Source organism: Triticum urartu, chromosome 3A (assembly GCF_056163025.1).
Source record: "Triticum urartu cultivar PI428250 chromosome 3A, HENAU_Tu73, whole genome shotgun sequence".
Taxonomy (NCBI): domain Eukaryota; kingdom Viridiplantae; phylum Streptophyta; class Magnoliopsida; order Poales; family Poaceae; genus Triticum; species Triticum urartu.
Window position 1 is genome coordinate 202,716,641 of NC_141875.1, and position 72,089 is coordinate 202,788,729.

Below are 72,089 nucleotides of genomic sequence, written 5' to 3' on the forward strand. Positions count from 1 at the left end.
CAAATTCAAACTCCACATGTGGTTACTTAAATGCCATTAACATGTTTTTAGTTATACAGGAGGTATAACTTAGTTTTTCATGCATGAAAATGGTACACATGGATAGATTTCATTTTTCTGATAATTTTTCATATATAAATTATTTCATTTGGAGTTACAGTTGAATTTCTATGATTTTTGGAAGTTTAGGGGATTTTCTGAAAATAAATAAATCATTTAGATTTATTTAAAATACAGAAAAGCATTTACTGCGTCAGCCTTGCATCATGCTGACGTCATCTGGTCAACAGATGCGGTCCAGGTCAAACCTGACCAGTGGGACCCATGTGTCAGTGACTAACTAAACTAACCTAGTTTAATTAGCACTAACCTAGGTTAAACTAATTAAGTTTAAACCTAAACTAGATTAATTAGCCGGGCTGGGCCCGCATGTCATAGACCCAGGGGAGGTCAAATCCCCTGGTCAATCGGGGCTAACGCGCCGGCGTTTAGCCGCCGGCGGCAGCAGACGCGGTGGAGGGCGCGGGATTGCTCCTCCGGCGCCCAATCGAGCAGCGGAGGGCACACACGGGGAGCTGGGGCTCGCCCGCATCCAGGGCGGCATGCGGCAGTAGTGGGGACGGCCGGAGCTCGCCGGGAAATGAGCTCAGGGCGGCGCCGGCGTTCGGGTGTTTGTGGCTACGGGGCTGCAGTGGCCGTGGTAGCGCGTTCATGGCACCTACAGCAGCTACGCGAGGCGGCGAGCATGTTGGACACGACGCCCGGGCAAAATGGTCACCGGAGCTGTGTCGACGACGAGTGCAGGCGGCGGCGCAGTCGGGCGAAAGGGGCGCGGTGGCTACGGAGTGCAAAAGATAAAACGGAAAGGGAGAGAATGATCAGCAGCTCACAGTGAACACGAGGATCGAGTCGGCGAGCTCGGGGAGGGGCTGAAGCGAGCAGGGCGGCGAGGGGGATCTCCAACGTCGGGAGGTTGAAGACGAGATTGGGGAGGTCATTTGGGGGCTTCAGGCATCGCGCGGCTCGGTGAGAAGGTCGAGGAAGAAGTGGCGGGGCTTTTGGGCGCGTCGGCGGAGCGTGGGGTGGCCGCTGGCCACGGTGGTGCTCGTCAGCGCTCTCAGGTGCTCGGTGGTCGATCGCGGGAGGGAGAGACAGAGGAGGAGGAGGAGGAGGAGGAGGGGGGTCCAGAGAGTGTGGGGCGGTCAGGGGGGTGTCGTGGCGCTCGAGCCGTCTCCAGCAGCGGCAAGCAGGCAGGAGGTGGCCATGCGCGTGCCGGCGTGCGGTGGCCACGCGCCTCGTTCCTTCTGGTAGGGGAAGGAGAAGACACGAGAGTCCCTGGTGGGCTGGGCCGCCAGCTGGGCCACCAGGTGGGCTGGAAGGCCAGGTAGGTTGGCCCAGGTAGATCTCTCTCCCTCTCTGATTCCATTTTGTTTTTCTATTTCCTTTCCTTTGTTCTGATTTAGTTTAGCCACTAAATCATTTTAATAAATTTTGTAGGTTATTATATGGCTTGCTAAAACATATATACAAAGCCACTCACAAACTTCCAGAATTATTGGAGTTATACTTAATATATATTAAACATAAATCCAAAGCAAATAGTTATTGGGTTAATTCAAATGGCCAAAATAAATGTTTCTGAGCTCCTAAAAATATTGGTTGGAATTTTCACTCTGGCCAATATTATTAGGGAAAAATAGGAACATTTTCCTAGGCCAAATTGAAGCAATTTTTATCTTGATCATTTCCAAAATGATTTCTGAGGCTTTCACAAGTCCCCATTTCAAATTTCTGAGAAAATTAAACATGATGATATGATGATTATGCAAGGACAAGCAAAGGCTAAGCTAGGGCTGTGACAACTCACCCCCACTAAACAAGAATATCATCCCGAGATTCAAGCGTAGGGTAAGGTGAAGGGGGAACACAAACTAACATAATCTTCACGATACAGGTTGCACCTCTTAAAGTTGTTGATTCGTTGCATACGTTGATCTTGACATCCTCGCTTTTGAGATATTCATCCACGCGATGACGACGGAAAGAAACTCTACTAGGATTGATCTTCTCTAAGATCGAGCTATACAATATCAGCTCGCGGAATGAGATGTTGAAACATCTCGAGTTGGGACACAAAACACATCGAGAGGGATGGAAGAACAAATGACAGGGTTTGATAGTAGCGAGGAAAAATTGCCATGATTCCATAACGGGGCACCTCTGGAAAGGTGACTCGTGGAATTATTCCCTTAAGTGGCAAAAATAATTACATTTGATACATAGATCATTGAAACTCACTATACCAGCCTAAGGGAAATCACAAACGATCGTTTGAGGGAGTTCGTAGGAATGGCATACTCGGACTAGAATGGTTGATGTGGACTACCTTGTTGAATACAACGCAATGGATGATTTTGCTTATCATCGGAAGTGGATGGACCCATGGTAGGACCACTTTTGAAGATAATCCCGATCAGTAGCTCTGGGGTGCAAGCTGGAAACAAAATGCAAATGCTAGGATTGATTCTGGTAACTAAGGAAAACTCAACAGTCGAGAGTGACTCCACTGTTGAGTGGTTATAGACTAATCGAAGAAACTAGGAGCACGATAATTCATAGGGAATAACTACTGGAGTAAATTCTATGACATCCTTATGGGGAGGTGGCCAACTTCCTCAATCAAGATACTACAATAATAGGTCTTCCAGCTGGGTGTGTTGGCCACGGCATCCACTTTACCGGGTTACAGAGAGACCAATATTTTAGTTCTTGGGACGTGTTCCAACAATCATATCTGCCTGAGATTCAGATCTGATTGGTGTCAGGATATTCCATACTCATTGGGTCTAGAAAGAAAAATGAAAGTTTGCAACACAAATCGACGAGATGACGTTGCAAGATTCTCGAGAGACGAAGCACGATAGCAAGCTCCAAGACATGAGCTGGTTCTGCTACACACATGTGAACATGTTGTCCCAGACAAGCATGACCACATGGTAGTCTTATAATAAAACACTACCGAGTTCTGGTTGGAAACCAACATCGAGGATAACTAAATCCTGTACAAATCCGTCTGGTACCTTTAGGACTAGCACTTAGAACTTATTATCCTTGAACAAGTCAATCAGTGGCTTGGCGTGCAAGGGAATACATTTGGAATGGAAGTAGCTAATCTCATAAACCAATGTATACTTCACACATGCATGACTGGCTTGGGATGATTCCAGAGGAAGCAACAACAAGCTTTCTCGAATCCACGGCGGCAACTTACATCGATTGCACGTGAACTTAGAGTAAGTCGCTACTTTCATCCAAACATATGCTTCATGAACGGAACATGAAGGCATCGTTTACAAAGTTTCCAACACTAGCTTCATGTTTAACACGAATCATGGTGGAGACAAGATGTTGTTGATGGGCTCAACAACAACTCATCGGAATTTTCCATATCACTGGAATTCCACCATTTATGTGAACAATGTGATAGTATTGGTCAAACCAAAGGATGTAATGGTGTATGCTCGAGGAACAACCACGAGTAAGACAACATTATGAATATCGTTGGTTCTAACTTGATTTGACGATAGCCCACACTCAAATCAAGGTTTGGATAAGACGATAGATTCAACAACTGATCACAAGGAACAATCGATGAAGATATCATCTCTCGTCAACACACACACACACACGCAAGATATCCCCTTTAAAGTGAACTAAGTGGATTAAGCTTTTATCTTCCAACTCTCCAAGTTGTTGTTTGGTTTAACCAACTAGCTCAGAGGTATCCAACACAGATTCTTGGAGAATGGGTGGTTTGGAGGAAAACCAACATGATCACGAACTCAACATAGCGGTCAGGTGACAACCTGGTAACACTTCCGAGAAGATATTCGGAACATCACGAACCACCGATATGTTACTAAGCTCGAGAACAATCTTGCTTTTCAGAGCAAGACGATATGATCAAATAAGCAAGGGGTTGAATAATCCTAACTCATTGATCGAAAAGTGCACCAGAAATAAGGACTAGGTAGCACAATCAATCCTAGAATAGTGTTTCAATAACCAACACGCTAAGAATGATATTAGTGTCCATTAACTACCAAGCAACATGGTTGCTAGGAGTATTGATTTCACACATCATGGTTCACTTGCCAGCAATCCGGTTGCGACAACACGGAACCGAGGAATGAATGATGATGGTGTGAAGTATCACTGCATCAAGAATTCATAAGAGATGGTTCAATTCCCACAATATTCTTACATAAAGTGGGTAATACTTCAGGGTAGAACAGAATCAAAAGCTTGATTGCATTTGATCTGCGGAATACAACTGCTTTGACCCAATCCTAGAAATGGATGAGGTACTGGAGCTTGTTTCTCCTAGTCATTCTGGAATAGAATGGCTTGACGGACCACAAGAATAACAAGCCTTGATAAACACGGATGCACAATTACTCCTGACTATCAATTGATAGATGATGGTCGAAAAACAAATGAAGAGGAACAACTCAAGGGGACATATATCTTTCTGAGTTGTGGATGCATAGGTTAATATGTCGAACCAAGTTCAACAGGTTTCTTCCAGATAACCCATGCAGAAAGGTAGAACTGGCAGAATCACAATCATGAATGGAGAACTCCTCAGGAGTACTCTAATCGCGATATTTTGGTTCAAAGAACTTCTGCCTTAATGGTTCATGATATTTGGAAGAAAGAAATACCACGGACCTCGAGGACCGTCGCAAGGTTACTAATATCCTAAAGAAACGAGCAAGCACTATCAACAGGAGGTAAGTAGGGTGAATCTCGGGTTCAAGAACCCAGGAATAGAATACCTACTACTAAATGGCATCATGGAATGCTTTCGAGAATGGTGGCCAGAATCATCACACCGGAACACAAAACATGGCTAGATTACTAGGTGACTCCCTAAAAACCTAGGGTCATAATAATAGCTCCAACATATATGTCGAGGCAGTAGAGTGCCTCAACTCACCGATTAGTGTGGTTAATCTGGCCCAAAAGGATATCAGGAACGGGATGAAATGATTTTCAAATGCATCAGACTATTTAGAGACCTAGGATGACTCGGACAGCATAACGGTTGTAAATGCTCAAAAATATTTGAGACATCTTGAAATGGTGGCATAACCACTCAACAACATCGTATCAGGGTTCTGAGGCCATTTAACAACACACTGGAGTAGAAGAAACTGAACTGAGGCTTGAGACCAACAATCCTAAGAAACTACGCTTTAGTAACACGTCATCCTGAGAGATAGAAGAGAAGCCTAGCTCTTAACCCCCGCAGAAAAGAAGAGGGTGACTCAGATTAGAGGGCATGAGATATAAGGAGTAAAAAGAGCCTTACGTTCCATCCCACAATCAATTCCCTTACATAACTAAAGCATTTCTAGACTCAACTTCGACCAGTTTAGCTTGGTAATCCTGCAGGCAGTCAGGCTCTGATACCAAAGCTGTCAGGACCCCGATTCCAAGTCACATCGATCTAGCCGGTAACACATCATATCACTTTGTGGCCTCACGCACGGTATTCCCACGGGTGTCGCCTTACCATGGCACAGGACCATTTGCGCCTTTTGGCTCACGTATATGATAGTGTCGCTAGCATCCATATGACAGAGAACCCGGGCCGACATGGCTAGTCGTGAACCCAAAGCAGCACTAACCTATGGGGACAAGCATACATGAATCACATCGAGCATGTCGGTCAGCAGCGTGTGAATCCGGGCTGTAGCACTAGGCTAACGGGACTCCAGGAACCCGGGCTGTAGCAGGCTAGGCAGGACTCCGGATGTCACCGCGTGACATTTCCCCGAAGGGACAGACACAGGAACGAAGTGAAACACATGCCGGCCATTCAAGTGTCCTGAGCAGTAGTGCTGGGCTAACAGGACTCCGGTGAACCGGGCTGTAGCGGACTACTATGGCTCATGGAAGCACTAGACTACATTTCCCCATAAGAGAGGCTGCCAAGGATAAACAACTAGATCGTCGGATCCCACACATACCAAACATTTCAATCATACACACAATATGCTCGATATGTGTAAATACAACATGGCATCACAACATAACTCTACAACTCAAGTATTTATTCATTAGGCTCCGAGGAGCGAGATATTACAAACATGGGTCTCATGACCCAACAATCATAGCATACAAATCAAAGCACATGCGGAAGCTTAACATGTCTGAGTACAGACATCTACAAATGAAAAGGGCTAAGGAGCCTGACTATCTACCAGATCCTGCCGAGGGCACAAGATGGTAGCTGAGGTAGCAAGCTAAACGTCGAAGCCCACACAGAACTACTAGCGAGACTGACGTCTCTCTGAAAAACATAAATTAAGCAAACGTGAGTACAAAAGTACTCAGCAAGACTTACATCAGAACTAGCTACATATGCATCGGTATCAACAAAGGTGGTGGTGGAGTTTAACTGCAGCAAGCCAGCTTTGACTCAATGGCTAACCTGAACTACGACTGCAAGCAACTCTTTTGAGGTGGCGCACACGAGTCCACATATTCACCATTCAATACACCACTACGGATCCGCTCCCGTCTCCCTACAAGAAGGCCATCCATAGCACTCACACTTATCTTGCGACTTTTAGAGTATCCACTTCAAGTTATCTATGAACTGTATAGGCAACCAAGTAGTCCTTTCCCGCGGACGCGGCTATTCGAATAGATGATGTTAACCCTGCAGGGGTGTACTTCTTCACACACGCTCTCACCACTTACCGACATTTACATGACATGTACTCAGCAATCTTCAAGCAGAAGCCCAACGAGGGTGTCGGCCATGGCATACCTAAACACTCAAGTCTCTAGTCCAGGTTTATCGCCTATCCAGGTTCCACCCGCAGCGAGTCCGGCCGAGGTTTCCACATACGGCCCCGAACGATGTGTATAGGTTTCTGAGACACCAAACGGGCGCCCGGTATACCCGGCCACGGTGTATCTACCGCATCATAGCCCACCCCTAGGGTCAGCACTACGCACGGCCGCCAACACATATCCTATAAACACCAGAAACTAGTTGCAACTCCTGGACAGAGGGCTAGGGTGGTTAAGAAGCCGGGAGGGTCAATTAAGGATCCCAATGCATGGTAGTAACTGATTCTTAAATCACACATACAGATCTCGGTGCTTAAGGATGGTTCCAATGAAACAACCCACCATGTACTCCTACATGTCCTCTCATCGATACCTTTACTAAATTGTGTTCAACACACTTAGCTCACACACAGTAGGACATGTTCATCACTATTCCAATTCATCCCCGATGAATCAGACCTGACTCAACTCTAACCAGTAGCTGGCATGACAAACAAGTATGAATGAGTAGGCACATCAGGGCTCAAACAACTCCTAGTCATGCTAGTGGGTTTCATCTATTTACTGTGGCAATGACAGTTCATGCAGAGGATAAGGGGTTCAACTACCGCAACAAGTAATAGATGAATCATTGTTGTCCTAATGTAGTAAAAGAGAGCTGGAGCGAGAGAGTGGGATTGTATCGGAATGAACAAGGGGGTTTTGCTTGCCTGGCACTTCTGAAGATAATATAGTTCTTCATCGGTGTCATCGAACACGTCATCGGAACCACGTCTACTGAGAGGGGACAAACACCGGCAACAGAGAAAGAACACACAATCAATGCAATGCACAATATGATGCATGATCATGACATGGCAATATGCTTGTGTTCGAGCTAATGCAACTAGAAACCAGATTAAGTGAAGTTGGTTTGAACCCAAGGTTCAAATTCAAACTCCACATGTGGTTACTTAAATGCCATTAACATGTTTTCAGTTATACAGCAGGTATGACTTAGTTTTTCATGCATGAAAATGGTACAGATGGATAGATTGCATTTTTCTGGTAATTTTTCATATATAAATTACTTCATTTGGAGTTACGGTTGAATTTCTATGATTTTTGGAAGTTTAGGGGATTTTCTGAAAATAAATAAATCATTTAGATTTATTTAAAATATAGAAAAGCATTTACTGCGTCAGCCTTGCATCATGCTGACGTCATCTGGTCAACAGACGCGGTCCAGGTCAAACCTGACCAGTGGGACCCGTGTGTCAGTGACTAACTAAACTAACCTAGTTTAATTAGCACTAACCTAGGTTAAACTAATTAAGTTTAAACCTAAACTAGATTAATTAGCCGGGCTAGGCCCGCATGTCATAGACCTAGGGGAGGTCAAATCCCCTGGTCAACCGGGGCTAACGCGCCGGCGTTTAGCCGCTGGCGGCAGCAGATGCGGCGGAGGGCGCGGGATTGCTCCTACGGCGCCCAATCGAGCAGTGGAGGGCACGCACAGGGAGCTGGGGCTCGCCCGCATCCAGGGCGGCACACGGCAGCAGCGGGGATGGCCGGAGCTCGCCGGAAACGAGCTCGGGGCAGCGCCGGCGTTCGGGTGTTTGTGGCTACTGGGGCTGCAGTGGCCGTGGTAGCGCGTTCATGGCACCTACAGCAGCTACGCGAGGCGGCGAGCATGTTGGACACGACGCCCGGGCCAAATGGTCATCGGAGCTGCGTCGGCGACGGTTGCGGGCGGCGGCGCAGTCAGGCGAAAGGGGCGCGGTGGCTACGGAGTGCAAGAGAGAAAATGAAAAGGGGGAGAATGATCAGCAGATCATGGTGAACACGAGGAGCGAGTTGGCGAGCTCGAGGAGGGGCTGAAGTGAGCAGGGCGGTGAGGGGGATCTCCGGCGTCGGGAGGTTGAAGACGAGCTTGACGAGGTCGTTCAGGGGCTTCAGGCATCGCGTGGCTCGGTGAGAAGGTCGAGGAAGAAGTGGCGGGGCTTCTGGGCGTGTCGGCGGAGCGTGGGGTGGCCGCTGGCCGCGGTGGTGATCGTCGGCGCTCTCAGGTGCTCGGTGGTTGATCGCGGGAGGGAGAGACAGAGGAGGAGGAGGGGGGTCCAGAGAGTGAGGGGCGGTCAGGGGGGTGTCGTGGCGCTCGAGCCGTCTCCAGCAGTGGCAAGCAGGCAGGAGGTGGCCGTGCGCGTGCCGGCGTGCGGTGGCCACGCACCTCGGTCCTTCTGGCAGAGGAAGGAGAAGACACGGGAGCCCCTAGTGGGCTGGGCCGCCAGCTGGGCCACCAGGTGGGCTGGAAGGCCAGGTAGGTTGGCCCAGGTAGATCTCTCTCCCTCTCTAATTCCATTTTGTTTTTCTATTTCCTTTCCTTTGTTCTGATTTAGTTTAGCCACTAAATCATTTTAATAAATTCTGTAGGTTATTATATGGCTTGCTAAAATATATATACAAAGCCACTCACAAACTTCCAGAATTATTGGAGTTATACTTAATATATATTAAACATAAATCCAAAGCAAATAATTATTGGGTTAATTCAAATGGCGAAAATAAATGTTTCTGAGCTCCTAAAAATATTGGTGGAATTTTCACTCTGGCCAATATTATTAGGGAAAAACAGGAACATTTTCCTAGGCCAAATTGAAGCAATTTTTATCTTGATCATTTTCAAAATGATTTCTGAGGCTTTCACAAGTCCCCATTTCAAATTTCTGAGAAAATTAAACATGATGATATGATGATTATGCAAGGAAAAGCAAAGGCTAAGCTAGGGCTGTGACAGAGCCCTATCTACAAGTATCGCCATCGGTGCCATCATCAACAGTGGGCCATGAGGGGCCGGTGCCAACCCCATCCAGATCAGCGGCGGCGACGAGCGGACGCCACTGCTATGCTACGGGCACGGCATGAGCTCAGGGGCACGTAGCTGTCGCCGCTAGTCTCTGGAGTCTCGTCAGGCTCGGGAGAGTCGCTGGCCTCCTAGGCACCATCGCTGCTGCTAGAGGAGACATCGGCAGGACCGTGGGCGGGCCCAGTGCCTGCCCCTGCGCTGTCGTGGCGATCCCCTTCAGGACAGCACTCCAGGCGGCGGCCTTCCTCATCGAAGACTTTGAAGAACATCATGGAGGTGCCTCGTACTCAAAATGGATGGTGTGACGCCCTCGATTTGATCATAGACTAATCATACACGCAAATGTGTACGATCAAGATCAAGGACTCACGGGAAGGTATCACAACACAACTCTAGACACAAATTAAAATAATACAAGCTTTATATTACAAGCCAAGGGCCTCAAGGGCTCGAATACCTAAGCTCGAATACACAAGAGTCAGCGGAAGCAGCAATATCTGAGTACAGACAGAAGTTAAACAAGTTTGCCTTAAGAAGGCTAGCACAAAGGCATCAACAATCGAAAAGGCAAGGCCTCCTGCCTGGGAGCCTCCTAACTACTCCAAGTCGTCAGCGGCCTTCACGTAGTAGTAGGCATCCTCAGGGTAGCAGTAGTCATCAGTGGTGTCATCTGGCTACTGAGATCCGTCATCTGGTTGCAACAATCGGGTATGGGGAAAAAGAGGTAGCAAAGCAACTGTCAGTACTCATCCAAAGTACTCGCAAGACTTACATCAGATCTAAACTAAGTATGCATCTGTATCAAAGGAAAAGGGTTGTATCTGTGGACTAAACTGCAGAATGCCTGAAAAGAAGGGGAAAGCCTAGCCTATCAAAGACTAGCATCTTCAAGCATCTTGAAGCATCTTGCAGCATATAGAAGGGTACAGATCAACATAATGTAAAGTACTAGTGTTATCAACCTCAGCCAGAGATCCTTTCTCGACTCCCTGCGAGAAAACAATCCCAGAGCCATACTATCCAGTTATCACCTTGAGGGAGTCCTGGATTAGGGGATCTCTAGACAGCCGGACTATATCCTTTGGCTGGACTGTTAGACTATGAAGATACAAGATTGAAGATTTCGTCTCGTGTCCGGATGGGACTCTACTTAGCGTGGAAGGCAAGCTAGGCAATACGGATATGTATATCTCCTCCTTTGTAACCGACCTTGTGTAACTCTAGCCCTTTCCGGTGTCTATATAAACCGGAGGGTTTTAGTCCGTAGGGCAACATACAATCATACCATAGGCTAGCTTCTAGGGTTTAGCCTCTCAGATCTCGTGGTAGATCAACTCTTTTAATACCCATATCATCAAGAATAAATCAAGCAGGACGTAGGGTTTTACCTCCATCAAGAGGCCTGAACCTGGGTAAAACATCATGTTCCCTGCCTCCTGTTACCATCCGCCTTAGACGCACAGTTCGGGACCCACTACCCGAGATCCGCCGGTTTTGACACCGACATTGGTGCTTTCATTGAGAGTTCCTCTGTGTCATCGCCGTTAGGCTTGATGGCTCCTACTATCATCGATAGCGATGTAGTCCAGGGTGAGACTTTTCTCCCCGGACAGATCTTTGTGTTCGGCGGCTTCGCACTGCGGGCTAACTCGCTTGGCCATATGGAGCAGATCAAAAGTTATGCCCCTGGCCACTAGGTCAGGTTTGGAAGCTTAAACTACACAGCCGATATCCGCGGAGACTTGATCTTCGACGGATTCGAGCCTCTGCCTTGTGCGTCACGCGGTCACGATGAGTATGATTTAGCTCTGCCATCGAACAGTGTTCAAGAAATCACATCGGCAGCCGCTCCGACCCTTAATTCGGAGCCAGCTGCGCCTCCCATGGACGAGTGGATAGACCCCGCCACACAGGCTGCATCCCCAACGGCGATCGAGCCGAATATCGATCTTACCCTTCACCAGAGTCGTGTTGTTAAACTGCTGGATACTTCTCCGGCCACGGACTTCGAACCACCTGCGCCCGTTCCTATCGAATCCAGTTGGGCGCCGATCATGGAGTTTACCTCCACGGATATCTTTCAGCACTCGCCCTTCGGCGACATACTGAATTCATTAAAGTCTCTCTCCTTATCAGGAGAGTCCTGGCCGAAATATGTCCGGCGGGATTGGGATGCGGATGACGAAGAAATTCGCCGCCCACCCACCACCCACTTACTAGCCACTGTCGATGACTTAACCGACATGCTCGACTCCGACTCCGAAGACATCCACATTATGGACGACGATGCAGGAGACGAATAGGAACCACTGCCCACAGGGCACTGGACGCCGACTTTATCACATGACGTATACATGGTGGACACACCAAAAGAAGACGACGACGAGGAACGGAAGGACACAACAAAGGGTTGTCCCCTCGAGAAGCAGTCAAAGCGGCGGCGTAAGCGCCGCTCCAAATCCCGCCTCGGCAGAAACAACGATCATATAGACCCAGTGTTAGAGCAGGGTGAACCATCGCCGGACCACGGCAACACGGAGAATCAAACCGAACAACCCGACTCTGTCAAAGATAATAGTCCAGACGACATCACACCAGACAGACACCCAGAGCAACATAATGCCCGTCAAAAGCTTGTTGCCACCGCGAGGAGTCTAAAAAAGCATAAGCAAAGGCTCAAGGCTGCGCAAGACACACTCCGAATCAGATGGAGTAAAGTACTCAACACAGCAACAAAGTACGGCAGTAATCGCGCCACCAAGAGCTACCCGAAGCGGAAGTTGCTACCCGAATTCAATGAGGAGGCCTTAGATCCCCCGCAACCAAAAATTAAAACGGCCATCTGGCCGGATAGACAACCTCACGGCCAACATAATGCGGCAACCGATGCCGCACACAAGCCAATACGCGATCCACGCGAGGGCTCGCATCAAAAGGATGGCGCAACCAGATCCATGTACGGACCACGCAAGCGCGCTCCAGCATGCAACACAACACAACAAACATCCAAACAATGCGGTACACCCAAATATAGGGGTGCCGCACACCCCCTATCTTTCACTGATGAGGTGCTGGACCATGAATTTCCAGAGGGATTCAAACCCGTAAACATAGAGGCATATGACGGAACAACAGACCCTGGGGGTCTGGATTGAGGACTATATCCTCCATATCCATATGGCTCGAGGAGATGATCTCCACGCCATTAAGTATTTACCCCTCAAACTCAAAGGTCCAGCTCGGCACTGGCTTAAAAGTCTCCCCGAAAGCTCCGTTGGAAGCTGGGAAGAGCTTGAAGACGCTTTTCGGGCAAATTTTCAAGGGACTTATGTCCGACCTCCGGACGCGGACGATTTGATTCATATAACCTAATAGCCCGGAGAGTCAGCCCGAAAGCTTTGGAACAGGTTTCTTACTAAAAAGAACCAAATAGTCGACTGTCCGGACGCCGAAGCCTTGGCAGCTTTTAAGCACAGCGTCCGCGACGAATGGCTTGCCAGACACCTCTGCCAAGAAAAGCCGAGAACAATGGCAGCATTAACAAGCCTCATGACCCGCTTTTGCGCGGGTAAGGACATCTGGCTAGCCAGATGTAGCACCAGCGACCCAAGTACATCCGAAGTTAGAGATGGAAATGGGAAATCACGACGCAGCAAAAATAATAAGCGCCGGAATAAAGAAGACAACCCGAAGATCATGGCGGTAAACGCCGGATTCAGAAGCTCTCGGCCAGGTCAGCAAAAGCCGCCCTCTAAAGGCGCTAGAGATGAACTGTCCAGCCTAGACAAAATTCTGGACCAAATATGTCAGATCCATAGCACCCCCGATAAACCTGCAAATCATACCCACAGAGAATGTTGGGTCTTCAAGCAGTCCGGCAAGCTCAACGCCGTACACAAGGGGGAGGATACACCAAGCGAACATGAGGATGAGCCTCTCAAGCAAGACACTGGGGAACAAAAGAAATTTCCACCAGAAGTCAAAACAGTGTACGTGTTACACGTGATCAAGGGGAGAAACAAAGCGGCACTCCCAAAGAAATATGCCCAAGGGCCTATCACCGCGGAGTCCTGCCACTGGTCGTCTCAACCGATCACTTTCGACCATCGGGATTACTCAACAAGTATCCGGCATGCAGGATGGGCTGCCTTGGTATTAGACCCAATAATTGACGGATACCACTTCACACGAGTCCTGATGGACGGTGGCAGCAGTCTAAACCTGATATATCAGGACACGATCCGCAAAATGGGGATAGACCCAACGAAAATTTGCCACAATAATACCACCTTTAAAGGAGTAACGCCAGGCCCAGGGGCTCATTGCACAGGCTCCCTGCTACTAGAGGTTATATTCGGCTTCCCCGATAACTTCCGTAGCGAAAATTTAACCTTCCACATTGCTCCATTCCAAAGTGGCTATCAAGCACTACTTGGACGCGAAGCTTTCGCTCGCTTTAATGCAATACCGCATTACGCTTCCCTCACGCTTAAGATGCCCGGTCCACATGGCATCATTATAGTAAATGGAAATATGAGCGATCCCTATGCGCCGAAGAGAGTGCGGCTGCCTCGGCAGCCGCACACTAAAACGGCCTCACCAACTAAACCATTCAACAGGTCGTCAAGACTACGGACACGGTTAGACGAGTCTGAAGCAGCTATATGTAATTCATACAGGTTTGATGGCCACACCCCTATTACAAATACAAGGGGCTCAACGCACGCAAACAAGTGGCAATTTTTACTCATCTTGAATTATACATGGTTTCTTTAAACCTACCTTTTTGCACGACAACTTTTCACCTAAGTTTCTTTGTTTTACAGATGACCATCGTGCTACACCCGTCCAGGATACGGCACAACAGAGACACAGGCGCAGACGTGCAGCAGGGACCCGTTCCAAGGATTCTTTTTAGATTAAGACCCTGCGTAAACCTTTCTTATTTTCTCTTGTTGATACACATCCCTCGGATTCTCAGTACTATTGAGAAGGATGATGGCGTCTTGGCATGTGGCCACGTCAGAATAATGCACGTACCTGGACACCAGGGGCTTCTTACAAAGGGCACTGTTTAGGCCCGGTTTATACCATAAAGACCGAATACCTTAGGGAGTGTTCGGCGTCGTGAGTTTGGCCTTATATGCATCAGCTCTGAATCATGTCTTTGGTAAAATGTTGGGTTTGCCCGGCTCCTGTGTTTTGCTGCCTTACGTTCCACTCTATCGGCTAAGGAGGCACCAGGAGAACTACTGCGATTGTGCCCCGGGTCATCTGGATGAGCACCTCAGAAGAGAAAGCCGCAAACTAACTGTCATGATATAGCATGAGACTGGTCAACCACTCGATGACCTATCGGAATGTTAGAATTCCTCCGCCTTAACGAAGGGCCGTTTCCCGGCCAGGCATGTACGCACCCCGAATTCGGGAGAGTGCGGAGCCACCAGGGGCTATATAGTAGCCCCACCGTCAAACTCCTATGGCTAAGTGAAAGTGTTAAAGCACTATAGTCTGGTTGCCTCGTTCGCTGCGCTATCACATCCTTATTAGGACCAAGACGTTGGATTAAGTGTGAACATGCATCTTCTGCGAACACCCCCGCATTATATGTGTGGGGGCTGAAGCCGACGACTGCAATCTTTCAGGTTATATACATTGTCGGTGGGAACGACACATATGGGATCACAAGAATCCCTACTACGGTTGCAGGGCGCGGGGTCGTGAGAAGAGTGGATCAAACAGATAGCACACGGTTCGTTTATCCAGGTTCGGGCCGCGGGGATGCGTAAAACCCTACTCCTACTTTGGTGGATTGTATATATGTGTTCTTGAGCTAGCTATTGGGCGTGAGGAGCTCCAAAAAGCCGAATCCTCCTCCTGGTTGCCTCGGGCCTCCTTTTATAGGAAAAGGGGTTGCCACAGTAGCACCAGGAGGTGGAAAGGGAGCAGTGATGTGAGGTTATCCCTCGCATTACATTACAAGGCGCATTTAATGTGTCTTGCCCAGGTGTCCTTGCTTTATCAGGGGCGGGAGAGAGCCATGTCTCGTCCGTCGCCGCTCCCTCTCGCGTCGACACGCGCCCTGGCCAGTGGCGCCTGCGGTGCCATGTAGGCAGGCAGGCAGCTGAGGTGGCACAGTGGTGGGTCTCCACGAAGATCTGCATGCCGCCACGCAGGTGCCTGCCCAGATGGTTGGGTCGGCAGCTGCATGCGAACGGCGGTGGAGGTTTGACTGGCGTGGGCCTGATGGTGGCCCAACGGGTGTTCTTGGCAAGGGCCTTGCCGGGGCCCCGGCAAGGGTCTTGCCGTGGCGCCTGCTATCATCCCCGGCAAGGCTCTTGCCGGGGGCCTTGTGGTCCTCCTTGGCTGGGATCCCGCCAAGGATCACCATCTTCTAAAGGGTGTATCTGATCTTGAATGTCTTCACAAAGATCTGCATGCCACCACGGGGATGTCTCCCGAATCCTTGCCCCATGGGGGCAGTGGACTCAAGGGTGACTCACTCCGTAGGTGTGGGGCGAGCTGCCACGGCAAGGGTCTTCCCGGGTTTGCTAAAACCGCCTCCCAGCAAGGATCTTGCCGGGGGGTCCGCTTCGTCCCCTTTGCTCTTGGTGGTCTTGGTCTTGGCGTCGTTCTGCTTCTCCTGAGCTTCGGCCTTACCTTGGCTCACCTCCCTTGCCTTGCTCAGTGTGGTGGTGCCCGTGGCTCAGACTGCCCGTGCACAGTTATAGGGGTTCCAAAAGTGTACCCCTCTTTTTATACACCGACAGGAGCCCCCGGGCCTGGGCCACACGTAAGCGTAATCGCGTCGTTGGGCTAGGCCCAAAAACGGTGCGCGGGCAGGCGGGGAGGTTTTTACCGCGGTAAGTCTCTTCGCGCGTTGCGCTTCGCATGCTTCCCGCGCGTGGCGCGGCATGGGGAGGCGTGTGTGACGTGGGCGGCATGCGTGGGGTTGCTTCCCGCGGGCATGCGTCACATGACAGTTAATGTGAAAGGAGGTGGCCCGCGTTTTTCCCCATAAGAAGGAATAACCGTGGGCGCGCTACTCACTTTCTCCTCTTCCCTCGTGCCTTTTCCGATCTCAGAGCCGCTGTTCCCTTTCTTCCTTCCTTCCTAAGCTTTCGCTGTCACCCGCCGCCGCTGCTTTGCCATCCCACTTCTTCAGCCCTCTGAACTTCTTGGTCGCCATGGCTCCCAAATTCGCCAAGGGCAAGGGGGTGGCTAAGGGCGCCGGGACGGTGGAGCCGCCGGAGAGCGCGCTGTCAGGGGACCGCACGAAGTCCGCCTTCTTCTTCCCCTCGACGGTTGATGTTCAAGAGCTCCGGGCCTCCTTCAAGCCCCTATGGGGGGTGAAGACGGGGGGAGAGGGTTCGGGACACCCTGCGACGCGCATCATTCCTGCCGCTTGCGCTGATCCTGCCTCAAATCGGCACTCCTTCTTCGTTGATTACTTTTCTTGCGGGTTATGCCCTCCTTTCTCCGATTTCTTCTGCGATGTTATGCGCACCTTCGGCTTTCGCCTCTTGGATTTTACTCCGAATGTGGTGGCGTGCATGGCTTTCTTCGTGAATCTTTGCGAAGGCTTTGCCAGGGTGCAGCCCAACATGGCGCTCTTCCGCCATTACTTCTTCCCTCGAATCTAGCCGGGAGGAGCTGTCTCCGGTTGCGTCACCTGGATCCCAAGATCCAAGGGGGCGTACCCAGATGGTTCCATGAAGGAGAGGTGGGAGGAATGGCGTGGCCGGTGGTGCTGGATTGAAGATGAAAACCCGCCGGAATTCTGCAAGGTCCGCCGAGCGCCGCCGGTCTGCGGCAGTGATTGGAGCAATGTCGACACCGCCGATGGGAGGCTCACCGTCGCCACCACCAGGATTCTCCAGCTCACCCAGGCCGGACTCACCCTTGAGATGATCGGGGCGGACTTCATTCGCCGCCGGATCACCCCGTTGCACAGCAAGGGGAGGCCAGCTTGGCTCTTCACGAACCCAGCTGACATCATGCGACTCCGCCCAGGCCTCGATCACAACTTCACAGTGCTGGCGCATGCCCACTTCTACCAGCGGCTTTTCCAGCTTGATGTGTGTCGTGATGGCGAGGTTGAGCGGACCGGCAAGGCCGCGAGGGCTGCCGCAAAGGTTGGCAAGGCCCTCAAGGGGCCATTTTTCAAGCTGCCAGCGGGGGTGGTCCCGTTGTGCAACAATTTGCGTCGGTCCGAGATCATCGCCATGATGCTGAACTGTAATGCGCACGGCCCTGTCCCAAGCTGGAAGGAGCCGAAGGTCGAGGATGTGCAGCAATTCTTCGACACCCTGATCGAGGTGTACATCAATGTTGACGCCGAGCGGTGGCTTATCATGGACACCACCCAGGCAGGGCTGGACTACATCGCCACCAGGGCGAGGGAGGCACAGCTTGCCATGGAGGCCGGCAGCGCCGGGAGCGTGGAGGACATGGCCGCAACAGCGGCGGAGGCAGAGGAGCTCTCCCGGTGGGCGGCGGCCTTCAGGGAGGCCAGCAGCGCCAACACTGGATCTCCGCTCGTCGAAGACGCGGCCGACGAGTCGTCGGGGGAGGAGGAGGACGCGGCGGTGGGCTCGACGCTAACCAGGGGAAGAGGGCGAGTCCCACGGCAGGCTGGCTCCGGTGAGCCGGTCCGGCCCGGCAGGGCTGCGCGGCCTCAATTGACCCTGGAGGGGTCTGGGCGCCACACGAGGGCCACGGCAGCCAACAGGCTGACGAAGGCCGCTGAGAAGAAAAAGAAGACAACAACCCCTTCCTCATCCGGGCGCGCACAAACCCCGCCGCCTCCTTCGCCTCCTCCGGCAGGCGTCGACTCGGATGATGATGCGGAGCTCCCTTTTGATCTCGGCCTCTCAGCCCGGAGAGGAAAAGGAAACTGGTGGAGGAGGAGCAGACGGATGATGAGTAAGTTCTCCGTTCCTTACTGTCATTTCCATTTCCTTGAATTGGGTCGCTTGTCTTGATCCATTTTTGCTTCCATAGGGAGACAAAGACGTTGGACCAGATGGAGAAGAGGGCGAGGACCTCGGCGAGCAGCCAGCCCCCGGCTGGGGCTTCAAAGACACCACTGGTGGTGCTGAGCAGCCCGGATAGCAGCCCCCGGCGCAGCCCCCAGCGTAAGTTCGTCACCCTCTTCTTACTCGACATGTGGTAGGTGCTCGATGCCATGACGCTGACCTTGCCGGGTTTGCAGGAGGGGAGCGGCAGCAGGAGGAGCCATAGAGGGCTACTCCCAACACACCACCCCCATCGACTACGCCGCCGCGGGGGGCGTCCCCGGCAAGGGCATCAGGCACGGAGCCCACACCCATGGAGGGAGAGGGGAACTTGGGCGCTGGTGGCTCTGCCACGGCGCCAAATGCTGGCGGAGAGGGGACTTCTGCTTCACAGCCTGGCACAGGTGAGTCGCCTGTCCTTCGTCTCTGTTTTTCCCATATTCTTTTCTTGGCTTCATTGCTCCCGTTGCTGCCCGGGCCCTCCTTCAACAGGTACGGAGGACGTGGATACCGTTGTTGGGAACATTGCTGAGGAGGCCGCCAAGGATGCTGCCGAAGACACCGCGGTGACAGCCGCCAAGGCGACCGGTGAGGCTTCTGCCGAGGGCACCAGCGGTGGGCCTGCCGGTGGGGCCGGCAAGGCCTCCGCCGAGGGAGAGGTGGTGGGTGACCAGCCTCCCTCCTCCTCAACCTCGGGCCCCGGCAGGTATCTGAAGGTCGGCGACGATCTCTTCGTCCACCTCCCAGGGGCGTCAAGCCGGGCGCCCGCCGAAGGGGAAGTTTTCGACGGCGAGGTGCTTGCCGCCACCGGGCTCAAGGTGGTTGATGAGCCGGGGGTTGGTGGCGACGGTTCCCCAGAAGAGCAGCTCTTCCGTGCCATGGGGGCCAATTTCCGGAAGCTCCAAGTGCTCTACCGTGCTCGCCTGGACAAGGTCAAGTCCAGGATGGCAACGGTGGACAACGCGGAGGTGGACTTCAAGGCGCGCGTTGTCGAGACGCAGACCTAGTTCCACCAGGCTCGCGAGGAGCAGAGGGCATTCCAGGAGAAATTGGCCGAGTGTGATGTGGAGCTCACCATGAAGATGGCCGACATCGAGAAGGCCCAGGAAAAGGCGGCGAACTTGGCTGCCACGGCCGAGGCCGCCCGGAACCAGCATCAAGCCACCTTTAATTCCCAGGAAGAGGACCTCACCGCGCGCGAGGCGAAGCTTGCCGCAGCGCTCCGTGGCAAGGATGAGGAGCTCGAGGCCCTTGTCGCGCGGCGGACTCGTGAGCTGGAGCAGAGGCACAAGGAGGCACTCGATGCCCAGGCTCTGGCCCATGCCGGCAAGGTAAGGGAGTTGGAGGTGGCGCAGGACGAGCTAAAGGAGCAGGCCCTCAAGCTGTCCAACGAGAAGAGCACGCTCAACAGCGCCTTGGTGGAGGCGCAAGGAGCGGTCATCAGCAGGGCTGGGGAGCTCTCCGAAGCGCAAAACTCCGTCAGAGACCTCAAGCTGAAGCTGGAGGATCTCGAGAAGATGTTGTCGGAGAGCAGGGCTCGGGAGGAGACCTTGACCAGGAGCCTGGAGGAGGAGAAGCAGCTGCGGGCGAACGAGGCCGCCTCCTACCAGGATTATGTGGCGGGCGAGAACAGGTGGATCAGCCGCCTGGAGGAGGTCGCCAGCAGGGTCACCTCGCAGTTGGCCACCATGGGGATGCCACACGTGAGGTACGCCCCTGAGCGCAGCGGGACCGTCAACACCAAGTTGACCCTGTTCTTCGAGGGCGTCCTCGGAGCCTTGGCGTATCTTCACTCCAACAGGGCGGCCAAGCTGGCCGAGGAGGCCCGGCGACTCTGCCGGAGGGTCGTGACCAAGGTCCTCACCAAGACGGCGTACTGGAATTCCGATCTTGACTTCGCGGCCGCGATCAAGAGCTTGTCGGATGGTGCTGACCTCACGGTGCTCAAGGAGTGCATCAAGCCCATCACCGACTGCATCGACGAAATCAAGAGGGTGGAAGGCCAGCATCGGGATTAGGCATCCTGTTCTTCTTCGCCGCTGCTGGTTCCCCACCAAGACAAATTTTATCTTTAGTTAGAACCGCAGCTATGATGTGATGTAATATAACTTTGAAGTACTCTTAATTTTTATGCATGTTATTTCCCCATTCGATTCCTCTTTGTATGCGTGCCCTACGTCGATCGGGAAGGCTTGCCGGCGCAGGAGCCCCTAGCGGCGTTTTGGGGACGGATCCCCATGGCCAGCCGGGTACGCGTGCTGCCGGACGAGCCACCTTTCCGTTCTGAACGCGGCCGCTCGAACTATCGAGCTTGACTCGAGTCAGAATCGGGGGCATTGCGGATCGCGGAAGGCTACTCTGCCATTCTCGACGCAGCCACTTGAGCTGTTGAGCGGACTCGAAACAGGGCAAGAGCGTTGCCGATCGTGGTAGAGCCCCTGGCATGCAGGTTTCTCATACAAAGCAAATATCTCTGGGGGGAATAACCTCAAATAAGAAGGGTAGCACAAATAAGGGTTCAGTGCAACTTAGCTTCTGTTTGCGATCGCTCGAGCGTCGATCTTCTGGCCTCCTTTCTTCTTCAAGGGTCACGAAGATGAAGGAGTGCCGGGCTAACTTCTAGAGCCGATTCTCACAATTGCGCCCCCTACCTGGCACGCCAAAGATGTCGGTGGGAACGACACCTATGGGATCACAAGAATCCCTACTACGGTTGCAGGGCGCGGGGTCGAGAGAAGAGCGGATCAAACAGATAGCACACGGTTCGTTTATCCAGGTTCGGGCCGCGGGGATGCGTAAAACCTACTCCTGCTTTGGTGGATTGTATATCTGTGTTCTTGAGCTAGCTATGGGGCGTGAGGAGCTCCAAAAAGCCGAATCCTCCTCCTGGTCGCCTCGGGACTCCTTTTATAGAGAAGGGGGTGCCACATTAGCACCAGGAGGTGGAAAGGGGAACAGTGATGTGAGGTTATCCCTCGCATTACATGACAAGGCGCATTTAATGCGTCTTGCCCAGGTGTCCTTGCTTTATCGGGGGCGGGGGAGAGCCCTGTCTCGTCTGTCGCCGCTCCCTCTCGCGTCGACACGCGCCCTGGCCAGCGGCGCCCGCGGTGCCATGTAGGCAGGCAGGCAGCTGAGGTGGCGCAGTGGTGGGTCTCCATGAAGATCTGCATGCCGCCACGCAGGTGCCTGCCCAGCTGGTTGGGTCGGCAGCTGCATGTGAACGGCGGTGGAGGTTTGACTGGCATGGGCCTGATGGTGGCCCAATGGGTGTTCTTGGCAAGGGCCTTGCCGGGGCCCCGGCAAGGGTCTTGCCGTGGCGCCTGCTGTCATCCCCGGCAAGGCTCTTGCCGGGGGCCTTGTGGTCCACCTTGGCTGGGATCCCGCCAAGGATCACCATCTTCTAAAGGGTGTATCTGATCTTGAATGTCTTCACAAAGATCTGCATGCCACCACGGGGATGTCTCCCGAATCCTTGCCCCATGGGGGCAGTGGACTCAAGGGTGACTCACTCCGTAGGTGTGGGGCGAGCTGCCACAGCAAGGGTCGTGCCGGGTTTGCTAAAACCGCCTCCCGACAAGGATCTTGCCGAGGGGGTCCGCTTCGTCCCCTTTGCTCTTTGTGGTCTTGGTCTTGGCGTCGTTCTGCTTCTCCTGAGCTTCGGCCTTACCTTGGCTCACCTCCCTTGCCTTGCTCAGTGTGGTGGTGCCCGTGGCTCAGACTGCCCGTGCATAGTTATAGGGGTACCAAAAGTGCACCCCTCTTTTTGTACACCGACATACATATATACATAAACGGCCGCACAGGAGGCATCATATTACTTTCAGGCAAAAGTATAAATACAGCCTTAATAAATTTCATAAACATTGTTCTTACAATGGGAATACATGTCACTCAAACATAACATTCTTCGAGCACCGGGCCTCTATCAAACGAGCACCCTCAAGAACTTCTTAAAAATAGTGCTCGGCAGCCACTCGGCCTATGGCCGAACCCTGCGCCGCAACACTGGTAGCATCCATCTTCGCCCAGTATGCTTTGACACGGGCAAGGGCCATCCGCGAGCCTTCTATGCACGCCGACCTCTTCATAGCATTGATGCGCAGCACCGCACCAAGGAACTGCTGCACTAAGCTGAAATAGCTGCTCGGCTTCGGCTTTTCCGGCCACAAATGATCTACGACGGACCTCATGGTGAGTCCGGACAATCTATTGAGTTCGGCCCATTCGGCAAGTTGATCAGTTAGTGGAAGAGGACGCCCTGGAACGTTAAACTGCGACCAGAATAGCTTGTCCACTTCACGATCTGTTTGATCTCGGATGTATTCGGCCGCATCAACAGTGCTCGCCGCCAAGTCCAGATATGCGTCTGCCGAACTCCACAGCCGATCCAGAGGGGCATACCACGGATCTCCGGACTTCCTCTGCAGCAAAAAGGGCTTCCCAGTCGCAATATCCCTGGCTTGACGCAGCTCTTCCTTCTTTGCCCTCATAGCAGAGCGTGTGTCTTTGGTCGCCACCGCGGCCTTTTCAAGGTCCGTCGCCTTCGCTCGGTTTTCTTCTTCAAGGAGCTGGCAGCGGTCGGAAGTGTCTTTTAACTTTACAACCATCTTGGCCATTTTCTCTTTACTCTCACAATGCACGGCCTTCTCGGCTCTCAACTCTTCGGCCGCCTTCAAAGCAGCCGCATTACTACTCCTTGCTTGTTCTTTGGCTCGGGCAAGTTCCGCCCGAAGGGTCTCCACGGTGGCAGCTCCATCTGCAGTCACAACATATTAAAGATACTGGCATCCTGCTGCTCTTACTATGTGACATTCACCAGAAAACATTACTTACCCTGTGCCTCGTCAAGCCGCTTGTTAACAAGCTTGATGTCGGCATCCGCCGCATCCAGTTGCCGCTTTAGTTCGGCAAACTCATTAGTCTGGCTAGCCACCGGAGCTTCCACCACCTGCACATAAAGGCGGTTTGGTTATTACCTGGGATTACGATCCTCTGTTCGCCGCCGTTCTCGACGGCAACCAGAGTCTCAAGGGCTACTATCTACACAGGGCACACCTAAAATGTGCGATACTATCAAAAAGTATATCATTTCACGTACCTCAAAGCCCATCAGTAGACTCATAAAGGCTTCATGCAATCCGCTTTCGGCGGACGAAATTCTTTCCATCATCGTACCCATCAACGTACGGTGTTCTTCTGAGATGGCCGCTTGCTCCAACAGCTCCCTTAGTACATCCGACCGCATACCAGACGGTGCCGAACTCTTTTGTTTGCTCTCTTCAAGAGCCGGACGCTGGGGACTTCGGGTGACTATAGGATTATCTTCTGGCCTCACCAGATCCGGAGGCCCTCCGTGACGACACTTCAAGGTCGCCCGCTTCTTGAGCGGGGGAGTCCGGGGGAGGCGTTTCGCTCTCCATCATCTTTGGAAGAAGATCCCCCGAAGACGAGCTCTGCTGAGAAGGGCTAAGATCCGAAATGCAAGATAAATGCTTCGGTTATTTTCCTCGGAGGTAAGGCAGTATATCTTCACTATTAAAGTAATTTTTGATTATTTAGAGCTCGTTAGAGGGCAGATCCCCGCGCGGACTTTGTGCGGCAAGAGCATCCTCCAAGGCAGGACCCTCTGGTGGAGCTTTCTTCTCCCGTTTGGAAACCTTGGTTTCCGGATCTTCAGAGGTAGTCCTCTTCCTTCCCCGGGGTGAGAGAATGTCAGATTCCTCCCCTTGGTTATCCTCCCTCACGGAGGCGCCCATTCCCTCGGTCAGAATAGGTAGCGGTGGAGGCCCGCTTTCGCCCTCTTTATTCCCCCCTTTATCTTCCCATGAGGGCTCCGGGCAAGGTGCTAGCTCGAGCATCTTTTCCAGTACCGGATTTTCCAAACCCTCAAGAAGGGGGGCCGAACACCGAATCATCTTCGCCTTTGTTAGCCAGTCCTGGTCAAAGAGCAATTTCTCAGAATGACGTCATGACAAATGAAAGACGGTGTGTTTGGTTAGAGGATTACTTACCTGGTCGGCGGTACGGTTGCTGCTCAGGCCCACGTCCTCGGTAGTGTCCGGACACTATTTGGGGTCCAAAGAATGATTTATACATCTCCTCGTGCTTCAGGCCGAGGAAATTCTGAATAGTGCGTTGTCCTTCTGGGTTGAACTCCCACATGCGGAGGGGCCGGCGTTTGCATGGCTAGATTCATCGAACCAGCATGACTTGCACCACCATAACCAGACTGAAATCTCCTTTGAAGAGATCTTGAATGCGGCTCTGCAGTATAGGGACGTCCTTGGCTGGACCCCAGCTCAGCCCTCTGCTAATCCATGACATCAATTGTGGTGGAGGGCCCGAGCGGAAAGCAGGAGCAGCCGCCCACTTGGCACTTCTGGGAGCTGTGATGTAAACCACTCCCGTTGCCATAATCCGGACACCTCTGGAATGGAACCCTTTGGCCATGGAGCTCCAGCGATCTTGCTTATTAATGCGCCTCCGCACGCTACATGCTGCCCCTCGACCATCTTTGGCTTCACGTCAAAGGTCTTGAGCCACATGTCGAAGTGAGGGGTAATGCGGAGGAAGGCCTCACATACGACAATAAATGCCGAGATGTGGAGAAAGGAGTCCGGGGCTAGATCGTGGAAATGTAGCCCGTAATAGAACATCAAACCCCTAACAAAGGGATCCAGAGTGAGGCCTAGACCTCGGAGGAAGTGGGAGACGAACACGACGCTCTCGTCGGGTTCGGGAGTAGGGATGACCTGCCCTCGGGTAGGCAGCCTATGCGAAATTTCGGCGGTTAGGTATCTGGCCTCCCTCAACTTCTTGATATCCTCTTTTGTAACGGAGGAGGGCATCCACCGCCCTTAAAGGCTAGATCCGAACATGATTGAATGTCCAAAGCACCTGACCTGGGCTTTGGGTGTCAGAACTCGAGGCGGGGGAAGGATTCGATTGAGCACGGGAGGGAAAAAAGTAAAAGCCTTGTCCCTTTATAAAGAGGGTGAATATCAAGCATCCTCTCCGTAGCCGTTTGGGACTTGCCTATAATCTAGGAGTCCTAGACACGGTTGGGTTACCCACGACCATATTGATGAGAATCCCGTAATTAGGGGAACACGATCTCTGCTTTGACAAGACGTGTCAAGAAACCGCCTCACGTTATGTGTGGAGCTGGTTAAAGAAAAACGGTTTGAATAATCACCGAGCCATGGCATGATGTCATGTTGCCAAAACGTGTCAGCAGATTAAGATTTGTGGAAATATTATTCTCTCTATGGTGGTATGTGGAACTTATTTTGCATGGTCGGACACTATCCTTGTATTCAAATTCTTTTGTGATGTGTTCGGAGGAGGAACCCGCCTTGCAATACCGAAGACAACACTGCGCGCCGGACTCATCGCCATTGAAGCCTGGTTCAGGGGCTACTGAGGGAGTCCTGGATTAGGGGGTCTCTGGACAGCCGGACTATATCCTTTGTCCGGACTGTTAGACTATGAAGATACAAGATTGAAGACTTCGTCTCGTGTCCGGATGGGACTCTACTTAGCGTGGAAGGCAAGCTAGGCAATACGGATATGTATATCTCCTCCTTTGTAACCAACCTTGTGTAACTCTAGCCCTTTCCGGTGTCTATATAAACCGGAGGGTTTTAGTCCGTAGGACAACATACAATCATACCATAGGCTAGCTTCTAGGGTTTAGCCTCTCCGATCTCGTGGTAGATCAACTCTTGTAATACCCATATCATCAAGAATAAATCAAGCAGGACGTAGGGTTTTACCTCCATCAAGAGGGCCCGAACCTGGGTAAAACATCGTGTTCCCTGCCTCCTGTTACCGTCCGCCTTAGACGCACTGTTCGGGACCCCCTACCCGAGATCCGTCGGTTTTGACACCGACACACCTCATATCCATGTCTCATCTCAAGTATCCTGTTCCAGTTGTACCGATCAGGATACAAGTCCAAGTGTCCGTTACCGTAGGACAGGCTATCAATAGATGTTTTCTTCCCTGTAGGGGTGCACCAACTTACCCACCACGCTCGATTAACTCCGGCCGGACACACTTTCCTGGGTCATGCCCGGCCTCGGCCAAACAATACACCGCAACCCGACCTACGCTTAATAGAGGCTAGCACGCCGGACTAAACCTATACCCCCAGGGGTCATGGGCCATCATCCCGGGAACTCCTGCACGTTGCATGCGCGGCCGGTGAGCAGACCTAGCTACCTCCTTCAACAAGGCAGGTGCTTACGCAGTCCAACCCAGCGCGCGCCGCTCAGTCGCTCACGTCTATTGAGCTTCGGCTAATGCATATGACGCAGAACGCCCATACCATGCCCACGTGATGGTTAGTGCTATCAGGCCAGAGGCCCCACAGATCAAATATCCAAACCTTAGTGAATTAGGAGCACGCGGTAATAAGTAGAGACTCACGAAATATGTGACCCCGTCGCCCCGTCTCGAGTACTTGCGGCAAGGGCTAAGAATGCCCGGCCACGCCTCGTAAGTATCTCGCGGGCACCTTCCAGGTCAACCCGACTCCACATCACTCGCTATTAAGCTCGCGCAGGTACCCCTCAGGGCCGACCCGTCTTTAGTAATTATGGCTCGGTGCAAAGTCATAATAACCATAGTAACTATGTGTCTAACACCAAGAGGAAAACCCGAGGAATCACCCCCGGTTAATTCCACTCGATGTTATCATCAAGGTGAACGTAAGAGGATCCACCCTTGAGGTTCACACTTGAGGGGTTGCACGACAGAGCCGTAACGGAAGTGGTTAAGGAGGAAATCACCCTCGATGACCTCGACCGTATAGCTACACTATAGAGATCTCATCAAGAGTGATGTAAGAGGTTCCACCCTCGGCACTCGATGGTAACTCTGCAGAGTCATACAACTAGGGGGGTGATGTGCGGTGTCGGGGCCTGGACGTCGATCATGTTGATCAAGTCGGCGAACATAAAACGAGGCAACTGGGACAAGGTGGGGTCACTGATGGATCTCTAACCAACCTATACTAAGCAGTTTAGGATAAGGATGTAAGGTATAAAGCAGGTAACAACAACAGGCTATGCATCAGAGTAGGATCATACATAAAGCAGTAGCAGTTCTAATGCAAGCATGAGAGGGAAAGAAATGGGCGATATCGGAATGCTCAAGGGGGTTTGCTTGCCTGGTTGCTCTGGCAAGGAGGGGTCGTCCTCGACGTAGTCGATCATAGGGGCAACATCATCTCGGGGTCTACCGGTGAGAAGAGGGGGAAGAAACAGTAAATATAAAGCAACATAGCACCACAAAGCATAACATGGCAATAAGATGTGTCGGGTGTGACCTAACGTATGGCTACGCGATAAAGGTGAAGGGGAAAACAACCGGGAATGTTTTCCCGGTTCCGGACCTGTGTCAGATAAATGACCGGAGGGGGAATGTTCCATGTTCAGATAGTTAGAGGAATATGACTGGTAAATGGACCGCGTATTCAGATTCGTCTCGCCATTCTGAGCAACTTTCATGTAGACAACTTTTTCATCCGAGTTACGGTTTATTTTCTAAAGTTTTTAAAATGATTTCCTATTTTTTCTTATTTATTTTTAAATTCGGAATTCTCCAGTTAAAAACTGGGTGTACCCGGTGCAGTGCACCCACAGTGCGCCACTGAGGCTGGCAGGTGGGGTCGGATGCCCAGTTGACCCAGTCAACAAAGACTGGTCAACAGGGTGAATAGTGCATGCGGGTCCCGTGCGCCAGCGTCTTAATAAATTCCAAAATGATTTATTTGATTTAATTAGGTGGGACCCATATGTCATTCAAACATAACACTAATTAAGCAATTTTGTAACCTAACTAAATTAAACAGGGCTGGGGCCCATCAAGCAGTGGGCCAGGCTACTTTGTGTGGTTGTGCTTACGCACGAGCACACACAGGAAGGCACCGGCGGCCACGACACCGGCAGGAACGGCGCCCGGTCCTGGCGGATGCGGGTGTGGTGTGGTCGGCGCGCGGGGGGAGAGGGTTATGCGTCAGCGAGCTCGGGCAGCACGGGGGAGGAGCAGGGAGAGTTGTGGCTGGAGGCGGGCATGATGGCGGCGGCCGAAGCCAGCAGCGCCAGCACTGTGCAGCAGCAGGAGGCGGCACGACGAGGGAGGCGGCCGGCGCAGCGAAGCAACAGTGGCGGCGGCGGGGCTGCAGGTCAGCGGCGCGTGCGGGGGCGAAGGTGCAAGGCTGCGGGCCCGAGGCCGCGGCGAAGACGGTGCGCGCGAGAGTGCTTGCGAGCGGTCAGCACAGAGTGCGGGCAGGTATGGCCGGTGCGGCAAGGGGGCACCGGGGCGCAGTGGCGTGCCGCAGAGAGGAGCAAGACGGCAGACGCGGGCGGGCGGTGGCAGTAAGCAGCATGGCAGCGGTTGTCGGGGGCGCAGCGGGCGTCGACCTGTGGCATCTGTTTGAGCGGAGGAGGGCTACATCGACGGCGGTGTCGACCGTGGTGGACGGCGGAGGTCTAGTGTCATCGCGAACAGCGGCGAAGGCCGCGACATGCCTAAAGGAGGGGACCTACGATTGCCTAGAGGTGCCCGGAGCACTACTACGAGCTCGGTTGAGCACGTTATCGTCGGTAGCGACGGCTACGAGCGCCGCGGCGGAGCAAAGCTCGGGTGGAAATGGAAGTGGCGGCTACGGGTGTCTACGAGCAGCGCTGAGGGAGGGGAAAGAACAGACTGCTCACCGGGGAGGCACACGGAGGCCCGGTGGTGGCTTAGGAGCAGCAGGGCGTCGACAATCGGCGGAGGAGCACCGGCGACCGCAGGCGCGGAAGAACTCGATTCCCGGGTTGTGGTGGCTTCGAGCTCGAACCCTTGGTTGGAGATAGAGTAGAGGAAGTTGGCGGAGCTGTTGGACTCATCGTCGACGCGCGGGGAGCATGGTGGCCGCGTCAATGGCGAAAGGCAGAGACGAGGGTGTTCGGGCGGGATGGAAAGGCAAGGGAGAGGAGCAGGCGGGGGGAGAGAGGAGGAGTGGGGAAGTGGAGAGGGGGCAAGTGGGAGAGGGGAGACGATGGGAGCCCGAGGCGTCGCCCTTATCCCCTCCCGGCGTCGGCGCCGGCGAGGTGGTCTGGGGCGACCTGCCCCTGTTGCGACCCAGTCACGTGAATAGGGGAGAGGGAAGGGATCGCCAGGGTGGGCTGGCCTGGCTGTTTGGTTAGATGGGCCAAACCGCCTAGTGGATTAGGCTCTTTTCTTTTTTTTCTATTTTGTTTTCCATTTTCTCTTTTCCTTTTGCATTTTCTTTTTGTACCAAACGAGTTTTGTTTTGAACAAAACTTGGCACATAAATCTAACACAATATATTGAGATGGAACAAAAAGTATGGGCTCAAAAGGAGTTGCCTAACCATTTTTTTTGAAATTGAAAAGGCCAAATTTAATTGCTGATGGACCAAAAATTAATTCCAGGGGCATTTTGGGAATTTAAAAGAGGTTGGTTCCAACATGAAAAATATCCAGGGATTATTTTCTTCCCTTTGAACATTTGAGTTTGCATGTTTGAGAACTTTGAATTTTGGACGTTAGTTTGAACTTGAATTTGAATTAAGATCTAGATCAAGCGAGGATTAGCAACAGAAATGTGATGATGAGGCACCATTAGCAGAGGATTACTGTAGCTTAATTATCCGGGCGTTACAAATCTCCTCCACTATAGGAAATCTCGTCCCGAGATTTAAGGGGTGAAGTAAGGGGGAAAGACTCGGGAAGGACGAAGCTCAACACAAGATAGGTACCTGGGGACTATCTTAGTGAACGTGGCATAGAGACATCTATCGAGTTGAGATTCAAGAAAGTCATCGAGAGAAAAATATGAAGGTACAATAGGCAGTTTCAAGCGAATGGCCAAACGATCGATACCTGAACAGAGTGTGAGAAGGGGGTTCAGAGCATCGGGAATAGATCATCTCTCGAATGGTGGCTCGTGACAACACACAAAGCCAAGAGCAATTGATACTTCAGAACATAGGACATACAGTAGAGTTAGGTTCCGATCCTGTGGAACTGTGAATTATGGGCCCACCATGTGGGTTAAAATAGAAGGAGCGATGACATCTTGCGCAGTCATGATAGCACGGCATGTCAAAGGGCAGCCTGTCAGCTATGTCGGCAACAACGTCGGTACCAGTGGCGAGGGACGAAGAGAACCATTATCCTGCTCGTTGAAGGCGGGCCATTAGGCAAAGTTCTCGCCCATCGGTGGTTACCGGAATGTCAACAGCAATAATAACAGGGTCTTTACTGATAGAGTTGTACATTGAGGTGCTTACATAAGCAAGGAATTTTCTCTTCTCAGATAAGTTAGGTTACTGGAAAGGTTAAACAAAACAATGGAAAGGAAATTATGACTAGTATATTAATCAGACCAACAGAAGGAAAACGTGCTTATACCCGAGTATCAAGAGTATATCTTTCGCAAGGGAAGGCAAAGCATGATATACATGATAAGGCCCCATGTATGAAACCATTTAGACAACGGGGCAAGGAAATTGGGAGTATTACCCATCCAACGGTGTTTCGATAATTGAACAAGAAAATTCAGCATTGCGCCTCCAATGTTCTTGTTGATGATCGGAGTACCACAGACATGTTTCGGGATAGTGTTGACCTGGTCATCAGGGAAAGGTTGGACTTCGGGTACACAAAGGATCCATCGGAAACAACTTAGAAAATAAGTCATACAATTTCAGCAAGGAAAAGATGAGGGTGTGGCCGACGGGCTCAGCAACAATCCATCGAGATGTCAAAAATGATGTATTACCAAAATTATATGAACAAGTTTGTGTTGGGGAAGGCAAGAATGTTGTCGATGGTAACTTAAATCATCGAGGGGCAAGGATTGTATTTCTCATCATGAATTCGATTGATATCCTGGAAGAGCTCAGAATGTCGATGATGATCATGACACATTTGTTGGAAGATTTCATGAAGATGTAATCGATCGGTGATGACTTCAAGTCAAAGGAATGATGAAGCGAAAGGTTATTGGAACCACGGGTACGACACAAACTCGAAATTAAGCTTGCTATTCAAGAAAAAAATGATATGACGAGGAAAGTCGATGTAGGCTTAGCTCATCGTCAAAAATTGTGCTCCGGGAAGAAGGATCAGGTAGCATAGTTAAAAGTTGACACGATAAAAATATAGCCGATCAGGCTGGGAATGATGTGATGGGGTATAAAGCTTCCCAGTATCAAGTACTAGGTGTATTGCCAGAAGGTAAATCGGAGTAGAGGTTGGACGGGGGAATGATTTGCAGAGGATAAGTAATTGTAACTTACCCAGTAAATGGGATCAAGGAGGAAATATGGTCGGGACCATAACTGCAAGGGATCCAATTTACGATACCAGAAGAATTATTCAAATGATTAAATATCCTTGCGAGAAGCTTTCATGATAAGTCCCACACCGTGTTCGTGGGCATGAACACAAAGGTTCAAGGTCGACTCCCACTTCTACAATGCATAACCATCCATTTTACTTCTCGCTCTTGATGAAGTTGTAGGATTGAAATTTTATCTGGCGAAAAGCCAGTAGAGTATAATCCGCATAACTTTCGAGTTCAAACTGATTAGGGAAGGCATAGGTTCAACCCATCGGGTCATCTTAGGAACATATATCATAAATTTCAAGAATAAATAACACAAGCTCGGTAGTAGAGCATGCTTGAGAAAGCGGAGGATACAATTTACCAAAAGCATTATGTATCCGAGGAAAGGCTCACAAGCTTATTGAAATATGAAGGACGTTGTCGGATAAAATCTGAAAAAGGGGTTCTGGTGGTCCACAAGGGATTTGATGTGAGCATCAGTATTCAACCAGAGGAAGAAAGTATGCAAGGAGATTAGATTATAAAAACAACTGACTAACTCAAGGCTCAATTGCAAAGGAATTATGAATTCCAAGACAAGGGATCAGAAGCAATGCTCTGATTAGGGATGGATAGGTAGAATAGCCATAGGGGTATAACCGATGGCGATTTGATTGGTCGAGATCCAGCACATGTTAAAATGACCTCTGTGCCGGAAGGATGAATTCTAGGATCTGATTGAGGATTACAAGCATTCGCAACATATTGTATCAACGGACTCGAAATGATAATGACAAAGGATGACAATAAGATTACTAGACTTATGGTATTAACCATAATGCAAGCAAGCAAGAAATACTAGAACAATAGGCTGTTGAGGATTTTCACAAGAACGAATGGTATTACAAAGACTTTTGTGAAGTACATGAATCAATTGAGGATGATCGGATACTCGATAGGTGCACAAAGTTATCTGTAGGGGTATTCAGATGACAAGAAACTACAAGGCAGTAAGCTCAAAGGATTCTAGGAAAAAGGAGAGCAGTTCAGGGCATCTTGTAATAACAAGATCAATGGGATAGAATGTAAGATAGGCAAGTGTGTGTAGTTATCCACAAGGATATTTTGCTGGTAGGGAATTGCAAAGGCAATAGGCACAAAGTCTCGAGAGAATATCGTAGAGTATCTTCAGAATCTTCTGATGCAGTAGACGATCATCTGAAATAAGGGGCTCTCCGGGCGGATGTGATTACGAGATCCTAATGTTCGAGTTAGTAAAACCATTTAACCCGAATAGAACAGAGATCAGAGTCCCAGAGTATAGCCGACGAATGAAAGATCCTAATACCACTCAATTGGCGACGTGGGCCAGTAAGACACACCGCCAAGTTAGTAAAACGGTTTTCGGTTTCTAGACTCAACTTCGGCCAAGGAGTTGGAAAGAGGGTTCCTACAGGCAGTCGGCTCTGATACCAACTTGTGACGCCCTCGATTTGACCGTACACTAATCATACACGCAAATGTGTACGATCAAGATCAAGGACTCACGGGAAGGTATCACAACACAACTCTAGACACAAATTAAAATAATACAAGCTTTATATTACAAGCCAGGGGCCTCTAGGGCTCGAATACCTAAGCTCGAATACACAAGAGTCAGCGGAAGCAACAATATCTGAGTACAGACATAAGTTAAACAAGTTTGCCTTAAGAAGACTAGCACAAAAGCATCAACGATCGAAAAGGCATGGCCTCCTGCTGGGAGCCTCCTAACTACTCCAAGTCGTCAGCGGCCGTCACTTAATAGTAGGCGTCCTCGGGGTAGCAGTAGTCATTAGTTGTGTCGTCTGGCTCCTGAGATCCGTTATCTGGTCGCAACAATCAGGTATGGGGAAAAGAGGAAGCAAAGTAACCGTGAGTACTCATCCAAAGTACTCGCAAGACTTACATCAGATCTAAACTAAGTATGCATCTGTATCAAAGGAAAAGGGTTGTATCTGTGGACTAAACTGCAGAATGCCAGAAAAGAAGGGGAAAGCCTAGCCTATCGAAGACTAGCATCTTCAAGCATCTTGCAGCATATAGAAGGGTACAGATCAACATAATGTAAAGTAGTAGTGTTATCAACCTCGGCCAGAGATCCTTTCTCGGCTCCCTGCGAGAAAACAATCCCAGAGCCATACTATCCAGTTATCACCTCATATCCATGTCTCATCTCAAGTATCCAGTTCTAGTTGTACCGATCGGGATACAACTCCAAGTGTCTGTTACCGTAGGACAGGCTATCGATAGTTGTTTTCTTCCCTCCAGGGGTGCACCAACTTACCCACCACTCTCGATTAACTCCGACCGGACACACTTTCCTGGGTCATGCCCGGCCTCGGCCAAACAATACGCCGCAACCCGACCTAGGCTTAATAGAGAGGCCAGCACGCCAGACTAAACCTATGCCCCCAGGGGTCATGGGCCATCGCCCCGGGAACTCCTGCACGTTGCGTGGGCGGCCGATGAGTAGACCTAGCTACCTCCTTCAACAAGGAAGGTGCTTATGCAGTCCAACCCGGCACGCGCCGCTCAGTCATGGACGGCTATTAAGCTTTGGCTGATGCATACGACGCAGAACGCCCATACTATGCCCACGTGATGGTTAGTGCTATCAGGCCAGAGGCCCCTCGGATCAAATATCCAAACCATAGTGAATTAGGAGCACGTGGTAACGAGTAGAGACTCACGAAAGATCTGACCCCGTCGCCCCGTCTCGAGTACTTGCGGCAAGGGCTAAGAATGCCCGGCCACGCCTCGTAAGTATCTCGCGGGCACCTTCCAGGTCAACCCGACTCCACATCACTCACTATTAAGCTCGCGCGAGTACCCCTCAGGGACGACCCATCTTTAGTAATTATGAATCGGTGCAAAGTCATAGTAACCATAGTAACGGTGTGTCTAACACCAAGGGGAAAACTTGAGGAATCACCCCCGGTGAATTCCATTCAATGTTATCATCAAAGTGAATGTAAGAGGATCCACCCTCGAGGTTCACACTTGAGGGTTGCACGACAGAGCCGTAACAGAAGTGGTTAAGGAGGAAATCACCCTCGATGACCTCGACCATATAGCTACACTACAGAGATCTCATCAGGAGTTATGTAAGAGGTTCCACCCTCGGCACTCAATGGTAACTCTACAGAGTCGTACAACTAGGGTTGTGATGTGCGGTGTCGGGGCCTGGACGTAGATCACATTGATCGAGTCATCGAACATAAAACAAGGCAACTGGGACAAGGTGGGGTCATTGATGGATCTCTAACCAACCTATACTAAGAAGTTTTGGATAAGCAGGTAAGGTAGAAAGCAGGTAACAACAACAGGCTATGCATCAGAGTAGGATATTACATAAAGTAGTAGCAGTTCCAATGCAAGCATGAGAGGGAAAGAAATGGGCGATATCAGAATGCTCAAGGCGGGTTTCCTTGCCTGGTTGCTCTAGCAAGGAGGGGTCGTCGTCAACGTAGTTGATCACAGGGGCAACATCGGTCTCGGGGTCTACAAGTGAGAAGAGGGGGAAGAAACAGTAAATATAAAGCAACATAGCACCATAAAGCATAACATGGCAATATGATGTGTCGGGTGTGACCTAACGTATGGCTACGCGATAAAGGTGAAGGGGGAAAACAACCGGGAATGTTTTGCTGGTTCCGGACCTGTGTCAGACAGATGACTGGAGGGGGAATGTTCCATGTTCAGATAGTTAGAGGCATCTGACTGGTAAACGGGCCGTTATTCGGATTCGTCTCATCGTTTTGAGAAACTTTCATGTAGAAAACTTTTTCATCCGAGCTACGGTTTATTTTCTATGATTTTCTAAAAGTTTTTTAAATGATTTCCTATTTTTTCTTATTTATTTTTAAATTCGAAATTCGCCAGTTAAAAACTGGGTGTACCCAGTGCAGTGCACCCATAATGCGCCACTGAGGCTGGCAGGTGGGGGCGGATGCCCAGTTGACCCAGTCAACAATGACTGGTCAACAGGGTGAATAGTGCATGCGGGTCCCGTGCGTCAGCGTCTTAATAAATTCCAAAATGACTTATTTGATTTAATTAGGTGGGACCCATATGTCATTCAAACATAACACTAATTAAGCAATTTTGTAACCTAACTAAATTAAACAGGGCTGGGGCCCATCAGGCAGTGGGCCAGGCTACCTTTGTGTGGTTGTGCTTACGCACGAGCACACACAGGAAGGCATCGGCGGCCACGACACTGGTCAAACGCGGGCGCCCGAGCGAGAGGGCGTGGCCAGCGCCGGTGAGCGGCGGAGCCGGACCGGCAGGAACGGCGCCGGGTCCTGGCGGATGCGGGCGTGGTGTGGTCGGCGCGCGGGGGGAGAGGGCTATGCGTCAGCGGGCTCAGGCAGCACGGGGGAGGAGCAGGGAGAGTTGTGGCTGGAGGCGGGCACGACGGCGGCGGCCGAAGCCAGCAGCGCTAGTGCTGTGCAGCAGTAGCAGGCGGCACGAGGAGGGAGGCAGCCGGCGCAGCGAAGCAACACTGGCGGCGGCGGGGCTCCAGGTCAGTGGCGCGTGCGGGGTGAGGGTGCGAGGTTACGGGCCCGAGGCCGCGGCAAAGACGGTGTGCGCGAGAGCGCTTGCGCGCGGGCGGCACAGAGTGCGGGCGGCTGCGGCCGGTGCGGCGAGCGGGCACCGGGGAGCAGTGGCGTGCCGCAGAGAGGAGCAGGACGGCCGACGCGGGCGGGCGGCGGCAGTAAGCAGCATGGCAGCGGCTGTCGGGGGCGCAGCGGGCGTCGACCTATGGCATCGGTTCGAGCGGAGGAGGGCTACGTCGACGGCGGTGTCGACCGTGGCGGACGCCGGAGGTCTAGTGTCATCGTGAACAGCGGCAAATGTCGCGACATGCCCAAAGGAGGGGACCTACGAGGGCCTAGAGGTGCCCGGAGCACTACTACAAGCTCGGTTGAGCACGTTATCGTCGATAGCGACGGCGACGAGCACCGCGGCAGAGCAAAGCTCGGGTGGAAATGGAAGTGGCGGCCACGGGCATCTACGAGCAGCGCTGAGGGAGGGGAAAGAAGAGACTGCTCACTGGGGAGGCACACGGAGGCCCGGTGGTGGCTTAGGAGCAGCATGGAGTCGGCAATCGGCGGAGGAGCGCCGGCTACCGTAGGCGCGGAAGAACTCGATTCCCGGGCTGTGGTGGCTTCAAGCTCGAACCCTTGGTTGGAGATAGAGTAGAGGAAGCAGGCGGAGCTGTTGGACTCATCATCGAGGCGCGGGGATCATGGTGGCCGCGTCAATGGCGAACGGCGACGACGAGGGTGTTCGGGCGGGATGGAAAGGCGAGGGAGAGGAGCAGGCCGGGGGGAGAGAGGAGGAGTGGGGAAGTGGAGAGGGGGAAAGTGGGAGAGCGGAGACGATGGGAGCCCGAGGCGTCGCCCTTATCCCCTCCCGGCGTCGGCGCCGGCGAGGTGTTTCGGGGCGACCTGCCCCTGTAGCGACCCGATCGCGTGAATAGGGGAGAGGGAAGGGATCGCCAGGGTTGGCTGGCCTGGCTATTTGGTTAGATGGGCCAAACCGCCTAGTAGATTAGGTTCTTTTTTTTGTTTTCCATTTTCTCATTTCCTTTTGCATTTTCTTTTTGTACCAAACGAGTTTTGTTTTGAACAAAACTTGGCACATAAATCTACCACAATATATTGAGATGGAACAAAAAGTATGGTCTCAAAAGGAGTTGCCTAACCATTTTTTTAAATTGAAAAGGCCAAATTTAATTGCTGAAGGACCAAAAATTAATTCCAGGGGCATTTTGGGAATTCAAAAGAGGTTGGTTCCAACATGAAAAATATCCAGGGATTATTTTCTTCCCTTTGAACATTTTAGTTTGCATGTTTGAGAACTTTGAATTTTGGACTTTAGTTTCAACTTGATTTTGACTTGAGATCTGGATCAAGCAAGGATTAGCAACAGAAATGTGATGACGAGGTACCATTAGCAGAGGATTGTTGTAGCTTAATTATCCGGGCGTTACAGATGGCGAGGGCCCCCTCTGCGCAGCAGACATGGGAAACCTCGCCCCATCCGCGGGTCATGAAGATCTTGCCCAAGGAGACGGCCTCAACCTCTGCTCCCGTCATCGGGGTGCCGCACTCGGCGTGCTGCAACCACAACTTGAGCGGCCCCCTTGGTGGCATCACTTTGGCAAAGAACGGCTAGAATCGGATCCACGTGCGCAGTGGCATCGCCGCCCACACCACAAGTTCTCGCGAGGAATCGTCGGCGTGGGTTCACGGGGCGGCGGCGTGCGCCACCACTGCACGGCCACCATGGCCATGGCGCGAGTGGCTTCGGTTGCTACCTCCTCCTCTGGAGCCTTCTGCCCGAGCGTACAAGGGCAGCGGGTAGCCACGGGGAGGCTGCTCGTACCAAGTCCTCGTCACCTCCGGCCTCACGATGATGTCGCGGGAGCGGACCAGCCTTTTCTTTGGTGGGAGTGGCCCAAGCTCTTCACAGGGGTTTTTCCCCTTCTCGGTGGAGGAGAACCTCCATATCGGCGCCCTGGGTGTCGCAACAAGGAGGAGGAAGAAGAAGAAGAAGCAAGCGGAATGGAGGAAGAAATGAGCAATGGGGGCTCCGCCCCTTTCCTCATTTATAGCTAGAGGGAGGCCAACCGCTAGCCCCCATGATATAAGGTAATGATGGTTTTGTTCTGCATGTAGCAAGGTCTCGTCGAGTCGGGCAGTTGCCAAGGCAGCATGGGGAAGCAGAGATGCCCATGACCTATCAATCGCCATGCATCAATCGAGGCCGCAGGCGGTTGGGGGTCGCGGCGCTCCGCACTTTCCCTATTGCTTTGCCTCGAAGCCAAGTCTGAGCGCACCTTGGGCCCGGGGGATACTGTCGGCGTCCTGGGAACGGGGGTACCCAAACTTGCATGCCTGCGGCCTAGGGCGTGGCTCCACCAATGGCCTGGTATGGCCCATCTTCACTAGCAACCACTCAAGACCCTCGCGAGGGGCCAAGCCTCGCGAGGAAGATGACACCAAGACCTCCCCAAGGGCAGCCTCTCTAGGCTGGCTCCTGAGGAGCGGAGATTTCTATGCAAGGGGCACCTCGCGAGGTCCGCATGACGTGATCCATGATGACCAAGGCCAGGTGGGCACCAACGGGGGCAGGGTGTCAGTTTCTACTTTGGTGCTAAGGAAGCAGGCGCGGGCGAGGAGTCCCAAGGGATCAGGAGAATGTTTCCATATCGGTGCAACAAGACGAAGACCAGCAGGACGGCAGGACGGAAGTCACCGTGGAGCCCATGACGGCGTCACCACTAGAGCCTTTTGAGGGAGTCCTAGACTAAGGGGTCCTCAGGCATCCGGCCTATTATCTATTGGGCCGGACTGATGGGCTGTGAAGACATGAAGGCCGAAAACTATACCTGAGTCCGGATTGGACTCTCCTTGGCGTGGAAGGCAAGCTTGGCGACCGACTATGAAGATTCCTTCTTATGTAACCGACTCTATGTAAACCCTAGATCCCCCCGATGTCTATATAAACCAGAGGGGATAGTCCGGAAAGAACACATTCATTACCATAGTCATATAGGCTAGGCCTCTAGGGTTTAGCCATTACGATCTTGTGGTAGACCAGCTCTTGTAACACCCTTATTCATCAATATCAATCAAGCAGGACGTAGGGTATTACCTCCATAGAGAGGGCCCGAATCTGGGTAAACATTGTGTCCCGTGTCTCCTATTACCATCGATCCTAGACGCACAGTTCGGGACCCCCTACCTGAGATCCGCCAGTTTTGACACCGACATTGGAGCTTTCATTGAGAGTTCCACTGTGTCGTCGACAAAAGGCTCGATGGCTCGCCTTGTCCTTAAAGACAACATCACCCCTAGAGGAGCTCTGGCCCTGGGACAAACCCTTCGGTTGGGCGGCTTTACTATGATCACCCGTTCAGCCGTTGAGACGACGATGACCTCTCGGGCCATCGAAAACCCCCTTTGCATCAATTCCGAGCACTCCAAGCAGATAGATCCGGCAGAGCTTTCATCTTTGAACGAACTCCTAGATAGCATCACCGCTTTGGGAATAGCCACAAAGTACGACCGGGTCGGGCTTAAAACCGATCAAGGAGAAATCGAGACCCTACCGGTCACCCACCAGATTGCGGTAGTCGTGGAGCAGGACATCGAGTTTTCTTCTATACTGAAGACGGACTATGTCCGGATCGCCAACCAGGAAAAGCCGGATACCCACCCGCGAAAGGATGCGACGAGCCTTCCGAACATAGCATCGGACGACGGTCCTAAACAATCAGAAGATATTCCGACCCGGACTTTTAAGCCCGAAAGATCATTAGACTTTGGATAATCGGTCGGGTCGGGGTTCGGAGTTAATTCCACCCACCCGGATTTACACACTCTCGTGAGCACAAAACAGCAGTCTCAGGAAACAGTCCACCACTTCTGGGCCAGATTCCTCCTTGTCAAGGACAAGGTAAAAGGTTGCCGTGACGAAGACGCAATATCAGTATTCTTGTAACACCCACAATGCGGCTATATCTCCCACATGTCGGGGCACGACTTAGAGGCATAGCCGCATGGTAGGTTTGTCGCAAGAGGGGTAATCCTCACACATCCCATGTACTGAATAAGAAAGGGATAAAGAGTTGGCTTACAATCGCCACTTCACACAAATACAATTTAAACATACATCATCCAGAATACAATCAAGGTCCGAATACGGAACCAAAGTAAAAGAAGAAAACCCCAAATGCTAGATCCCCGATCGTCCCAACTGGGCTCCACTACTGATGAACAGGAAACGAAACAAAACAACGATCAAGATCTTCATCGAGCTCCCACTTGAGCTGGGTTGCATCACCTGCACTGGTATCATCGGCACCTGCAATTGTTTGGAAGTATCTGTGAGTCACGAGGACTCAGCAATCTCACACCCGCGAGATCAAGACTATTTAAGCTTATGGGTAGTAAAGGGAGTGAGGTGGAGCTGCAGCAAGCACTGAGCATATATGGTGGCTAACATACGCAAATAAGAGCGAGAAGAGAAACAACTCAGTGGTCGTGAACTAGAAGTGATCAAGAAGTGATCCTGAAACTACTTATGTTCAAGCATAACACAAGAACCGTGTTCACTTTCCGGACTCCACCGGAAAGAGACCATCATGGCTACACACGCGATTGATTCATTTTAATTAAGTTAAGTGTCAAGTTCTCTACAACCGGATATTAACAAATTCCCATCTGCCACATAACCGCGGGCATGGCTTTCGAAAGTTCAAAACCCTGCAGGGGTGTCCCAACTTAGCCCATCACAAGCTCTCACGGTCAACGAAGGATATTCCTTCTCCTGGGAAGACCCGATCAGTCTCGGAATCCCGGTTACAAGACATTTCGACAATGGTAAAACAAGACCAGCAAAGCCACCCAATGTGCCAACAATCCCGATAGGAGTCGCAAGTATCTCGTTCTCAAGGCAACACCGGATGAGACATGCTACAAGTAAAACCAACCGTCGAGTTTCCTCGAGGTGGCCCCGCGGGCGGCTCGGTTCGGACCAACACTTAGAGAAGCACTGGCCGGGGGGGGGGGGGGGGGGTTAAAATAAAGATGACCCTCAGGTTGGCCAACCCAAGGGAAGGGTAATAGGTTGTTAGGCAAATGTAAACCCAAGGTTGGCCTTTGCTGGAGGAGTTTTATTCAAAGCAAACTGTCAAGGGGTTCCCATAACACCCAACGCGTATGGAACGCAAAATCAAGGAACATAACACCGGTATGAAGGAAACTAGGGCGGCAAGAGTGGAACAAAACACCAGGCATAAGGCCGAGCCTTCCACCCTTTACCAAGTATATAGATGCATTAATTAAATAAGAGATATTGTGATATCCCAACATAACCATGTTCCAACATGGAACAAACTTCAACTTCACCTGCAACTAGCAATGCTATAAGAGGGCCTGAACAAAGGCGATAACAGAGCCAAACAACGGTTTACTAGTAAAGGTGGGTTAGAGGCTTGACATGGCAATATGGGAGGCATGATAAACAAGTGGTAGGTAGCGCGACATAGCGATAGAACGAACAACTAGCAAGCAAAGATAGAAGTGATTTCGAGGGTATGGTCATCTTGCCTGAGATCCCGCAAGGAAGAAGAACGAGTCCATGAAGAAGACAAACAGACATAGTCGAATGGATCCTCACAAACGCGACGTTACCGAGACCAACAAGAAGAAGCAACACCAGAAAGGAGCAAACAACATGGTAAACCAACAAGCATAAGCATGGCATGATGCACAACCAAGTATGATGCATGTCCGGTTTAAAGAGGCATGGCATGGCAAAGTGCACAAACAATACTACAAATTAAGTGGAGCTCAATATGCAACGAGTTGCATATTGACGGAACACCACATGACTTGTTTAGTTCTCTCCCGTTTATGTACTCAACAATATTAAATGTTGGTTAGCATGGCAAGAGCTGAAGCATATGAGAACTACCTATCTAGGCAAGTTTAAATGAGGCCGGAAATAACAAACAACAATTCTGGAAAATCCTCATATGCATATATTAGGTTTGGTACTGTTCTTCCCTAAACCATATTTTAGAGTTGTTAAACATGCAAAGTAGTGCCACCATGTTAATCTATGCATTTTTCTACCCCACTTACATATAAAGTTTATTCAAAATGGAGCTATGGTTATTTAGTTATGAAATAAAGCATTTTAGCATGGCAATAGGCAAATTATATGCAAAAAATATTTTAAACATGGATGAAAGTTGCATATTGTTAATATACACAAAATTCTAAGCATTTTTCATGTATAAAACATTTAAAATGATGCACGGTTATTAAGTTATTATATGCATGATCAACAAGGGTTTTTCTATAAAAATTGCAGTCTCTGGAAATTAGAAAATCGTCCTCGCAGGGGAAAAACATCACAGGCCAGATCTAAGGCAAACTAGGCCGGGGGGAGTTGCTGGTTGCTCACCATGGGCTGGGCCCAGACGGTGGAACAGGAGGCCGGGCAGGCCTGCTGCTGGGCTGCACGGATCTGGCCGATGCGGTCAACGCGACCATGAAGCAGAGGAGGCAGGGGATCGAGGCTGGCGTGCCTCCTTCGCCTGCTCTAAGCAGAGGTGAGGCCACAACACCACTGGCTTGGCGCGGAAGAGCAGGGGTGGTCGATGCAGGCGAGGGAAGCGGGCGCTCGCTGGATCCGTCGTCCTCCTCGCGCAGCAGAAGAGAGGAACAGCGACGCGATCTGGGCATCTCACCGGCCCGGCATGATCGGGAAGCGGGAGACGAGGGAGCGGCGCGGGTCGGTCGAAGGCGGTGGCTTCAGGGCAGGGGAGCTCGAGCTCCTTCTGCTGGGCCTCGGCGCAAGGGGACAGGAGGCTGGAGCTGGCGCAGCTTGGTCGACTTGATTGGATGGAGGAGATGGATGGTATGGTGCTGAAAACGAGGGAGGAAGGAGGCGCGGGTTGGCTCGGGATGGATCCCGATGAAGATGCGGCGGCGGTGGGGTAAGGGACAAATGTCCTAGATTTTAGGGTTAGACTAGATTAGGACTAGGGGTTTTTATATAGGGAAAGGAAGGGGTATTAGGTCGGTCCGATCGTAATCAGGCGGTCGAGAATAAATTGGTTAGGGATTCCAATTAACAAAATGGAGATGGTTTATAGATGTTAGGGGATGATCCGACTCCAACGGTAACCATAGACCGGTTCGGGTTCGGGGTAGTTTCGGACGTGCATGCGAGGAGGTCTGAGAGAGGTCGACAAAGGCAAGCGGGCCTAGGTGGAGCTAGTGGGCTGTGCAAAGAAGGCCTTGGGCTGAGAGGAGAGAAGAGAAAGAGAGGCCCGACCACATTTTTTGGAGACCGAAAACGTCTGACGTTAGACCGACTATATTGCCGCTATAGGTATCCGTTGGGGCCTCAAACGGACTCCGAATGCGATGAAATTTGGCAGGCGGCCTACTGACAACATAACAACACCGCATGCCAACTTTCAACCCATTCCGAGAAAATTTTCCGGCCACTTACAAAATAATATTTCGGACGTGCCGCGGGCGCGTGCAAGTGTGTCTGGGCTCAGAACGGACAACAGAGAGAACCGGAAGACCCGGACGGATGCAAGTTTTGAAAAACATGATGATGCAATGCACATGATGACATGGAAAAAATGCAACACGCAAACAAATGACAAGGCAACTACAACGAATAACTGGAAGACACCTGGCACAATGGTCTCGGGGCGTCACAACACTCCACCACTACGAGAGGATCTCGTCCCGAGATCTAAGGTTGACACAAGGGGAAACAGAAGAGGTAAAATAAAGTTGCTTCTTTGACAAAAGAGTGAAACCGATGAACCTTGAGAGGTTGAAAACTTGAAAGAAAGAAAGAACACAATAGAGTTGAACGAATTTGAGAGCACTCCGGTAGAAAAGAGAAACAAGGAACATTACTAGAACATTGTAGGTTGAAAGATATAAGAAAAGGGTTGCAATGGACAAGAAGTACATACAAGCACCTCGGTTGAAACGAGATGTACAAGGAACGATAAAGATCAATTACGACAACACTTTGGTTGGAAATGGAAGGCAATAATATGAACTTGGCAAAATGAAAGCACTTGGATGAGACTCCGGTTAGAAGAGGAATGATAGACACACCACTCCGGTTAAAACAAGATAGAGAAGGAATAAGAATGATATAATTTGGACAGCACTCCGACTACAAATGAAGGAATTGAATATGATCTTGACAAAACAAGATGATGGGTCGAAGAGAGCAATATCACGGCGCCTCCAGAACGAAGGAATAGAAGTTAGATCATTGGAATAACAGAATGGATTTAAAAATGCCAGCTTCTGCCACAAATGAACTTGGAAAGCATCCTTGCAAAGAAGGATTGAACAAAGTTGTTGGAAATATCAACAACAAAAAGTGTAAGCTTGTAGTGGACTTATGGAAAACATCTCGAAATCTTGAGATGGAATTCTGCCACTAACGAAAAACAATGGATTGGATTGCTATGAACAAGGAGATGAGGAACTTATTTCACCGGGAGGATAAATGGAGAACTTGGGTCATTTATGAGCACCATAAATAGCAACAATCCTTAGGGGAAGCTTTAGGTGAAATATAACCCAAGATAACTCCAATGAAGAGATTGATGGGTTGCAAAGGAACTCATGAACGAATTGAAAATGATGGGTTTAAAATATGTCATTCCGGACAACTTATGAATCATGAAACATGAAGTGAAATTGTCAACAATGACATAACACCAGCTCAAAACATATGGTAGAAAGAATTTCCATTCGGAATGCAAGATGAAGAGTGCTTGGACTCCTCAAAACAAGACATGTGTTGAACAACATGTTTATTTCAGAGTACAACTTGGCGCATATTACCTTCGAGAGAGATCTTGAAGAACAATTGAAGAATGAAAAGAATCCTTGACGAACCACCATAAAGAAACTCTCGAAGAACTCCAGATAGATAAAAAAGGTCGCAAGGAAAAGAAGCTTGAAAGGAATAAGATGAATCCTTGCATCGATTTGATGGAGCTTCACGATGGTATAACCGAGAAAAACTTGGAACTCCGGAAAGAAGGATGAACAAATGAGATCAAGAATTTTGATGAACCTCTAGAATAAAGAATTAATCACTTGGATGAAACAAGAATAAGAATTACATTACGCTTATCCTTCATCAATTAAATTGATGACAAGCAACGGATTTGGCATACTACTCATTCTCATTAGAAATGATAAAGGAGAGATATAGCGTAAACTTGGGAAGGTCTTGATGGAACCGCCGGTGGGATTTGAAGAACGAATGAATTTATATGAGAACAAGAGGAAAGGAATCTTGAATGATCCACCGTTAAGATTTTGAGAATGAGAGATGAAAGCAAAAATGAATAATTCTGAGATGGTGGCTCCGGAGAATCAAACTGAAAAGACTTCTGAATTGCTCCGGATGGGTGAAAAGAATTCTCACAATCGAAAACAATTATGAGAGGATGGCGGCAAACTTGAACTACGCATCTTTCACGAGAACAGATATGATTGAAGAGAAACTCTTCTTCGGTCTTCAAATGTTGAGAATGACGATGAGAAACACCACCATGAATTGTTGAGGCACTCCAGAATGAAAAATAGAAAGGTATAACCAACAATGAAAATAATTTGAAAACGATCTTGGAGAAGGCATTTGACTGATGATAACTCATTCGTACGTCAAACATTAGAAGATTTGAGAATAGCTCCGAGAAAATTGGAAGAGTTAGGTAAGATCCTGGGAAAAGATTTGTCGGTCAGGGCCCACTCAAGAGAAACACCGTTGAAATGATTTTGAAGAGAGATTGCACCAGTTGAATAAAATGGCTTGAATGAGAAAACAACCTCGAAAATAGCTTGGATTGATTAAGAATAGAAGCACTAATCTTCCGAGATATCTTCAGCACAATGGAACAAATGGAAAATGAGAGGTGAATGATTAATAGATACACCAGCAAACGAAAGCACTTGAAACGAGGAAGGGAATAGGATCGACACAGAAAACTTGACTTGAATCCACTGGAGAAGAAAGAGAACGAAGAATGATGAACTTAAGCTCCGTTAGTATCTTCCTGAGAATCACCGGATAAGAACATTTATTGAAAAGAATGAAGAGACTTCACATGAATAAAACTGATACTTGATTAAGAAATCAGAGTCCTTGAAGAAAAAGTGGTGGGTGGGCGAGAAAACAAAGGCAACTTGGGGATAGATGAAACGAACAACATTGGGAAAAACCGAGAAGTGATCTTGCGGATGTTTAAAATGATCGGATCCACTTGAAGAGAAACTCGCCGGTTGAAAAGGATTGACATGACAATCTCGATTGTCATGAAGGATTAGTATTCACATAGAAATGTGAGAACATCGCTTAGGAAAAGGTATGGATTCAACACTTGACTTCGAAGCAACTCGAATACCACACAAAAACAAAACAAGGATTGGCTTGAAGAATAAGCCGGAAACAAACATATGATAGAGATTTCATCCGAAGTTTTCATGGTGGGGCCCACATGGGCTCGATCGTACAGCACCATCATGTACAAGGCAGTGCACATGGCATACAAAGCGTCCCCGAGTCAGCATAGCCAAGGACTCTTTAAGACACAACGAGACCACTGTAAAACCAAACGTGGATAGGCGGACCACTAGACGTCGAACCCCAATTTCATATCATACATCTGTCGAAAAGATATCCTAGGAGCTACTTGAAATCCCACTTATAAACTCCCGAAACTATCTAGTTATGCAATCAGGTGTTGGGGATACAGGGGAAGCATAATATCTCACCCAAGCTAACAAATCCTACATCCAGCTGTATCCATCCTTCAACACATAACCAAGAAACCTTCGGAAATCATTTTCCTCAACCTTCGAAAAGCATCCGTTATACAAGTTATGGCAATACTCCCGAACTCCCTCCCCAGTACTGGGTGGCGTCGAGGTTATCTCACCAACAACTACATAAAAGTGATCCGTCGTCCTCCTCGCGCAGCAGAAGAGAGGAATGGCGACGCGACTTGGGCATCTCGCCGGCCCGGCATGAGCGGGAAGCTGGAGATGAGGGAGTGGCGCGGGTCAGTCGAAGGCGGTGGCTTTAGGGCAGGGGAGCTCGAGCTCCTTCTGCTGGGAGTCGACGCAAGGGGACAGGAGGCTGGAGCTGGCGCGGCTTGGTCGACTTGATTGGATGGAGGAGATGGATGGTATGGTGCTGAAAACGAGGGAGGAAGGAGGCACGGGTTGGCTCGGGATGGATCCTGATGAAGATGCGGCGGTGGCGGGGTAAGGGACAAATGTCCTAGATTTTAGGGTTAGAATAGATTAGGACTAGGGGTTTTTATATAGGGAAGGGAAGGGGTATTCGGTCCGTCCGATCGTAATCAGGTGGTCGATAATAAATTGGTTAGGGAGTCCAATTAACAAAACGGAGATGGTTTATAGATGTTAGGGGATGATCCGACTCCAACGGTAACCATAGACCGATTCGGGTTCGGGGTAGTTTCAGATGTGCACGCCAAGAGGTCTGAGAGAAGTCAACAAAGGCAAGCGGGCCTAGGTGGAGCTAGTGGGCTGTGAAAAGAAGGCCTTGGTAAAAGTGCAACTATCCCTAGGTGGTTTTGGTAATTCATAACAACATATAGCTCATTGAGCTAATACTATTCCAAGATGATTATTTCAGGAAAGCTCAATGATTGGCATGGCGTGGATGTGAAAGTGGAACCCTCAAAATGTTAAGGACAAAGGATTGGCTCAAGCTCAAAAGCTCAAGACTCTTAATTTTATATTTTAGTGATCCAAGATCACTTGAGTCCATAGGAAAAGCCAATACTATCAAGGAGGGATGAGGTGTTTCTTAATGAGCCTCTTGCTTCATGTGCTTAATGATATGCTCCAAAAACCCTCAACTACTTTCCCATATCCACATATGACCTAAACTCTAAGCCAAACTCGGTCCTACCGATTTTTCCTATCCGGCGCCACCGAGTTTCAATTGTCATTAGCCACTGCCAAACCCTAGCAATTCGGTCCTACCGATAAGGATCTCGGTCCCACCGAGATGGGGTTGCAAACTCTCTGTTTCCCTTTCGTAACTTTTCGGTCCCACCGAAAGAGCGAATCGGTCCCACCAAGATTGCAATGTAAACTCAGTGTTTCCCCTTTGTAAATTTTCGGTCTCACCGAGTTCCACTCGGTCCCACCGAAAGAGCAAATCGGTCCCACCGAGTTTGCCTGACCAACTCTCTGGTTAGCTAATTACCAAACTCGGTCCCACCTAAATTCCTAACGGTCACTAGGTTTACTACTTCGGTCAGACCGAATTTATTTATTCGGTCCCACCGAGATTGGAAAATTGTGTAACGGTTGGATTTTGAGTGGAGGCTATATATACCCCTCCACCTCCTTCTCATTCGATGAGAGAGCCATCAGAACACACACATCATTCCAACTCATATGTTCTGAGAGAAAACCACCTACTCATGTGTTGAGACCAAGACATTCCATTCCTACCATATGAATCTTGATCTCTAGCCTTCCCAAGTTGCTTTCCAGTCAAATCTTCTTTCCACCAAATCCAAATCCTATGAGAGAGAGTTGAGTGTTGGGGAGACTATCATTTGAAGCACAAGAGCAAGGAGTTCATTACCTACACACCATTTGTTACTTCTTGGAGAGTGGTGTCTCCTAGATTGGCTAGGTGTCACTTGGGAGCCTCCGACAAGATTGTGGAGTTGAACCAAGGAGTTTTTAAGGGCAAGGAGATCGCCTACTTCGTGAAGATCTACCGCTAGTGAGGCAAGTCCTTCGTGGGCGTTGGCCATGGTGGGATAGACAAGGTTGCTTCTTCGTGGACCCTTTGTGGGTGGTTGCTTCTTCGTGGACCCTTCGTGGGTGGAGCCCTCCGTGGACTCGCGCAACCGTTGCCCTTGGGTGGAGCCCTGTGTGGACTCGCGCAACCGTTACCCTTCGTGGGTTGAAGTCTCCATCAACGTGGATGTAGGATAGCACCACCTATCCGAACCACGGGAAAAACATCCGTGTCTCCAATAGCGTTTGAATTCTCCAAACCCTTCCCTTTACATTCTTGCAAGTTGCATGCTTTACTTTCCGCTGCCAATATACTCTTTGCATGCTTGCTTGAATTATCTGATGATTGCTTGACTTGTCCTAAAATAGCTAAAATCTGCCAAGAACTAAAATTGGGAAAAGTTTAAGTTTTTATTTGGTCAAGTAGTCTAATCACCCCCCCTCTAGACATACTTTCGATCCTACAAGTGGTATCAGAGCTTTGGTCTCCATTTGCTTGATCTCCATAGCTTTTGGTGGTCATAGCCTTGGTTTCACAACCTAGGAGAGTATGGCGTCTAGCGAGGGAAATTATCACCGTAGAGTTCCTTACTTTGATGGTACTAATTTTGCTAGTTGGAAGCATAAAATGAAAATGCATATTCTTGGACATAACCCCGCCGTTTGGGCTATTGTGTGTGTTGGTTTGCAAGGTGACTTCTTTGATGGGAAAGAACCAAACCGTGAAGCTACCGCGGATGAGTTGAAGATGTTGCAATACAATGCTCAAGCTTGTGATATTCTCTTCAACGGATTGTGCCCCGAAGAATTCAACAAAATCAGCCGCCTTGAGAATGCAAAGGAAATTTGGGACACTTTGATTGATATGCACGAAGGTACCGACTCCATCAAGGAATCCAAGTTGGATGTGCTTCAAAGCCAACTTGACAAGTTCAAGATGAAGGATGGTGAAGGTGTCTCTGAAATGTACTCTAGGCTTGCTCTCATCACAAATGAGATTGCCGGCTTAGGAAGTGAAGAGATGACCGATAAATTCATCATCAAGAAGATCCTAAGATCCTTGGATGGAAAATATGATACCGTGTGCACATTGATCCAAATGATGCCCAATTACAAAGATCTCAAGCCAACGGAGGTGATTGGAAGGATTGTTGCTCATGAGATGTCACTTAAGGATAAAGAGGAACTTCACAACAAATCAAGTGGTGCCTACAAAGCCTCATGTGAAGCCCCTACATCATCAAGTGAGAAACAAGACTTCAATGAAGAATTGAGCTTAATGGTGAAGAACTTCAACAAGTTCTACAAGAGTAGAAGCAAAGATAGAAGCTCCAAATCAAGGTCCTACAATGACAAAAGATCTTCTAGTCGAGAGCGAAACTGTTACAATTGTGGAAGACCCGGACACTATTCCAATGAGTGTACGGCTCCCTACAAGAAAAGAGAAGATTCTCCAAGAAGAAGAAGCAAAGGATCACCGCCAAGAGAGAGAAGGAGTAGAGATGATCGTTATGAACGAAGATACTCACGGAGAAGCAAGGATTCGGAAAGGAAGGAAAAATCATCAAGGAGCTACACAAGACAAAGACATCAAGCTCATGTTGGTGAATGGGTATCCGGCTCCGACTCCGACAGCCACTCCGAGAGAAGTTATCACTCCGACTCCGAAGATACTCAAGATGAAGGTGTTGCCGGTCTAGCACTTGTGTCATCCAACTCCTACGACATATTTGACTCACCAAATGAAGGAATTGGAAGATGCTTCATGGCCAAAGGTCCTAAGGTAACACACCCCGAGTATGTTGATTTCAATAGTGATGAAGATGACTTGTTAGGTGATGATTTGATTGGTGACAACTCTAGTGATGAATACTATGATGAAAGACCAATTAATCATGCTAATCAAGATAAAACGAATGACAATGATAAGGAGAAGATTGAGGCTCTAACTAAAGAACTAAAAACTCTTAAGTTAGCTCATGACACTATCTTCGAAGATCATCAAGAAATTTTAAGGGCTCATGAGAAGCTACGCTTTGAAAAGCTCAATCTTGAGCAAGAGCATGAGTTCTTAAAGGCAATCAATGATGATCTCCGCAAGAAAAGTTCTTCTTACATTGCCAAGCGTTTACTCTTATCCACTTACATGCCTCAAGTCAAATCTAACAAGAAAGACTCCTCTTCTAGTAGTAACAATGATCATGCTAAATCCAATATTGTTGCTTCTAGTAGTTCTCTTGATTCCACTAATGATTCTCTTAGCCAAGTTACACTTGAGCAAGAAAATAGTTTATTGAAGGGAATTATAGAGAAAGGAGTGTACAAGAGCCTTGCCGGGAGTAAGCAATTCGAGGAAATTGTGCGCAAGCAAGGAATGCACCGGAAGAATCAAGGTGTTGGTTTTGAACGAAAGTTCAATGCCAATGGAGTTGAATGGGAAGAAGATCAATACCCCAAGACGAAGTTTGTCCCTCAACAAGAGAAGTATACTTCTTTCAAAGGGACACAAGCTCAAGATGATCTTCCACCACAAGACTACGAGCAAAAAGGCAAGGACAAGCTTCAAGAGGAAATTGATGCATTTGAAGAAGCTCCAAAGACCTTAGTCAAGTGGATTCCCAAGACTACTTCAAGTTCCACTTCATCAAGTACGACTACAACTCCAAGGATTACCATCAAGATGATGTGGATCCAAAAGAATAAGAACTAGAGAGTTCTCGAGGGTGACTCCGCCAACATACTTCACTCTTATCATTTTGGCAAGAACAAGTGCAATCAACTTCCACATCTTGCACTAGTTCAAGGAGTCACAAACCCTCTTGTTGGTAAGACAAGGGACAAGGTAACCTAAAAGTTTTCATGGACATCATCTTTTGTGTGCATCACTCTATGTCTATGGATATCCTTGTTTGTTCCTTGTGGGACTAACCCATGTAGGTATTGAAAGTGCAATTCACTCAAAAGGATAGCTCCAAGAGATCTACATCAACATTGAGCATCCACATCTTCAATATCTACATGAAGTCATCATCGACAAAACCCAAGGTTAGTTCATCCCTCTTAGGGGGGATATCACATCTAGGGGGAGCTTTACTCTAAGACTTGAGCTAAAGCAACTCTAAAGATGTGAACAAAACAATGCTTTATGTAAAAGTGGTAACCCCACTTGAGCTTAAACGATGAGTATGACCTATGATCAAGTGTTCTCACTTGACTCCTAAGTCAATATACTCATATATGGATGACCTAGTCATCGCAAATTGCTTGATAGATGCTAGAATTCGTTGTGCATGCTTTGCCACATGTTTCATTTGCTATCTTATTGTGTGAGCATGCTGATTGCATATTTTACTCATTCGAGGACATCCACTTGTTGCTTTGATTGGCTGGCTTTTTCTTCTTTTGCCAAGTGGATGGACAAGAATGCCTAAGAACCTCCTCTAGCTATCTATGCTTTTCTCGTCTCAAACTCTATTCATGCTGCATCACAAAATTTGATCAAGCCAGATTCGAACCACTCTGTGTGAGGAGCGCTCGGAGTCCCCGATTCGTCATAGACTTAAACTTCCAAAACCTCTTTATGAATCTTGGTCTGACCGATACTCCATTTTCGGTCCTACCGAGTTCATTAAGTTGATCTAGGTTTTTGATCTCGGTGCAACCGATTTGAACTTTTCGGTCACACCGAGTTGCAATAACTGTACACAGTTTTGCATCTCGGTGCCACCGAGTTGTTCCACTCGGTCACACCGACAGGGTCAGGCTATATATAGTGACGGGCAGAATTTTGGAAATTTCTCCGAAACCTCCTCGCCCGCGCGATAGCCTGCTCTGCCCTCGAGGTCTCCGGATCGTCTCCTCGCCGCCAGCAGCCTCGAGTAGCTGGTCTTCGCCGCCGTCAACAGATTTCTGCCCCGCCGTTGCCGCCATAGCAAGTCCACGCCGAACTAGGGTATGGACTTGATCATTGTGCTATTCCTCAATCTGATTCCCAGCACATTGTGATTATCATGTATCTTGCCACGATTGATAAACTTCTATCCAGTCAAAACGCTCGTAGATTAGGTTTAATTCAAAAATTTTAGGGTTAGGTTTCCGCCGAAACCATCTCGGACCCACCGAGTTGAAAAACTCGGTCCCACCGATCTGGCTTTTGCCATTGCACAAGTTAAACTCGGTCTGACCGAGAATAACTTATCGGTGCGACCGATTTTGGAATTCTGTGAAACCCTAGCAGTCTCAGTGCCACCGAACTGTGACTCGGTCTGACCGAGTTCACCAGTTCTGGTGCCAAAACTGCTTCGGTATCACCGAGTTTGAAAATCGGTAGATCCGAGATGCTTTCTGTGGAAAACTAAAACTAAGTTTTTGAATTAATCTTTTGCAAAAATATCTGTTTTTTGTGATGCTCATCCACTCTATCTCTTCTATAATCTATTCACAGGGTCAGCAGTCAGTTTGCAACATGTCTGATCAAAGTGACAGCCAAAACCTCTCAGAGCAGCAAGTTGTCATGAGTGAGGGCACTAGACCCTCAAGTTCTTCTGATGATGGCAGCAGGAGCACACCCAGCAATCTGCCTAAGGCTGCCACATGTCAAAGGAAGAAGAGAACGTCTGATTCTGAGGATGAAGACTATGTGGCAGAGGAAGAGGCCACTTCCAAGAGGGTTGAGCCAGCTCAAGGCTCAAAGCCAGGCCTGAAAATCAAGAGGCCAGCAGGGAGGCAGCCAATGTCAAAGGCTAGAGCCTCAATCGAGAAGCCTGCACCAGCTCCCATTGAGCCCATTGCTGCTGAGGGCAAAAAGAGGAAAGAGAGAGAGTAAAGAAGACTGTAGCCAAAGTGCTTGGGAGAGCCTCCATCATGGCAGAAGAGGAGGAGGAAGAAGAGGTTGCTGCACCAGCACCCAAGGCAGCCAAACTTATGGGGGATGCCATAAGGTCAGGGAGAGATGCATCCAAGCCCAAGGAAGCTCCTAAGGATGCACCTAAGCCTAAGACAGCTCCCAAGAGAAACACAAGGAGTATACCTGCTGCAGAAAAGAACAAGGCCCCAGTGCCTGAAGCTATTGAAGAAGAGGAAGAGAGTGTCCTTCGGAAGCTAAAGCCCAAGATCCCAGACCACAACGATGCTCATCCTGTAGCTGAGGACATGAAGCTCAGGAGAGACTCAGGGCTAAGGAAGTGGAGAGAAGCAGACCCGTATGCTTCTAGGAGAAGGACTGCCGTGGACTACAGATTTCACACAAAGGAGCAACAAGATTTTTATGAGACTGTTTTGCTTGACAAGAAGCCAATCGTTTGTGACATGAGATGGGTCGACTGAACCTATATCAAGGAGAATGAAGAGCACTATCCAGGAGTTCAGGACAACTTCAGAGCGTGTGGAGTAGAGGACTTTGTTGGGCAGAAGCTCACAAAGTGGAACGAGGAACTCATCATGCAGTTCTACTCCACAACTCACTTTTATCCGGATGGCAGGATTACTTGGATGTCTGAGGGTACAAGGTACCAATCTACAGTGGCTGAGTGGGCACAGATCATCAATGCCCCAGAAGAGCAAGATGAGGACTTGGACATCTATGCCAAGAAGAAAATGGACCATAACTCCATGTCCAACATGTACAAGGAGATCCCCAATGAAGCTCTTGACACGTTCAAGTTTGGGTCAGTGCACTATCTGCTCTCAGGATTGCCTACTATCAATTGGATACTAAGGCACACTCTGTTGCCTAAGTCTGGAGATCACAAGATGATCAGAGGCCATGCGATCAACCTGCTTCATGTCTTTGACGTGCCTCAGAAATTCAAGGTCATGAGTCTCATTATGGAAACCATTAAGAGGACAGCTGCAGATCAAAAGAGGAGCTGTGGATATGCCCCTCAGATTCAGGAGCTCATCAACTCCAAGATGGGCACGGGCATATATCTTTTGGATAAGGAACACCTGCCCATCCGTCTAGATTTTGAGAACAATAAAGTTGTGATGACAGAGAATGAGCCATCATCTGCACAAGCATATGCAAAGAAGGAGAAGGCGAAGAAGGAGAAAGCTGCCAGGATGCCTACTCAAGAGGAGGCATCGGACTATTTCTTGAAAACCAAGCAAGAGCAGCTCAGTTACTTGATTGCATCCTCGCTGAGAATTGAGCAAAGTCTAGCCAACCTCACCAAAAATCAGTAGAGCCTAGAGAGGATCATGGAACAGAAGTTCTATGACTTGGATGTCAAGGTAACAGAAGTCCAGTCTGTAGTGGAGCAGCTCCAGGAGGACATGAATGAGAGGAGAGGCAGGACCACAACTCATGCTTTTTCTAGAGTGCCACGAGGCCCGAGGTCGTCTGCACTGCCAGTTGCTGACACCAGAGCTACAACGTCTGCACCAGCCACAGCCTCAGCTCTAGCATCTACCTCAGCTCCAACTCCAACGACTACTTCAGCATCTACAGAAGCCTTTGTCCTTGGAGTGATCCGGACTCCACCACCACCTGAAGATCAAGCCTGAGCAACGACTTAGCACTATGCATTTTCTAGGAACTTTTTGGTAACTTGTTGCCAAAGGGGGAGAAGATGTATAGATCATAGGCTTCGAGAGAGAGAGTGTTGCTTTTCTCTCTTCTTTTATTTGGTGATCTTTTCGAACATTTTCTGCTTTTGAGTGCTTGATACTATGTCATTATTTGTGAGACATCGATGATCATGTGTTTGATCATAAGCTACACTTAATGTTTGCTTAATGCTTGCTTAAATATTATCATACTATCTATCTCTTGTGATCATTCACTATTCTTGGTGATGAGTGCATGTATTTCATTCTTATCATTTTGAGCGCTCCACCAAGATGTATGTGACATGGAAGAGTAACCCATGATTCTAACTCTTTGTGCATTTGCAGTCCAAAGCAAATTTTAAATATGCACAAATTTAGGGGGAGCTCTTACTTGTCACATACTTCTCAAAGCGACGATATACTTCATGCTTATTATCATTTGTCGAAGCTTTGATCTATATGTTGTCATCAATTACCAAAAAGGGGGAGATTGAAAGTGCAACTATCCCTAGGTGGTTTTGGTAATTCATAACAACATATAGCTCATTGAGCTAATACTATTCCAAGATGATTATTTTAGGAAAGCTCAATGATTGGCATGGCGTGGATGTGAAAGTGGAACCCTCAAAATGTTAAGGACAAAGGATTGGCTCAAGCTCAAAAGCTCAAGACTCTTCATTTTATATTTTAGTGATCCAAGATCACATTGAGTCCATAGGAAAATCCAATACTATCAAGGAGGGATGAGGTGTTGCTTAATGAGCCTCTTGCTTCATGTGCTTAATGATATGCTCCAAAAACCCTCAACTACTTTCCCATATCCACATATGACCTAAACTCTAAGCCAAACTCGGTCCTACCGATTTTTCCTATCCGGCGCCACCGAGTTTCAATTGTCATTAGCCACTGCCAAACCCTTGCAATTCGGTCCTACCGATAAGGATCTCGGTCCCACCGAGATGGGGTTGCAAACTCTCTGTTTCCCTTTCATAACTTTTCGGTCCCACCGAAAGAGCGAATCGGTCCCACCGAGATTGCAATGTAAACTCAGTGTTTCCCCTTTGTAACTTTTCGGTCTCACCGAGTTCCACTCGGTCCCACCGAAAGAGCAAATCGGTCCCACCGAGTTTGCCTGACCAACTCTCTGGTTAGCTAATTACCAAACTCGGTCCCACCGAGTTTGTGTAATCGATCTCACCGAGATTACGTTATGCCCAAACCCTAACCGAATCGGTCCTACCGAGTTGCATGTCAGTCCCACCGAAATTCCTAACGGTCACTAGGTTTACTACTTCGGTCAGACCGAGTTTATTTATTCGGTCCCACCGAGATTGGAAAACTGTGTAACGGTTGGATTTTGAGTGGAGGCTATATATACCCCTCCACCTCCTTCTCATTCGATGAGAGAGCCATCAGAACACACACATCATTCCAACTCATATGTTCTGAGAGAAAACCACCTACTCATGTGTTGAGACCAAGACATTCCATTCTTACCATATGAATCTTGATCTCTAGCCTTCCAAAGTTGCTTTCCACTCAAATCTTCTTTCCACCAAATCCAAATCCTATGAGAGAGAGTTGAGTGTTGGGGAGACTATCATTTGAAGCACAAGAGCAAGGAGTTCATTACCTACACACAATTTGTTACTTCTTGGAGAGTGGTGTCTCCTAGATTGGCTAGGTGTCACTTGGGAGCCTCCGACAAGATTGTGGAGTTGAACCAAGGAGTTTGTAAGGGCAAGGAGATCACCCACTTCGTGAAGATCTACCGCTAGTGAGGCAAGTCCTTCGTGGGCGTTGGCCATGGTGGGATAGACAAGGTTGCTTCTTCGTGGACCCTTTGTGGGTGGTTGCTTCTTCGTGGACCCTTCGTGGGTGGAGCCCTCCGTGGACTCGCGCAACCGTTGCCCTTGGGTGGAGCCCTGTGTGGACTCGCACAACCGTTACCCTTCGTGGGTTGAAGTCTCCATCAACGTGGATGTAGGATAGCACCACCTATCCGAACCACAGGAAAAACATCCGTGTCTCCAATAGCGTTTGAATTCTCCAAACCCTTCCCTTTACATTCTTGCAAGTTGCATGCTTTACTTTCCACTGCCAATATACTCTTTGCATGCTTGCTTGAATTATGTGATGATTGCTTGACTTGTCCTAAAATAGCTAAAATCTGCCAAGAACTAAAATTGGGAAAAGGTTAAGTTTTTATTTGGTCAAGTAGTCTAATCACCCCCCCCTCTAGACATACTTTCGATCCTACACTTGGGCTGAGAGGAGAGAAGAGAAAGAGAGGCCCGACCGCAGTTTTCGGAGTCCGAAAACGTCCGACGTTAGACCGACTATACTGCTGCTATAGTTATCCGTTGGGGCGTCAAATGGACTCCGAATGCGATGAAATTTGGCTGGCGGCCTACTAACAACATAAAAACACCGCATGCCAACTTTCAACCCATTCCGAGAACATTTTCTGGACACTTATAAAATAATATTTTGGACGCGCCGCGGGCGCTTGCAAGTGTACTGGGCTCAGAACGGACAACGGAGAGAACCGGAAGACCCGGACGGATGCAAGTTTTAAAAAACATGATGATGCAATGCACATGATGACATGGAAAAAATGCAACATGCAAACAAATGACAAGGCAACAACAACGAATAACTAGAAGATATCTGGCGCAACGGTCTCAGGGCGTCACAGTTCTGCAACAATTGCGCGGATGAAGGAATCCTCAACGCCGCATACTGAAATTTGTTGACTTAGCAACCGTCGTACAAAAATACAGTGCGATGGAGAGCACCTAGAAAACTCAGGCAGCTCGCTGGGAACTGCCAGTCCCAACTCAACTTCCCCTACAGGCGAAAAGGGCGCACCCTCGCGGCACGCCCAGTCCAATAGTCAAGAAATACAAAACCACTATGCGCCACGGCACCGTTCTGACCAGGTGGCTCGATGGCCCATGCAAAATACATACAACACTAGATACCGCGGCAACCCACAGCCTTAGAGCATGTTGGATACTATGACAGGTAGCCAAAAGCGGCGAGGATATCCTTATCAAGGACGACTTAGAACGGCATCCCCCAGTGGACGATAACTCAAGAGTATTGACGGTCTTTGAGACATTCGCTTCAAATAACAAGCACAAAAGGGCGCTCCGCGAGCTCGCCGAAGTCTGCCAAATCGCTACGATAAACCCATGGAATGACACAGCTATAACATTCAATGCCGGCGATGAACCAAAGTATAAAACAGTGTGAGCGCCAGCTGCGTTAGTCCTCAGTACCATCGCGGACGGGTTTCGGCTTACCAAGGTCCTCATGGATGGTGACAGGAGACTAAACCTTATTTATGAGGACACACTCCATAAAATGGAAATAGACAGGAGCCGCATCATGCAAAGCAACACAACCTTCCGAGGAATTATTCCTAGTCGGGAGGCGCGGTGCACAGGAAAAATCACACTTGACGTAGTATTCGGCACGCCGGAGAACTACCGGTCCGAAGAAATAACTTTCCAAGTGGCCCCTTTCAGGAGCGGATATCACGCCCTGTTGGGGCGGGATGCTTTTACACGCTTTCAGGCCATACCCCATTACGGGTATATGAAGCTCAAGATGCCTGGACCAAATGGTATAATCACTCTCGTTAGTGATCCGGACATAGCACTCTGTGCCGAAAACAAAACCGCATCCCTGGCCCTGGAGGAGCTATCCGAAGCCCTCACAGCCGACGAATTAACTGCACTACGCTCCACGGTGGATAGGGACGATGTAATCCTCGACAAACGCCCTAAATCCACATCATTTAAACCAGCAGAGGAAATAGTCAAATTCTAGGTCCACCCAACGACCCCAAGAAGACAATATCTATCAGAGCTCAACTGAACCCAATAGCACCGCACTACAAGAATTCCTGCGTGAAAACTGGGACATATTCGCCTGGCACTCTTCAGATATGCCAGGGATCCCACGCGAGTTGGCCAAACATAGCCTTAATATATTAAAGGGGTTCAAACCAGTCAAGCAATCACTGTGGCGCTTTTCCGAACCCAAGCGACAAGCAATGGGGGAAGAGCTGGCCAAACTCATCGAGGCCGGATTCATTAGAGAAATCAAACACCCGGACTTGCTGGCAAACCTGGTGATGGTACTAAAGAAGGACAAATCATGGCGCCTACGTCGATTTCAAAAACCTTAATAAGGTTTGCCCTAAGGATCCCTTCCCCCTCCCCCGCATTGATCAAATCATCGACGCCACTGCAGGACACGACTCACTGTGTTTCCTCGATGCATATTCCAGATACCATCAAATGAAAATGAAGGAGTCTGATCAAGCCGCAACAGCATTTATCACCCCATACGGGCCATTCTTCTTCAACACCATGCCCTTTTGGCTCAAGAACGCAGGCGCCACGTACCAACACATGATTCAAACATGCGTGGAGAAACAGATCAGCAAAACAGTAGAAGCTTACGTCGATGATGACATTGTCAAAACCAGGCACGTCGAAACACTAATAGACGACTTACGTCTTACATTCGACAACCTCCGGGCATATGACATTAAGCTCAACCCGAAAAAGTGTGTCTTCGGCGTCCCTGCTAGAAAACTACTGGGCTTCATCGTCTCCAACAGAGGAACCGAAGCAAACCCAGCCAAAATCCGAGCTCTATCACAACTGGCTAAGCCAACAGATCTTAAACAAGTTCAAAAGCTTGCGGGCTACATAGCAGCTCTAAGCCGCTTTATCTCCAGATTGGGAGAAAAGGCACTGCCACTCTATCGCCTTCTACGGCGAACCGACCACGTCAAGTGGAAGGACGCGGCAACAGTCGGATTGGAGGAAATAAAAACCCTTCTTGCGAGCAATGCAATACTGGCCGCACGAAACGCCGGCGAACCGATGTTATTATACATATCGGCAACACACCGGGTAGTGAGCATGGTACTCATCATCGAACGAGAACAACACAGACATAAATTCCCGCTTCAGAAGCCAGTATACTACGTATCCACTGTCTTACACCATGCAAATCCCGGTACCCTCATTATCAAAAAATAGCATATGCGGTCTTCATGGCATCCCGAAAGATCCGTCACTACTTCCAGGAGTGTTTGATCACGGTGGCCTCTGAAGTACCCCTCAATGACATCATAAACAACCGCGATGCTACAGGCCGGATTGCCAAATGGGCCATTGAACTCCTTCCATTTGATATTACATATAAACCACGTCAAGCCATCAAGTCCCAAGTACTGGCCGACTTCGTCGCCGAATGGACAGAGGCCGAACTCCCTAAAGAGTACGACACATACTCCAATTGGGTCATGTACTTCGACGGCTCCAAAATGCTTGCAGGATTAGGAGCGAGGGTCATTTTAATGTCCCCTACGGGAGACATCATCCAATACGTTCTCCAAATACTATACACAGACTCCAATAATGCAGCCGAATATGAGGCCTTAATACAACGCCTAGAGGTACGCGGGGACTCGAACCTCGCAATATCTCAAATAAACAGAGATTTTGACGCTAAAGATCCAAAGATTGCAGCGTATCGTAACTCAGTCATCAAAATGTCGGACCGGTTTGAAGGACTCGAGTTCCATCATGTGGCCCGAGAAAGTAATCAAGCGGCGGACGTTCTTGCTCATATCAACGCTAAGAGCGAACCCATCCCACCTAATATTTTCCTGGAAAGGCTCTTTAAGCCATCTGTGGTGTGGCAGGGGGAAAACAGCAATACAAGTCCGGAATCAAACATAATCCAAGATCCCGGAAACACCGACGTCATCGGGGGCTCAACCATCGAAATAACACCATTGGTGCATCTCATCATGGCAGTCATTGCCCCATGGACCGAACCCTTCCTGGCCTACCTCAACTAGAAAGAGCTTCCCGAGGACCAAAATGAGGCCTGCTGCATTGTCCGGTGTTCAAAAGCCTACAAGGTTCATGATGGAGAGCTCTACAAGAAAAGCGCCACCGGAGTCCTACAAAGATGTATATCCGAGGAAGAGGGGCGGCAGCTCTTGGCTGAAATCCATGCCGGACTCGGCGGTCACCACGCCACAACTCGGGCCCTTGTTAGCAAGGCCTTCCGTACAGGATTTTATTGGTCGATGGCCCGAGCAGATGCATAGGGCCTTGTCCAACGTTGCATCGGATGCCAACTCTTTGCCAATCAAAGCCATATGCCCCACACCGCCCTACCAACAATCCCCATCACTTGGCCTTTTGTGGTCTAGGGACTCGATATGGTTGGACCCCTTAAAGGGGGAAGCCATAAGAAAAAATATCTACTAGTTATGGTGGACAAATTCACTAGGTGGATAGAGGCTAAGCCGGTCAAAACGACCGAATCCGGCCCGGTGATAGACTTCATATCCAGTGTTGTGCACCGTTATGGTGTCCCACGCAGCATCATCACTGACAACGGCTCTAATTTCATAGCCAACGAGGTAAACACTTGGTGTACTAATCTGGGTATTAAACTCGATTACGCCTCTGTCTACCACCCACAAACCAACGGTCAAGTCGAACGGGCCAATGGTCTCATTATGAGCGGCATCAAGCCCAGACTAGTGCGGTCCTTGAAAGAATCGGACAAGCACTGGGTTGAGGAGCTTGACTCCGTACTCTGGGGGCTGTGGACCACGCCCAACCGCACTACCGGATACACACCTTTCTTCATGGTGTATGGCACAGAGGCCGTATTGCCCTGCGATATTATTCACGACTCACCCCGAGTGTGTATGTACAAAGAGAGAGAAGCCGAGCTTGATCGGCAGGATGGCCTAGATGCCCTGGAGAAGGAACGCGATGTCGCAAAAGCCCGTTCAGCATTTTACCAACAGCAGGCTCGATGATATCAAAGCAGAGAAGTACGGGCCAAGACTTACAATGTTGGGGAACTCGTTCTACGCCTGCCGGAGAAGAAAAAGGACAAACTCAAGCCCAAATGGGAGGGTCCCTTCATAATTGACGAAGTCCTCGCCGGAGGGGCGTACCATCTTTGCGATGCATCAGACAATCGCCTCGAGCTGCACCCATGGAACGCGGCCAGACTTCAAAGATTCTATGCCTAGAGCCAAACCCCGTGTTCATCTCCTCCTCCCCTGTAGCTTCCATTATTTTTTTCCTCTTTGTCGATTATTTTCTTCTTTCTTGCTTTAAAGCTTCGGTAAGGCCAGACCGCACAACATCGACACATACATTTGTAAACATGTATGTTACTTGTACCTGGGGGCTACTCGGACAAAAGTTCTTGTCATCTCTTGAGCATTAAGCTCCTCACATATGAGTTTTTCCATATGTACCTTTTCTTCGCCACTATATGCATCAGTATGACTTAAGTTTTGGCTAAGCTGGGTTGCCTGGCTCCTGTGTTTATGCCCTACATTCCCGTTTGTTCGGCTAGGGCATAAAGGGAGCACCTCTGTGATTGTTACTGCCGGGTAATCCGGATGTGTACCTCAGACTGGGTGAAGCCGAAAGCTAGCGTTCTTAAGGGAATATTCGGTCGGTGAATTAAAGATGTTTTCTAAACTCACTCCATTGTGCACCCCCAGAAGTTATACAAAATGTGGTGCTCGCATCACAATTTGGACATGTACATTAAATGCATGCACACCCAGGGAAAGGAACCCTTAACGAATCTATTCTCTCCGGAAGATATTTCTTATGACCTTAATGTAATATAGCATAGCTAGCCGGATACAACTTGTCTGTTCAAGCAACTATGACCCCTACACCTAGTTTTCCAAGCATACCCCGGCCTATTCGGCCGCGACGATGTTCGGAAATACTCCACACCTTAGAGTCCGGAGGTTGAAGCGAAAAGGTCTGCCATGACAAATGATATACAAGTCAGCTAGATGAGGAAAGTACGTAGTCATTTGAACTCGAACACCTCTTCCTTTACACCTTCCAACAGGCAGTCTAACTTACAATCCTGTTGGGAATATTTGGCGGCCACCTCTACTTCGTCATATACTATACTAACGGCAATTTCTTCCCCATTCGGCCCTACGGGCCCGACATGAGCCATGTGATTAGAATCTGGCTTCGTATAGCACGTCTTCACCATGGCCCAGGCCTCTTGCGCACCCTCTCGGCAGGCAGATATCTTCCACAGCCGAATATGCCTCTGTGATCTCTTGAACAGCTCTACCAGCTTTTCCATGCTTCCTGGAGGGGAGTCAGATGGCCATAAAGCCTTGGCTACACTCCGCATAGCCTGCCGAGCTTTCTCATGCAACTGCAACAGCTCGTGTAGAAGATCATTTGATGATCCGGATGATGAGGGCATAGACCTGGGGTAGGGTAATAGGCCCGACCTATACGTCCTACCTCAGGTCCTTGTCTTAGAAGCAAAGAAGTTCAATAGTAAACAGGGAGGACCCAATAAAGGTGTCGAGTGCAATCCACTCGACCTACCATTCACTCGGAGACTCCTTCTTTAAGTCACTTGACTACTCAACCATTCGACCACGTAAAATACCACTCAGCGTACAAGAAGACCTAAAGCCACATGTAACGCTCTCTCTTTAATGATCATTTGACGGTCGGGCATTTACTCGTATATTTAATGATCATTTGTAGCACTTTATTACAGACGTTACATGTAACGCTCTCTCTTTATGAATATTGAACTCAGTGCAACGGAGGGGAGCTCGGGTCCTGGCGCACTCTATATAAGCCACCCCCCTCCTCTGAGACAAGGATTCGCACCCCCTGTAACTCACACGCATATAATCAGTCGACCGCCTCCGGGCTCCGAGACGTAGGGCTGTTACTTCCTCCGAGAAGGGCTTGAACTCGTAAAACTTGCGTGTACATCTCCTCCATAGCTAGGATCTTGCCTCTACATCCCTACCCCCCATTCTACTGTCAGACTTAGAACCACAACAGTTGGCGCCCACCATGGGGCCGGTGTCTTAGCGACTTGTTGGAGAAGTTGCGATTTTTCCAATCCCCATCAACATGGTTTCAGGCGGAGGTTTGGCCAAGGGCCGCGAGATCCGTCTCGGCGCGCTCGTGTTCGTCGCCGACGACTCCGCTTGGCTCCAAGAAGCTCCACTCGACGTCGCAGCGCTCCCCATCCGCGGGGCAACGCACTTTCGTGCGTTCGTCTGTGGCGTCCTCCTACGGCAGCCGTCGACTCAGTATCGATCGGCTCCTGTGCTGTCCTCCCTCCTTGTAGCCCGTCGGCGCAAGCGTTCCATTCGATTGAGGCTTCAGCGGTGGGTGAGGCACATGGTGGCTCGCCAGTCGGCCACCCCCCAAGTCACGGCAATCGAGCCCGACGAAACTCTCTACGGCCTGTTCGACTGGCTCCATAGAGAAGACATCCGAGTGCGACAGAAGTGACCCCGTGGCAGAAGTCCTGATGGTCAATGGACCTCGCAGTCCTCCTTGCTTCCCCCGCGGCGACGGTGGCGATGGCGGAGGCGATCCGTCGCATGTCCACGAGGAGTACCTCCCCGAGCCCCACTCTTCACTGCAGAGGGGAGAACTTCGCCGTCGGAACATGGATGCACTTCACACTCCTATCGTTGGAGAAACACCTGAGGCCCGATCCTTGGAGGACACGTGCCTGGCCAACTTGGCTGAGCGCACTCGAGTGGAGAACCTCCAGCACGCACTCGACAAGCGTGCTCGATAGTGAGTTCCAGAATCCACTCAACGACAACTTTTTCCGCCTCCAACCCAGGTATATCGAACTCCGATCCAGAATCTCATAGCTGCAGCCCGAATAGTAGAATCAATCCAGCCTTCATAGTTAGAAGCTGGCAGAGGTTCGATACAGATCAGGGATTTACTCCGGGCAGCAGGAGAACAGAATACAGCTATGTCACAGTCGCGAAATAGGATCCATGGCAGATCCGTTGTGGCAGATATAGTCCAGTCGGCTCACAGCCCAAGATCGCCCCCGAGGCATGAGGGACGTGGAGACCGGCGAGATCAGTACAGAAACCGTGAGCAGTATGATCACCGACTCGATCATGATGACCGTCGTCGAGTGCCCACGCCTCCCCCAAGGAGTGGGTCATACGTGCCTCAGCAGCATGATGACAGACATCCTCATAGTGGTGGGTGAAGGATTCCAGTCGACCTCAGGGAACCGGGCTTTGATGCGAGATCTATTCTCGTTCAGGGTCTGGTCGACAGAAACAGAGCTAACAGAGAAGGCCATGACAGAGATTTTCCAACCAGCAACAGAGTGCATGTCTCAGGTCCAGAGTGCTTAAGTAGAGCCATCAGGGCTGCAGTGATTCCTCCCAACTTCAAGTTGGCGACTGGAGTCAGTAAGTTCACTGGTGAGTCCAAGCCTGACACTTGGCTTGAGGACTACCGAGTGACTGTTTAGATTGGCGGCGACAATGATGAAGTGGCCATGATGCACCTTCCTCTGATGTTGGAATGTTCGGCTCACTACTAGGAAAAGGCCTACTAATGGCGCACCAGTTTTGCCTACTAATGGCGCACTACTGGTGCGCCATTAGTAGCAGGCCACTAGTATTTTTTACTAATGGCGCACCACTGGTGCGCCATTAGTATACCACATACTAATGGCGCACCAGTAGTGCGCCATTAGTATGCCTAGAGGTGCGCCATTACTATCTGACTTAGTAATGGCGCACCACATAGAAGTGCGCCATTAGTAATATTTTTTTTTCAAATTTTTTTCATTTTTTTTCATTTTTTTTAAAATTCAAATTTTTTCATTTTTTTTAATTACTATCTGACTTAGTAATGGCGCACCACATAGAAGTGCGCCATTAGTAATAAAAAATTTTCAAATTTTTTTTCATTTTTTTTAAAAATTCAAAAAAAAATTCATTTTTTTAAGAAATTCAAATTTTTTTTCATTTTTTTTAAAAAGTTCAATTTTTTTTCATTTTTTTTTAAAATTCAAATTTAATTATTATTTTTCTTATTCTCGGGTCACTATGGCTTAATCTCAGGTCAAATCGCACTCTATGGTCAAACTTACCGAAAGGTCACCCATCCTCACACTACTCCAGCCCAAGCACGCTTAACTTCATAGTTCTATCCAACCCCAGCACCACCTCACTTCACAGGCACTTGTTGATATATCTATCATATCAATGCTATTAAACCTTGCTGATGTCTAGGACTTTGTTCATGTTCATGAGTATGATGAAATTTTGAAAAAATATTTCAAACTTCCCGATAATATTACGTATCATATTTTGAAAAATAATTCAATTTTTTTTTCAAAACCAATTTTTTTCTGTTACTAGTGGCGCACCTAGCATACGGTGCGCCACTAGTAAGTTTGAAATTTTTTGAATTTTTTTGCCTCCGGATCTTAGAAGCCCCGTAACTTTTCAAGTAGATGATTTTTCATATAAGAAACTTTTTCATCCAAGTTCGTACGCAAAAGTTATGCCCATTTTTACAAATTCTCGAGAGATTTTGCAAAAAAGTCGAAAATTCATGTTTGTATATTTTGCTAACAACTAGACCACATATCACATGGGAATCTTATTTTCTTTTATTTATTTTTTTTGACATTTCTATCATTTTCTTTTTTTTGAAACTGAAAAGGCGGTCCACCAGGGGGGGGGGGGTGCATTCGGGCGAATGTTTGGGCCAAGTTACTAATGGCGCACCGTAGGAGTGGTGCACCATTCCTAGTTGAACTAGGAATGGCGCACCACCCCCACGGTGCGCCATTAGTAGTTTTGAAAAAATTAAAAAAAAATTACTAATGGCGCACCATGGGAGTGGTGCGCCATTACTAGTTCAACTAGTAATGGCGCACCACTCCCACGGTGCGCCATTAGTAGTTTTGAAAAAAAAAATTTTTTTTTACTAAATTTTTACTAATGGCGCACCGTGGGAGTGGTGCGCCATTACTAGTTCAACTAATAATGGCGCACCACTCCCACGGTGCGCCATTAGTAGTTTTGAAAAAAATTTAATTTTTTTTACTAATGGCGCACCGTGGAAGCGGTGCGCCATTACTAGTTCACCTAGTAATGGTGCACCACTCCCACGGTGCGCCATTAGTACTTTTGAAAAAATTTAAAAAAATTGTTACTAATGGCGCACCGTGGATGTGGTGCGCCATTAGTATTTGGACACTAATGGCGCACCAACACATGGTGCGCCATTAGTATATACTAATGGCGCACCACATGTCTGGTGCGCCATTAGTGTCATTTCCATCTATAGCCCTTTTCCTAGTAGTGGCTAGAGCATGGTTAAATCAGTTAGCACCCGGCAGTATTTATAGCTGGGAAGACCTTGCCCTAGTGTTTGTCAGAACATTCGAAGGAACATGCAAACGGCCAGCAGGGCTAACACAGCTGCAGTCTTGTGTGCAGAAGCCAACTGAAACTTTGAGGGATTATATCCAGAGATGGATCATGTTGCACCACACGGTGGAGAATGTGTCTAATCACCAAGAAGTTTGTGCCTTCAAAGAAGGTGTCAAATATCGAGAGTTGAATCTGAAGTTCGGTCGGACCGGAGATATGTCTCTGAGTCGAATGATGGAGATTGCCACTAAGTATGCCAATGGTGAAGAGGAGGATCGGCTCCGGAGTGGCAAACACAAAACAGTCGCCCACGAAATCGGAGGAGGAAACTCCAGTCGGAAGCAGAAGCGCAAAGCTGAGCCAGCTGCTCCTAGAGAAACCTTGGCCGTGTCTCAGGGAAAGCTCAAGGGGAAGTCCAAAGGACCATGGAATCCCAAGAAAATAAAAGATCAAGACGGAAATGATGTGTTGGATTTTCCATGCCACATTCACACAAAGAAAGATGAAGAGGGTAATCTCATTTACCCGAAGCATACCACTCGACAGTGTCGGCTCCTAATCCAACAGTTCTGAGAGAAACAGCCCAAAGAAAAGGAAAAAGAGTCAGACAAAGTTGAGGACAAAGTGGAAAGTGACGATGGTTACCCCCACGTCAATTCCACTCTGATGATTTTTGCTGATGTTGAGAGCAAAAGTCGACTGAAAGTCATCAAGAGAGAGGTAAACATGGTCGCTCCGGCGACACCCAGTTATTTGAAATGGTCTTAGACTGCCATTACATTCGACCAGTCTGATCACCTGACACACATAGCCACCCCTGGGAGGCAAGCATTGGTGGTCGACCCAGTTGTCGAAGGCACTCGTTTGACTAAAGTTCTGATGGATGGTGGCAGTGGCCTGAATATACTGTATGCAGAGACGTGTCCCTCATTGAAAGCAATATGGGTTTCCATGGAGTTATTCCTGGCAAGAAGGCTGAGTCACTCAGCCAGATCGCCCTTGATGTAGTTTTCAGTGATTCCAAGAATTACCACGAAGAAAAGTTGGCATTTGAAGTGGTGGATTTCCAGAGTGCTTATCAAGCTATTCTGGGCTGGCCAGCTTATGCACATTTTATGGCTCGACCATGTTACGTGTCCCTCAAATTGAAGATGCCTGGTCCTAAAGGAGTGATCACTATCACTGGCAATCGAAAGAAGGAAGAAGAGTGCTTCCAGAAAGGCTCAAAGATCGCCGATGCACAGATGGCGGTAGTGGAATTGCAGGAGTATTGAAAAAATGCAGATCCAAGTGATTTGTTGCGAGCTAACACTACTAGGGACCTTATGCATAGAAATTTAGCAGTAGCGTGTGGCAAAAATGGGCCCTAGTGCTAAGTAGCAGTAGCGCGCGTGCGAAAACCGCGCTACAGATACAATAGTAGCAGTAGCGCGTGCACATGAAAAAGTGCTACGACTAATATTCCCATTGCCAAAATGATAGGCTACGCATAGCAGTAGCGGTCTTAAGAGAAGCACGCTACCGCTAGGACATAAGTAGCATAGCGTTTCGCGCGGAGAGCACTACTGCTAATGGAAATGAAATGAAATGAAAACAAATGGAAAAGTAAATGAAAAAGAAAGAAATAGAAAAAGGAGAAAGGAAAAAATAAAATGTAGAGCAAAATAAATGAAAAAGCGAAAAAAGGAGAAAGGCGTAGCAGTAGCGTTTGTTCGTAAGAGGCGCTATAGCTAACGTAGCTGCAGCGCGTTACCTAGACCCCCGCTATAGAAACAGAAAAGGAAATAAGAAATATGAAGGGAATTACATAGCTATAGTAGTAGCGCATTTTGTGAAAATCGCTATAGCTAACTTAGCTATAGCGCGTTTCGTGAAAAGCGCTACCGCTAAGTTTGACTTAACCAAAAAACCGTTTCGCCCCGGCCACCACTTCTCCCCCAAATCCCTCGACCCACCCCGCCGCCGTCTGCCCGATTCGCCGTCGCCCCACTTCACCGCCTCTCCTGCCGACGTCGACGCCCCCGGAGCCACCAGAGCCGTGCGTCGTCGACGCCACCGGAGCCGCCCCCAACGCCACCGGAGCCGCGCGGCCACGTCAATGCCACCGGAGCCGCAGTCAACGCCACCGGATCCTCCCTCGCCACAATTGCCTCCCTCGCCGTCACCGGAGACGCCCCTGCCTCCCTCGCCACCACCGGAGCCATCCTCTGTAAGCCCCCACCCCTCCTCTCTCTCTCTCTAAATTAGTTAGGTTAATTTAGTTAGGAAAAGAATTTAGTTAGGTTAATTTAGATAGGGCTTTGATAGAGACGCCCCTGCCTCCCTCGCCGTAGGAAAAAATTGTATATGCTTAACTAGGGCAATAGGGTTAGGGTTGTAGTGTTTAATTACAAATGTCAGGAAAGTAAGGTTTAACTAGATGTTAACTAGGGTGGTAGGATTTAGTTTAGAGAAAAAAATCAATATAAAAATATAAATTTCTATTAGTGTTGCCAGTCTAGTAGGTTCTTAATTTTTAGTGAATTTTTATTAGGACATAATTTGAGTTCTAGGTTCATAATTTGAGTTCTAGGGTTCATCCATCTATATTTGGTTTTGAATTGAGTTTCAGAGAGCATGATATTTGTGTAGATTTTCTTGAAGTGTCAAACACTAGGAGATGCAAATTTGAAGTGGTCATGATATATGAAAAATCCTCAGCTGTGTTTGCTCATTGATCATAATCGACATTGAAGTGGTTCGATTGTGCCCAATTGGCCTTTTGTTGTTTCCAGGGAATGAAGCCGAGTGGCCTATGTTTTGCCGGAATGTTGATTCATTTCCGTTCCGGCAAAATTCAGGTTCTCGATTTGTCCACTTTTTAGCAAAGGTCATGCCGAAATTTTCCATGAATTTCAGCATGACTTGTGCTACAAACTAGGACATATCGAGTGCCCGGGATTTGCCGCACCGGGAAGGAGTCAATGTTCCTGCAAAACAATAGGCCTTTTTATGTCATTATTCATTTTATTAGGTCTAGAATTAATTGACTAGATTTAATCGTAGGAAACATGGCTAGCAACGATGAAGGAGCCGAAGGCGCCCGAGGAAGTGCGTCGATGCTACGGCAATCAAATAGGCTGCATCGTACGGACAACCGCCACCATCAACAATGAGAAACTACAGAAGAATAGAAAATATGAGGAGCTCCATCCTAAAGAAGTTTCACCAGATATTCTTGTTCCCGGGCCGGAATGCGAAGGATTATGAAGATCTAGATGAGGACCCGGCAATGAAGAAGATAAACAAACACGCCATGACCAAGTTTAGCGACGCGTTGGCCGCCTGGAAAAATCAAGTGAAAGCAAAGATCATCGACAAGAAGGAACCCTACTCCGAGATTGTAAAGGATAATCCGACAATCACAGAAGGGCAGTTTCAAATATTCAAGGAGGCGTGCGAGGCCGAAGCAGCCAATAAAAAGTCTCAGTACATGAAGGGGCTTCAAGAGAGGAACAGTGGGAGCCACCACCTCGGAAGCCATGGTTACGGCGGAAAGAGGTCCAAATGGGCCAAGGAGGACGCGGAAGCCGCGAGTCTGGGCATCCCAGACCCCTTGGCGGATTTCACCGTCCCGTAGGAGCGTGACGTCCTCAGGGCCCGGCACCGTTGGGACCTAGTGAAGAAGGTTTACGAGACAAAACCGGTCATTACGGAGTTCATGAGACTGCTTGTAATTTTAGTTTCTGATCAATTCGAATACACACCTT

At 49.2% G+C, this 72,089-nt stretch overlaps 1 long non-coding RNA gene across 1 annotated transcript; it reads right to left on the minus strand.

Annotated features, from left to right (window-relative positions):
- Positions 1 to 10,107: 10,107 nt before the first annotated feature.
- On the minus strand, positions 10,108 to 29,866 carry LOC147979195 (uncharacterized). The gene is made up of 3 exons (XR_015618577.1): positions 29,454 to 29,866; positions 27,905 to 27,972; positions 10,108 to 10,403 (listed from the first exon to the last, which is right to left on the minus strand). It is a non-coding gene; the product is annotated as an uncharacterized LOC147979195 (long non-coding RNA).
- Between the last annotated feature and the right edge of the window lie 42,223 nt (positions 29,867 to 72,089).